This window comes from Elgaria multicarinata, chromosome 2, assembly GCF_023053635.1.
Source record: "Elgaria multicarinata webbii isolate HBS135686 ecotype San Diego chromosome 2, rElgMul1.1.pri, whole genome shotgun sequence".
In the NCBI taxonomy this organism is placed as follows: domain Eukaryota; kingdom Metazoa; phylum Chordata; class Lepidosauria; order Squamata; family Anguidae; genus Elgaria; species Elgaria multicarinata.
This window is the reverse complement of record NC_086172.1, coordinates 179,259,993-179,321,449: the sequence shown is the minus strand read 5'-3', so window position 1 is coordinate 179,321,449 and position 61,457 is coordinate 179,259,993. Positions and strand designations below refer to the sequence as shown.

The 61,457-nt window shown below is 44.7% G+C and overlaps 2 protein-coding genes across 2 annotated transcripts in view; both read right to left on the bottom strand.

The window, feature by feature from the left end:
- Positions 1–1,004: 1,004 nt before the first annotated feature.
- STYX (serine/threonine/tyrosine interacting protein) lies at positions 1,005–33,201 on the bottom strand. Its single transcript, XM_063118169.1, has 11 exons — positions 33,085–33,201; positions 21,734–21,766; positions 19,561–19,614; positions 15,907–16,004; positions 13,347–13,407; positions 7,291–7,327; positions 5,933–5,972; positions 5,791–5,841; positions 4,132–4,204; positions 2,307–2,391; positions 1,005–1,688 (listed from the first exon to the last, which is right to left on the bottom strand). The coding sequence occupies exons 1-11, from the start codon at positions 33,139–33,141 to the stop codon at positions 1,618–1,620; spliced, it is 660 nt and encodes a 219-aa protein (XP_062974239.1). The 5' UTR covers positions 33,142–33,201; the 3' UTR covers positions 1,005–1,617.
- A 4,512-nt stretch (positions 33,202–37,713) lies between these two features.
- PSMC6 (proteasome 26S subunit, ATPase 6) overlaps positions 37,714–61,457 on the bottom strand; it is a 25,438-nt gene continuing 1,694 nt past the window's right edge. Inside the window, exons 2-14 of the mRNA XM_063118168.1 lie at positions 57,544–57,623; positions 54,348–54,387; positions 54,090–54,142; positions 53,268–53,335; positions 49,591–49,705; positions 47,505–47,592; positions 45,478–45,539; positions 45,266–45,389; positions 43,258–43,319; positions 42,896–43,016; positions 42,312–42,392; positions 39,736–39,807; positions 37,714–38,217 (exon numbers count right to left, since the gene is read on the bottom strand). Coding sequence (XP_062974238.1) covers positions 38,099–38,217; positions 39,736–39,807; positions 42,312–42,392; positions 42,896–43,016; positions 43,258–43,319; positions 45,266–45,389; positions 45,478–45,539; positions 47,505–47,592; positions 49,591–49,705; positions 53,268–53,335; positions 54,090–54,142; positions 54,348–54,387; positions 57,544–57,623 — 1,085 coding nt within the window. The 3' untranslated portion in view covers positions 37,714–38,098. The remainder of the gene's footprint in view (positions 38,218–39,735; positions 39,808–42,311; positions 42,393–42,895; positions 43,017–43,257; positions 43,320–45,265; positions 45,390–45,477; positions 45,540–47,504; positions 47,593–49,590; positions 49,706–53,267; positions 53,336–54,089; positions 54,143–54,347; positions 54,388–57,543; positions 57,624–61,457) is intronic.

Below are 61,457 nucleotides of genomic sequence, written 5' to 3'. Positions count from 1 at the left end.
GTAACTCAGCAAAAAAATAAATAAATAAATAACAATAGCAAAACACGTAGATGTCATCTAATGTTCTAGGTTGGGGAAAGAACCATGTTCCCCCTTTCCTAAAAGGCTTAATCGAAGTCTTGCCAGTAGAGGGCAGGAAGACGTCATGGTGTGGTGTGAGTGCTCTCAGTCTTCAGTACTGATAGGATCACAGGGAGCATTCTGGGAAACAGCCAGAAGAGTCTCCCTGCCACTCACCTCAAGAACTCAAAGCTGGAACGTGGGTCCTGTTTTGGACGGGAGAAGCAGAACTGATTTCAAGGTACTAACACTGCTCACAGAAAGTGCCTCTTCCACAGCCCACCTCCCATTCAGGAAAATCACCTTCTGTACATCTCCTTTGGCTTGGTGCTTCTGGATCCAAGTATAAAAGTAGAAGACAATATTTTGACTGGAAAAAAGTCTCTCTTCTGGACACAGAATTTTAGCAGAGTAACCAGGTTACTGTGCTAGAACAAGGCACATTGGGTTTTATTCTATTATGCTGTTTGAGGAATTCTTTTAGCTCTCCCCAACGATCTTATAATGGGCAGAGGCCAAATCACAAGGCTCATATTTTTGTTCTAGTCTCCCCACTGCCTCCTCCACAACCTGAGGCTCTACTTCTGCTTCAATAAAATCTATGCAGTTTGTACCCGTCAAGAGGTACAGGATCACAAAATCTCATTGGCTGATCCCACCTTTCCAACAGAAGCAAAGAAGCATGGTTGTTGGTTTTGGCAGGGTTAAGTTGCCTGCAGCTTTCCCTCTTTCAGATTCTGTTGGGATACTGTATTTTATCTGAAATTTAGCACCATATTGCTTGAAATTACATGTCCACAGGTTTCAATGCAAAAGGAGGAGGAGGGAGCAAGGGAAAAGAGAACAACGCATGTTCCCCCTGAGCTCCGTGAAGGAAGGGTGAGATTAAAGTGTCTTGCAATGGGGTTTCTGGCCTTTCAGGGAGGAGCCAAGGGGCAGACATCAGAACAACCACTTTATTTGAAAGAAAATCTGAGTTTTCTATTATAATACTTCCACGACACTGAACCCACTGTTTTTACTTCATGATGGTCACAGCAATACGTTTTGAGAGCTGCTAAGACTTGTTTGCTTCTGCCTGAAGCCTAAACTTGGAAAATTAAACAAATACAACCCACAGTGAGTTTTATGCAGTTGTTTGTTTTTTTCTTTTTTTTACTAAAGACTCTTGTTATAAATTACACAAAACTTTATAAACAAATCATCCCCCCAACTCGTACTTTGCTTAAGTAATAACTTTATCAATACAAATAAAGAAATTTCAAGTATGAAAAGTGCATTATTGCAATAATACCTCTTTGCAAGTCCAAAGTCTTGGTTTAGGGTAAAACTATAAAGTGTAAAAAACAAAACCAAAAAAAAACCCCCGAGTAAAACAATCAGTGCCATCTAGTCAGCTGAGGAATCCAATACCCTAAAAAGGTTGCCTGGTGTACTCCTGGAGGGCAGGTTTGCATAAGAAAGTTGGATTCTTCCATTTTTAAAAAATCAATCCGGTTGTTCATCTTGCTGTGATTAGCAGCTGCCATGAGAAACAAGTCCAGGGCGCTCTTAGTGTCAACCGTTCTGAGCTGCTGCTTGCATATTGCTGATTTCTTCATCCTCTTCATGTGTTCGTTTCAGACTTCCTGTAAAACATGCAGGGTAGCTGAGAAGCTGGCCTAAGTTTTCCAAAAGGGAAAAAAAAGCTTAGTTTCAGTGGAACCAGAGCCGATTCTGCAAAATGCTTTGGTTCCCCCCAAAATTCTATTTACAGGGATAAAGTTAAAAATCCCAAATTTGTTTATTTTAAAAAAGAAATGCCTGTTTTAAATGTACCAAACTAGTTAATACATACTGGTTTATTATATGTACATGCTACAATTAAGGTATTTATTTTTTGTTTTGTTTGGCATCCAATCACCGTACCCTCCCTTCCCATATCTGAACATATTTCAGCCACCTTGGGCTACAGGGTCATTTACGTACCTGTGCAAGAGCACTGCCAAAATGCAAACTGATTCCATCCAATATGAACCAGCTCTATCTTAGTTCATATCATGCTCAGCCAACTGAAGGTGGCTTCTCATGCCCAAAGGTGAGCATGTGGCAAAAATCAGCCAGGTTTGCTAGGCTCCTCATAATTTAATTTGTAAGTTAGATGTGAACAAGGCAGCTCCCTCCCAAATCAGCAGTGCATAAGAGCTCCAAGTACATGAGACCAAACATTTTAGGATGGAGAAATAGATCTAGAAATATCTGCTCACCTGTAGTAACAGACAGCGATCGTTCCAGCTGCCGAGGTGACATCATCTGAATAGTTAACTTTGCTAGATAGATGGCTTCATATTCCTAAACAAAAGAAGGCAGAGTGACTGGATACGTAGGAATCCACCTGAAATGGAACCCTGGCACTAAAGGGCTAAAGAAAACATAGATACTAGCAGACATGAAGGCTGGAATATTGCAAGAAACTGAGGTGAGGCGTGTGTGAAGAGAAATGTTATGAGTAGAAGCAACTGTTTTGCAGCTAGACCATTATGAAAACAATATACACACATGCAATTCAAGCAGGAACAGATCTGCTACATCAAGCCAGAATTGGAACGTTTGATCCTGGAGCAGGACAACACAGGACAGCACCTGGCTTTCCAGAATAGATTAAACACAGAGCATGTGAGAGAATGATGGAGACTGTGACACAAAGGACTCCTCCTATACCACCAGCATCAAAACTTAGCAATAAACAATTCCAGGATCCCTGCTGAGAACTAGCGCCCCGCACAAAGTCGCTGTAAGCCTTTCCAGATGGACTAACAACACTGACTGGCTGTTACTGCGGAATCCTCAGCAACCTGGGTAGAGATGTGAAGGCACGGAAAAAACCAGGAAAAATTCAGAAAAACTGGGTTTTCCCCCATTTTTTCCGAAGCTTTTTTTTTTTTCTGAAAAATTGAAAAAAATGAAGAAAAAACGGATTACGGGATGTTTTATTTTAGCATGATGAATAAAATGTTTAAGACAAGGTGTTCAGATATTTACTTCTCCAAATGATTTCTAAAAACTGTACAGTAACAGGTTATTACAATGTCTGTGCACCGAGGACAAGCAAGTCCTAGGTTGCAAACTGAGTCTACAACTCTCAAACGCAAGAGCAAGATGCATTTCTGCCTCTAGGGGGCAGCACTGCCATGGAAGCAGAGACTGAAACTAATACTGATAGCTATAAGTCAGAAAATGAGTCTGATTAAATTTCATGCATATTCATTGAATCTTGGTCGTCCCCCCTCATTTTTCTGTTCTTTTTATGGGAATGGGGGGTTTATGTCTTGACACTGAAGGACTAGCGGAGACATAAATAATTTTCTTTGTTACTAATGTTGGTGGTTTCTTCAGTTGTTTTTTAAAATTGTTTTTTGCCTGCTCCTCATAAACTGGCAGAACCAAAGAGGTTCCTTACAGTTCAGGTGTTCCTAACAGTTCAAGAGCTTGTAGCTCCATTTGTTACCAAAAAAAAGTAAAAAAAGTAAATTAAATTTGTAATAATTGTTTGAATACACTAGTTTTAATATACCAAATGTAATAATTGTATGCCAAACCAGCTTGGACATAATTAATGTTCCTAAAGTAACAAAGCAACTTTCAATCTGTAAAAAGTGCTAATATTGCATTATTTCAATTTTTCTGAAAATTTTCATCTTCCCCCCGCCGGAAAAAACAGGGGAAAACGTTTTTTTTCCATGGCTTCAAAATTTCCAGAAATTTTATATCTCTAAACGCCTTTGTGTTTATTGAAGTTCATAAACTCCTTATTTTAGGTGTCATAGGTTTCTGTTTTGTGTATTTCACATTTGCTATCCAGCTAGGACTTAATTGCTCACATTCTCAAACATACAGTGTCCAAGAAAAGAGCGGAATAACACTAATATACCAAAATTAATACCCAAAACTATTGTTAGAAAAAAATAACCAACAGCCAGGCAACATGTAAGCCAATTTTTTCTTTGAAGTCATAACAAATGTGATTGCATTTCCAATTCTTGGATAACATCAGGATTGCTCAAACCATCAACTATTAGGAAAACTACTCACCTGAAGTTGATGAACAAATCCAGCATTGGGATTAATACAAAACCTTCTTTCTTGTACATACGTAAACGCATCCCTACAAGAAAAAAAAAAATATCCTCCAGTTTCTGACTCATTTTCTTGGTATGTTTTTTTAGTTTAGTTATGTTTGCATTCTTCCCTCCCTTCAGGAAGCTTAGAATGACAAGAGCTCTCAAGCAATCATGCAGGTATTAGCCATGCCTAGACCTGCTTAACTTCAGGAAGAGACATCTACAACTAGGTACTTATAGGCTGATAGAAAATGCTGCATGTGAAATTCCTGATATTCGCCCTAAGCACTGATCAGGGGCACAATTCATTGAGAATATCAAAAGGCCAATTGAAATGCAGAACACTACTTAATCTCATCAGGTTCACCTTCACAGCAGTCATGTGAGGAGTGCCACACATTCCCATTTTATACCAGTGATGATCAGCCAAGGCTGGGGGGTGGGGGAGGGCAAGTTGCTTGCACAAGGAACTGGCAACCATCCTGAAAACAGGTATTGTTCTTTCTGCACAACTAGGTCCTCCTAGGAGGAGCCATGGCTCGGGGGCAGTGCGCCTCCTTTGCATGCATAATGTCTCATGTTCAGTCCCGGCATCACTACTCACAAAAAGACCTCAGGTGGCAGGGCTGCAAACCATCGCTGCTCAAGAACATGGAGAGCCCCTGAAATTCGGATTTGGCAATACTAGGGGAGATGAACCAATGCCTGATTCAGTATGAGTTGCCTATGCTTGTGAAATGGAAGCAGAACTGCAGTTTTACCCCAAACTCTACCCTGAAGGCTGCCAATGCCAAACTCACTACACCCGCTGCCCCCTACCTATTTCAAACACTGGGAAAGGGTCAGGTAGCCTGCTATTCATGGTGGCCATCTGCCTCAGAAGCAGCAACAGCAAGCCTACTCCAACATGCATTGCCACTGCTGAGCACAGCGGCACCCACGGCTGCCACAAAGGCTGAGAAGAAGGAGAGACAAAAAGGAAGAGGAACTTGGCCTGGCACAGCGGGAAAACACCTGCCAAGGCGGGCCTTTTATTCCCAACCCCTGACACGGTTTCATTTTCAAGTGTGTCAGACTGCTTGCATCAGATGCAGCTATGTTTTGTTTTAGGAATAATTATATTGATTTTTCTCTTGTAAAAGATATACAGTATCAAAACGTCGTAGAAATTTATGCTGCTCCTTACTTTCCAAGTTGGCTATTTCCAGCTGTTTTTAATTGCTTGCTGTTGTAGAACTTGAATTGGCCCAGGTAGTTATGAGTCCTGGCAGTGGTGTAATTAGTTGCTGAATTGCATTTATTTATTTATTTATTTATTTAAACGATAGAGCCACTCAGGAAATCCATTTTGGCCACGTCGTGGCCCACTAGTTGAAGACCAATAATTTATGGTAAGAATATAAGAAGCTGCCTTATACAGAACCAGACCACTGGTTTAGTTAGCTCAGTACTGTTTACAGTGCAGACTCTACACTAAGTTCCAGCAGCTCTACAGGATTTCAGGCACATGTCCTACCTAGAGATGCCAGGGACTGAACTGGAGACCTTAAACATGGAAGCAAATGCTCTACAAATAAGCTAATCCCATCCCTCAGCAGGGTGTAAGGAAGGTCACAATGCATTTCCTTACCTGTACTTCACTCCAAATGTTTCCATAATATATGCAATAACTAAGGCAGCACTGAAAAGCAACAAATAAACCAATTAAGGTATGTTGGCCATGCCTTATGAATATTTTTTTAAAAAGACAACAACACAGTGAACTTTGTTACCTTCTAGAAATCCCTGCGTTCCCATGGACAAGAACTTTTCCTGAGAATGAAGAGAGTTATTTTACACAAGCCAGCCAGAATTTACAGAGTCACTAACTCTGGTATTTTTATTATTTAATTTTAACCCCTACCCCACCCGTTCAGTCCATAGTGGGACTGCCAAGTAGTCTTACAAGCATCAACCAGGGGATTAGGGCCATCGGGAGGCCACAGCACCTCCCTCCCAAGAAGAACACCATGGCAAGGAAGAGGACCAGACTGGCTGGCCTCCTACCCATCACAGAATCGTAGAATAGCAGAGTTGGAAGGGGCCTACAAGGCCATCGAGTCCAACCCCCTGCTCAATGTAGGAATCCACCTTAAAGCATCCCTGACAGATGGTTGTCCAGCTGCCTCTTGAAGGCCTCTAGTGTGGGAGAGCCCACAACCTCCCTAAGGAACTGGTTCCATTATCAGCCCAAGAAGGGATAGCTGCAGGGAGCCTGCTGACCCCCTCCCTGCCAGAAAGAATGCACGGCTGCCAATGCCCTGTCACTGCCGAGCTGAAGGGAGGCCCACGCTGGCCTCTGCCATTGGCCAGGGGACTAAAGACTGCTGGGATGTGTGTGTTATAGTCCATTATAAACTGTTTTGGGGAACATTCAGTCAAGGTGGGATCTACATCTTCTATATAAATACATTTTAAAACATACAATCCAAATGCAAAACAATCTAACCTATCAACACTCATTTAAACAATTAGCACAACCAATACTGCCTGAAAACCAGGAGTAAAATCAGCATAAACATTTTAACCCACCTAAGCAGGAGGCTGGGAAACTGTTTTTTCCTTCTGATTATCCCAAGGAAGGCTTCTATGTCACATGGTGATCTACCCAAATGACCTTCTGCAGCCTTCCTCAACCTGGGGCGCTCCAGATGTGTTGGACTACAACTCCCAGAATGCCCCAGCCAGCTGGCTGGGGCATTCTGGGAGTTGTAGTCCAACACATCTGGAGCGCCCCAGGTTGAGGAAGGCTGATTTAGACAGATACGTATCCCTTTCTCAAATGCGGAAGGCTGGTTTAAGGAGTCTGGGCAGTGAAGGCTATACTAGAAAGCACTTCTCTATCTACTGTTATGCACCCTACAGCAAGGGTAGATCTGTTCCCAGAAGGCATTATTATATGACTATGAAAAACCGCCCTAGGAGGCACAAGGATCACTCAAGTTGCAATAGAAAGGATCCATTTTGACTTGGGTCTGTAACAAATCATATGCCCCATGCATCCACATCTACGTGCATATAGCCTGAAAGAGCAACTTATCTGTAAAAAGCGTTGGATAAGTTAGGTAGGTAGATGATCGAAGGCACATACCTCCATTTTGTAAACTCCCATCAATAAACTCCTTCGTCTAAAGAGAAAAAGAGATTCCTATTACAGCCAACTTAGATGTTTTTGCAATAATACAGCCAATCAACATGTGTGTGTTCTAGTGTACCATGTGCACTGGGAAATTTTAAAAATCTTTAGCTCCAAAAAGAATGTTAAGGTATTTAAAATGCTTAGAAATAACTGCTCTCCTTTATGTTACCACTAACAACATTTGAATGTACAAATAGGACAACAGAGCTGGGAGGGACTATGGAAACAAAGAGCGTTCAGAAATATGTCAGTAAGAATAAAAGAGAATTATTTTAAAATTATATGGAGGTGGTACCTAACCCCGGTTAGATAAATAATCAGCAATCAGCAAATTGTTGGAGAGGATGTGGGGGAAAAGGAACGTATTTACATATGTGGTGGGAATGCAACTACGTACAAAGATTGTGGAAGATGGTGTTTTTGGAGACTGAAGAAATTGTGGGAATGAAGATAGAATGAACACCAAAAGTTGCATTACTGTCACTATTTGAAGATTTAAAATGTAAAAAAGAAATTAAGGAATTGATAACGAATTTGCTGACTGCAGCAAGATTGATTGTAGCTAGGAACTGGAAGATTCAAGGGGAATATTCTATTGAAGAATGGTATAAAGAAGTATGGGATATAGCTGTTAACGATAAATTGACTTGTAATATTAAATGGAGAAGAGGTATAGCTAAAACAAATGATTTTGAAGGAATTTGGAAACAGTTCCTAATATTTGTGTTTTCTAAGGGAAGTGGGAAACCGCCAGCAGAAGAAAGTATGAGATTTTGGAATCAGGAATGAGATCCTGAGGTGGGGGGTGCACTTATATGTTAAGTTTGATTATGTTATTTAGATATGATATTATGTATTCAACATTTATTCAACATTCATGTAGTATGTTGTTTTCTTTAATTGTAATGCTGTATGTTCAAGTATTGTAGAAAATAAAAAATATTTTTAAAAAAACAAAAAAAAACCCACTAACAACGTTCTTCTTAGAGAGACAATACAAAACATACTATGCATCACCAAAAATTCTTGAAAGCAATGATGACCCCCAAACACCTGCTGCTTTCAGCAGCTTCACATCTATAGCAACAATTCCTAAGGTTTAAAACTACTGCCTCAGAGGCACTAGCACGGAGCCCAATCAAGTCTGCAAACAACTCAAGGACCCTCCACAACGGACCAAGCCTCCCACGGTGATGTTTGTAGCCTAGCGGTCTTGATCTTTTCTCATGTACACTAACTTTACCAATTAAGAGATGGGGAAAGGCTTCACTTGGGCCTCCTGCAAGAGCTAATTGTGTTTGAAGAAACAGCCAGGTAGACTTGTATGGATTCCTAATTCAACGATTCTCTCTCACACTTATGGCTCTTTTTTGGGAATGTAAAAGTTTAGACTTGGGTGCTGGCTGACACCAGGAGGGATATAGGTAAGATTGTTGTCTCCAAGTGCTCAACCATTTTCTGAACTTGCATATTTAACTCGTGATCATGAGGGAGTCACAAGGCTAAGAGGTACTGGGTGTAGGTAGGGGGTGCCTCTGCCCATTGGTTTCACATCAAATTATTATTGTAAATGAAACACACAAAACAGCAAATCAGAAAAGGATGCGTCGTGACACTTGATGCTGTGAAACATTCTCTCACTTGCCGTATTCCCAACACGCACCTCGGGTGACACACATTTACAAGCGCTTGAAGATATTATGAAATTCTGTAATAACAGAACTTTGGTCTGAATTTATAATGCCGGATTTGTAACTTGGTGAGACAAATTATGAATTTAGACAGGGTGAGTTCACCCATCACTAGTGAAGACGGATGCTGAAACGTACGATTGATTATGCAGTAAAAGCAATTCAAATCTCTCCAAAATGAATTAGTGGATTAACATTACCATATTGAGCCAAGAATCAAATGCTTTGACTCTTCCCCTTGGGAAGCATGGTGTTGTTATGACAGTCGCCATCGGTACAAGCCACTGGGTGGTTCTCCAGCACATTAAGATGGATGGGACTGGGCAAAAGAAGCACTGAGTTCTTCTGCAATTCCCATTCATTTAATGTAGCTTGTGCAAGAGAACTTCCCAGTGGATTGTAACCAAGGCAACTAACAATATTACCAATCGGGCTGAACTACAAAGCTATTCATTTATGTAGACACTGTAGGGAAAAGTCATACAAAAATCAGCCATGCAAATCTGGGCAGAAAAATGCTCCTTATATTAACTGAGCACATGCAATTAAGCCTAGCAGCCTAGCAGGGAAGCTGATTATTGGGGAACTGTGATTGGCCGCTGTGACTTTGAATTTGAGACTGTGCTTCGCCTCTTCCAGGTACTTGAGTCTCCAGCTTGCTGGAGGCGCGAGCCTTCGGCGCGAGCCGAAGGGCGAGAGCACAAGGGCTCTCGGCCTGTGGCTCTCAGCCGTGGGCGTGAAGCCGCCAAGCAGAACTCCTTACCTCAGAGGTAGAACCCCAGCCCCGGACCGGTCTTCACCACCGCTGCTACAAGACATGCTCTCCTGCACTGTCAGGTTATTAGTCTGGCAATGTGACTGCCGTAACATACCCCAGCTGTTTGCACTTCACTATACCTACCTTCTTGCTTGCTAACACTGGTCTTGGCCAGGCTAGCTCTGGCTAATCCCGTCCTGCGCATGTCTTACTTCCCTGCCTACTTGCTATCTCTCTCCCCATTTCTTCTCCTAATTACTTTCTCCTCATATCTGTTCCCTATGGCTCGCTCCAAGCTCACCTCTCCCAACTTAGTTCCTATTCGGTGTCTCCCCCCCTCACAGCTGCCTTTCTCATGCTCCTTATGGAACTGTCGCTCTATTGCTTCCAAGGCCCCTGTCATCCAGGACTTGTTCTTCTCTAGATCTCTCCACCTCCTTGCTCTTACTGAAACCTGGCTCCCTGCCCATGATACCGCCATCTCTGCTGCCCTCTCTCTTGGAGGACTCTCTTTCTCTCACTCGAGTCGCCCAGAGGGTCGAGGTGGTGGTGTGGGTCTTTTATTATCGAGTTTGTGCCAGTTCCAGCCTCTTTCCATTCCACCTTCACACTGCTTCTCCTCCTTTGAGGCACATGTGGTGAGACTCTTCACTCCGCTGCGACTGCGGGTTGCAGTTCTCTACCGCCCCCCTGGCTCATCCTCTAAATTTCTCTCTGATCTCGACTCATGGCTGTCCTTTCTCCTCTCTGACAACTCTCCTACTCTGATCTTGGGTGACTTCAATATCCATGTGGATGACCCTCACGATGCTGCAGCTCTACGATTTCGCTCCTTATCTTCCTCTTACGATCTTAAGCTCTGCTCTGAAGCACCCACTCATTCCCTTGGACACTGTCTGGATCTTGTCCTCACTCGGAACTGCTCTGTCCTGGACTTTTATATTGCTGACTTTCCTCTGTCAGATCATCATCTAGTTTCTTTCAATATCACTCACAATCCCCCTCCTTCACGTCCCGCTTCACGCCCTTGTCGTGACCTGCATTCTATCAACTACGAGGCTTTTTCTCAGTCTTTAGCCTCCTCTCTCCCTTCTGTCTACACAGCCGTCTCCTTGGACTCAGCCGTCTCCTCCTTTAACTCCTCCTTATCTTCAACTCTTGATAATCTTGCTCCATCTACAACTCGGACAGTTCGCCCCTCTCAACCCCAACCGTGGCTCACCTCTTTCCTCCGCTACCTTCGCTCTTGTTCCCGGGCAGCCGAACGCCTGTGGCGTAAGACCAAGGACTGGGCGGACTTTGTCCACTACAAATTTGTTCTCTCCTCCTTCTCTTCTGCCATTTCACTGGCCAAACAGCAGCACTACTCAACGTTGATCCAGTCAAATGCTAAGCACCCTCAGCGGCTCTTCGCGTCCTTCAATTCTCTTCTGAAGCCTAATCCGCCATCTCTCCCCGCCTCTCTGTCTGCCAACGACTTTGCCTCTTTCTTCAATGCTAAAATCCAAACTATACGCTCAGATCTAGCCAACTCTGCTCCGCTTCCAGCTCCTGCCCCTCACCTGTCAGTTCCTCCTTCAACTCTCTCGGCGTTCCCTTCGGTCTCAGCTGATGAACTGTCTAAAATACTGCGCTCATCGAAGCCTTCCACTTGTTCCCGTGATCCGATTCCCTCTCGCGTCTTTATTAATCTTATCCCCGCTATTCTCCCGTCCTTGCTTCACATCATTAATTCTTCTCTGTCCTCTGGTTCATTTCCTTCTGCTTTTAAACATGCTACAGTCTCTCCCATTCTCAAAAAACCCACTCTTGATCGACTATCACTGTCTAACTACCGACCTGTCTCCCTCCTGCCCTTTGTCTCAAAGATCCTGGAACGTCTGGTCTACTCTCGTTGTCTTGACTTTCTCTCTAATAACTCTGCTCTGGATCCCTTTCAATCTGGCTTCCGTCCTTTGCATTCCACTGAAACAGCCCTTACCAAGATCACCAATGATCTCCTTACTGCCAAGTCTAAAGGCCATTATTCCATTCTTATTCTCCTTGATCTAACCGCAGCCTTTGACACGGTTGATCACGATCTTCTCTTAGATTCCCTCCATGACCTTGGACTCTGTGGCTCTGTCTATAACTGGTTTGCCTCCTATCTAGAGGGTCGCTCTTTCAGCGTGTCGGCTAACGGCAGCTCGTCCTCCTCTTTTCCCCTTTTAGTTGGGGTTCCTCAAGGCTCGGTGCTTGGCCCGTTGTTGTTCTCTCTATACATGCTGCCCTTGGGCAAGCTTATTCAATCTCACGGCCTCCAATATCACCTGTATGCCGATGATACACAATTATATCTTTCATCTCCGGAACTTTCTCCTGATGTTCACGATCGTATCTCAGCATGTCTTTCAGATATCTCAGCCTGGCTGCTTCATCGTCGTTTGAAACTTAACATGGCAAAGACTGAATTGCTTGTTTTTCCTCCTAAACCTTCTCCTCACCTCTCATTCTCTCTTACTGTCAACGATGTCACGCTTACTCCGGTCAAGAAAGCTCGTAGTCTTGGCTTTATATTTGACTCCTCGCTCTCCTTTACTCCTCACATCGAGGCTGTAGCTAAATCCTGTCGTTTCTTCCTATATAATATTGCCAGGATTCGACCATTTTTGTCTGTCTCTTCTGCCAAGACTCTCGTTCACGCACTGGTTATCTCTCGGCTGGACTACTGCAACCTTCTTCTCTCTGGCCTTCCTTCGTCTCACATCAGTCCGCTGGTCTCCGTCCACCACTCTGCCGCTAAGATCATCTTCCTGGCCCGCCGCTCTGACCATGTCACTCCACTTCTGAAATCTCTTCATTGGCTTCCAATTCACTCCAGAATCCAATATAAACTTCTCCTGCTGACCTTCAAGGCTCTTCACGGTCTAGCTCCTCCCTATCTCTCCTCTCTCATCTCACACTATCGCCCCGCTCGGGCTCTCCGCTCCTCTGATGCCATGCTTCTCGCCTGCCCAAGGACCTCCACTTCCCTTACTCGGCTTCGTCCTTTTTCTTCTGCTGCCCCTTACGCCTGGAACGCTCTTCCAGAACACTTGAGAACTACAAACTCAATCACTGCTTTTAAAACTCAGCTAAAAACTTTTCTTTTCCCTATAGCCTTCAAATATTGAGTTTGTTCTGACTCTATACTATTAGCTTTACCCTACCCGGTTTACACTTCCCTGTGCCTGTTTGCATTCTCCTTCCCTCTTTATTGTTAACTACAACTTATTAGATTGTAAGCCTATGCGGCAGGGTCTTGCTATGTACTGTGTTATCTGTACAGCACCATGTACATTGATGGTGCTATATAAATAAATGATAATAATAATAATAATAATATTATTATTGTCAGTTGCTACTAGTTTCACCACAGGGATAAAGTTACTTGTTCATTCAGCTGAAACACCTCAGAGAAAGTTTGCCTCTTCTTCTCTCTCATTCATTCATCATTCACTCATTGGGCTGCATGAAATCACAACACTTCTGAAAGGTATGATATGAAACACTTCAACTCACAAGTCATGATAAATACTTACCATCGGGAAAAACCGTATTATATTTTCAATGGGATTATCTGCAATATCCAAGACTAAATACCTACAATTAAAATAAGTGTGTTAAGTACACCACTAGGACAGCTCATCTTCTTGAGTGCTAATATTTAGCCTGGAAAATGTTTTTCTTATCATCTGAAACTGATAAGGTATCAAGAATGGGAAGTTAAAAGGTGGGTTCCTAACACAGGTTAAACTACATCTTTTGCTGCAACTTGATTGCCAGATGACCCTCTTCTCTGTTGCAAAATGCATTCATCAAACCAGGTCTGGAACCTCATAGTCAGAATCAGCTTGTGGAAGAATCTGATTCTATGAGAAAAGCAGCTGGCAGAGGAAGTGTTCAGTATCCTCTTTCCTTCTGCCCTTTCACTACAGCAAAGCAGCTCCCAAGGTTCCTTGCCACCAAGAAGAGCTGTACTCAAGGTAGAGCATATCCTTTGAATACAGAAGGCCCAAGGTTCAATCCTTGGCAAGGCTGGGAAGGAAAGTCTCCTGTCTGAGCCCTAGAAGGCCACTGCCAGTCAGCGAAGACCATGCTGAACTGGAAGGACCACATTCCTTGACAAAACCCATGTCAAAACATGTCCTTATAATTGTATCTAAATTCCGGGGCACTGGAGGTGCAAAATGACAGCACTAGTCCTACTTTCCTACTCACTCCTCTGTTGAAACACAAGTGGAAATAAATGAGTCTTGAAAAGAGGAATAAAAAAAGAACATGTCACACAGATGCCATTTTGGAATCACAGCAGCAGGAAATATGAAGTGCGGAGAAGCCTCAAGTTCCAAGGGGGTCAACAGAACATACTGTACAATTAGCACAGCATACAGCCCTGCCTTCACATCATAACGGAATCCCATTATCCCCCCTTTTCTCACTCGCAATGCAGGTTGTGGGGGGAAACAAAGTAGATCAGGGGTTTTTAACCAGGGGTCCATGGATGGGCTTCAGGGGGTCTGTGAAAGTCAAATAAAAAATGATATTGACTATATTAAGGGAATCACTGGAGTTGATTTTTTAAACTTAAAACGCTGTGTCTTTAAAAGAACTCAGTGGCCATTTTGAACTTGGCTCCCCTCCATGTGCTCTCTTCTGCTTTCCCTGTTCTTTCCTGCCCAGCATGCCTGGAGCCTTGGAGGCGGAGAGTGAGAGCGAATTCCTTCTCTGCTTGATGGCTGGCTCTCTCTGTGTGTCTACTCAGAAGTAAGTACCATTGAGGGCAATGTCCCAATGTCTTACTCCATTGAGGGGGGCCCTGGGAGGATTTCCTATCCCCCATTGGCTTCTCATTGAAATGAACTTTTGAGCAGAATTAAAGTTTTGTTTTGTTTAATTTGCACGTGATGATTGTATTTCATTTTTGTATGGAGTGGCCATTAATGTTTGCATGAAAAAGAGTGAGAAACGTATTTTTTTTGTTAAGCTTGTTCACTTTATTCATACTTTGTGTATGTCATACAATGTATGAGGCAATCAATTTTCAATAAAACAAAGTATATTCATCGCATGCAAAGTTGTGTTTATGTGCTTATGTGAATTTTTCAAGGGAGGGGGTCCATAGCTTTCACCAGATTTTCAAAGGGGTCCGTGACTCAAAAATGGTTAAGAACCACTGAACTAGATCAGCCTTCCTCAACCTGGGGCGCTCCAGATGTGTTGGACTGCATCTCCCAGAATGCCCCAGCCAGCTGGCTGGGGCATTCTGGGAGTTGTAGTCCAACACATCTGGAGCGCCCCAGGTTGAGGAAGGCTGATAGATAATCATAAACTTCCTTGGATCTCTATTTTCAACTCTCTAGACTACTGGCATGTGATATACATGCCAGCTACTATGACCCATAGAGACACTTTAAAATACCTCCAGTGTCATAGGCAGTATGCCTCAGTATACCAGTTGCTGGGGAACACAAGCAGGAGGGTGAATTTGCTGTTGTGGGCAACCCACAGGCATGCGGTTACCACTGTGCGAACAGAGTGCTGGACTAGATAGACCTTTGGTCTGAGCCAGCATCTTTCTCCTTTTATTACCTAAAAACCTGCCTAAAATCCTGTTTTGCAGTGTAAAAGATGGACAGTATCCAACACTGCCTGTGCAGCTGCCAGATCAATCACCAGTGCAACAGGAAGATAGGATTTTATACTGTTTGTTTTATACTTTGAATGGTTTTAACTTTTGTGAACCGCCCAGGGAGCCTCAGCTATTGGGCAGTATAAAAATGCAATAAATAAATAAATAAGCAATGAGGTGAGCTGAGACTACCATTCCCAGGATGGACAACGCCAGTGGACCTTGCAGAACAGAGGTCCACCGATCTGCCCTGTTCTGGAAAGGAACGTTTTGGCTCATTTCCGGGGCTGCTTTAGGAAGCACGAGTTTCCTGTTGCGCCAGCGGTGGGTCCTGCTGGTACAACATAATCAGTAAAGGCACATTGGCGGCAGTGTTGGATACTGCCAGTCGAGTTACAATGGCACACAAACAGATATTAACTAGGCTTCAAGGCTGTCATTTTGAGAAAAGTGTTTTACAGGTTCCTTACCTAAATGACTGCTGGAAGTTTGGTTTAATAAAGTTTGCTTCAATATTTTGCCGTATGCATATTACATGGGTGATTCCATGTTTCTGAAGTATAGGTAGCTGCAAAACAAAATTTTGAAAGAAGTGAAAACTAGGACTGATACAACAATGGCAAAAGAAATTTCAAAGTTACAGGATTGCATCTTTGGAAGTAGATATTTAACTAGCTGACATTCCATAAAGGCAATGGAATGCCTTAAGGTGTCATCAATATGCGGATGATACCCAGCTCTACCTCTCCTTTTCATCAAACCCAGGTGAGGCAGTGGCTGTTCTGAACCAGTGCCTGGGCACGGTAATGGACTGGATGAGGGCTAACAAACTGAGACTCAATCCAGACAAGATGGAGGTACTGTTAGCGGGTGGGTCATCTGTCCGGCGAGGTGATGTTTGCCCTGTCCTGGACGGGGTTGCACTCTCCCTAAAGGATCGGGTCCGTAGTTTGGGGGTGCTCTTGGATCCAGAACTGTCACTTGAGGCACAGGTGAACTCAGTGGCAAAGAGCACCTTTTCTCAGCTTAGGCTGATATACCAACTGTGCCCTTATCTGGACGGAGATAGCCTAGCTACAGTTATCCATGCTCTGATAACCTCTCGTTTGGATTACTGCAATGCATTATACGTGGGGCTGCCTTTGAAAACGGTCCGGAAGCTTCAGCTGGTACAAAACAGGGCAGCCCGTTTACTAACAGGGACTGGCTGAGACCACATCACACCAGTCCTTTTACAACTTCATTGGCTGCCAGTCCAGGTCCGGGCCCGATTCAAAGTGCTGGTATTGACATTTAAAGCCCTAAACGGTTTGGGGCCAGGTTATTTGAAGGAACGCCTCCTCTCATATGTACCTACCCGGACCTTAAGATCATCTACAGGGGCCCTTCTCCGTGAGCCCCTGCTAAAGGAAGTGAGGCAGGTGGCTACTAGGAGGAGGTCTTTCTCCGCTGTGGCACCCCGGTTGTGGAATGAGCTCCCCAGAGAGGTCCACCTGGCGCCTACATTGTACTCCTTTCGTCGCCAGCTGAAGACCTTTTTATTCACTCAGTATTTTAACACTTAATTTTAACTTAAATTTAAATTATACTGTTTTAACTCTGTATTTTAACCTTATATCAATTTTGCTGCGTGGTTTTATCCTGGTTGTGCTTTTTATACTGTATTTTGTTTTTGTGTTTTTAACCTGTTGGTTGTTTTATTATGGTTTTAATTTTTGTGAACCGCGCAGAGAGCTTCGGCTATTGGGCGGTATAAAAATGTAATAAATAAATAAATAAATAAATAAGGCAATACATTCGGTTACATTATTTATTTATTTATTTAGAATATTTATATACCGCTCCCCATTGAAAAATTTCGGAGCGGTGTACAAGGTAAAAATGAAAATAAAAACAGAATAAAACAGTTAAAACAAAATTTAAAAAGAAGCAAAAACAACAACAACACAGAAATCCAAGGCTGCATGTTAAAGAAAGGCTTCTTGGAATAAAGATGTTTTCAGGAGGCGCCGAAAGGAGTCCAAGGTTGAATCCTGTCTGACCTCCAGGGGCAGGGAATTCCACAGGAGGGGCGCCACCACGCTGAAGGCTCTTCCCCTGGTGGACTCCAATCGGAGGATGGATCTAGGTGGAACCACCAGGAGCAGGCCCTCGGATGACCTCAGTGACCGGGCAGGTTGGTAAGGGAGAAGGCAGAGCTCTCTCAGGTATCCTGGTCCCAAGTTCTTTAGGGCTTTGTACACAAGTACAAGAATCTTAAACCTGGCCTGGTAGCGAATAGGCAGCCAGTGCAGTTCCCCCAGCAGAGGAGTTCCATGCTGGAAAGGGGCAGCTCCAGACAACAGCCGAGCTGCAGCATTCTGCACTAGCTCCAGCTTCCGGAGCAGCTTCAAGGACAGCCCCACATAGAGTGTGTTACAGTAATCCAGTCTTGAGGTTACCAATGCCTGTACCACCGTGGCCATGCTATCCCTGTCCAGGAGAGGCTGTAGTTGGCGAACCAACCAAAGATGGTAAAAGGCACTCCGAGCCGTGGCGGCTACTTGAGCCTCCAACGACAGAAATGGGTCTAAGAGTACCCCCAAACTACGAACCTGTTCTTTCAGAGGCAGAGCAACCCCATCCAGAACAGGCAATGAGCCTGTCTCCCGGACTCGGGAACCACTCACCCACAGGGCTTCCGTCTTGCCAGGATTTAGTCTCAGTTTATTGGCCCTCATCCAGCCCATTACTGAGTCTAGGCACTGGTCCAGGACTTGCACAGCCTCACCTGATTCAGTTGTCACAGGGAGATAGAGCTGCGTGTCATTAGCGTATTGATGGCATTTAGCTCCAAATCCCCTAATGACATTAAAAGTTCAGTAGCACCTTGAGGGCTTAAAATCAAATACATGCAATTGTGTGCCTGATACAGTTGGCCAGTTCACACAATTGCCACAGCCCACCATGGCTTATTTAGGCCATGGCATGTGCCAGTGGCCATTTTGAATTTTCAAGCCACAGCAAGTAGTCGCCACGGCTTCTCACGTCACTTATGTGATGGTTAAGCAATAAGCCTAAAACAGCCCACGGGTTATGAAAAGGTTGTTTAACTCTAGCATAAACCACCTTTGCTGGGTTCGCATTACAGGAGAAGCTGTGGCGACTACCTGCACTACCTAACAATGGTTTTGTGAGTAGCCACTGTTAAGGTAATTATTACTGGGTGGGTTTGGATGTCATTTTAATCCCTGATGGCTTAATAAACTATGAACAGTAGCTTATTTTTTAAAGTAGTCCACAATGCCCTCCATGCGAATAGGCCAGTAAACTACTGTGCTTAGCTTATTAAACTGGTGTGTGTAATTTGACTTATCCCCCCACCCTGCTGCAGTCCTCCCGCGCAAGCACGCTGGTATCCCATCTTCCAGTGTTTAAGCCTGTTTAAACCTCCCGCGCAAGCACGCAACAGCTGTTCCCAATATCACCGTAGCGTTCTCTCTTATTTACTAAAACACAGCTGCACATTTCACCCATTGATGCTACCACAGTAGCCAGTTTCAGCTGTTCCCAATGCCTCAGTAGCGCTCTTTCCATTACACAGAGAATGTCTGCAAAGAATAGAGTGGTGATAGCGATCTGAACTGCTCTTGCCACTCAACTCTATAAACGAGCATATTAACCCACAGTGTTCCACAGACAACATGATCATGCACAAGGGGTTAAATAACCCATTCTGCAGATTACGGGTTATTAGAGTGGGTTATTTGGGGCAAATAAACCATTGTGGATTAAAAAACTCCCAAGAGACAACATGACAACCCACAATGGGTTAAATAAAGCCATTGCATTTCAATTCCTCCAGACCTCAGTGTTTACAAACTCACCTCTGAGCATTACCATGTACCTGCCAATTAAGGGTAACATTTCATGCATCTGAAGTGGACTGTGTCCACAAAAACTTGTGGCATAATAAATATGTTAAGTCTGTGAAGGTGCCTGGAGACTCTTTGTTGCTTATGTTAACACAGTTATCCCTTTGGGAACTGTCCTGGAGGGTGTCCCAGAGCCTAGGTGCAGTCTGGGTGTGATTGATGTACTTTGCAGAATTGTGCTCGGCATAAAAGTTAGTCAGACATACCTACCTTGCTTTTCATAGCTGAAGAATATGGGCCTAAGAACAACCCAGGTAAAATTTCCTTAAAAGAAAAAAAAAAGCCAATAAGGAAGAAACACAAAATCCAGGCTACTAGTTTACAAGTGTTAAAACTATAATAAGAGCTGCATTATAGTAAGACCAACACCGGTGGTAGGGTTGCATTATACCAGCGTTATCTGGTAGTGTTATGTGTTATCGCAGCAAATGCAAGCCTGAAAAGGGATTTGTACACAAGACCTGGGTTTATTTTCCTGTACATGCTGTTTCATCTTGACTAACTGAACTAGGGCTGAGCATAATGGTTTCTGAGACAGGGTTTTACTGATAAGCTACTTAGAACACTGTGCCTAAGAAAAAGGGAGAGAGAAGTATGAACAAATCTGAGGCAACAGAGAAGTATAGCGAGAAGTCTCAGCAGCCAAGATTCCAAGAACTGCTCTTCCTCACTGCTGCTGCATCTCAAATTTCCCTCCTACTTCTGCTTATTCTAGTCTAGAATGCATCCAGAGCCCGTAATTCTCAAAAGCAATTCAAAGCCTCCAAAGGTCTGAATGTAGCAAGACCGAGGTAAACGTGCCTCACTGTCAGGATAATTATTCCAGGCAGAATATAAAGCAAGAGGATGGGATCTCATGCATAGGTGAATTTTTAAGCCCATCTTTTCACTGATGTAACCCTAACTTATTCATTTATTTATTAAATTTATATACCGACCCATAGCTGAAGCTCTCTGGGCAGTTTACAAAAGTTAAAAACAGTGAACACTAAAAAAGTATACAAAACTTAAAACCATCAAAAATATAAAAACAACAGTATAAAACAACAATATCCATTTAGCTCTCCCTCGCCTGCTTTTTCCTCTTCATCATGGCACTACTTCTTCTCTCTGGAACGGATAGCTTATAAACCAAGATTCCTTTATATTTGCTGCCCTAAGGTGGTTCCTTTATATCCACTTGCTTATTTATTCAAGGTACCTCACCTGCAAGCATCAGACCCTCTTTTTCAGCAGGGATCCTCGCTGCATGACAGGTGGAAATTTAATAGGCAAGGCTTTTTTCACTAATTTCCTGATGAATTTTGGCTTGTCGTGTAAGATCACAAGGGCTTGTCCCATTATTGTTCATTATCCAGAAAAATAATTGGAATTTTAATTAAACTTCAATCCGATAATTCACAGATGCAAATAGTAAGGAAATCAATATAACCTACTTCTGAGTAAACATGTTCTGGATTAAAGTGTTAATACGAAATAGATAGCTTTTGGGGGGGGGAGGGGGGGAAAGTGAGGCAAACCTTCCCTCAGATATTTATTTGGTTAAGAAGAACAGAAGCCACATTCTTTAAGAAAGGGGAAAACCCTGCTGCATATACAGATTTTCCTGCACACTTCCTTGCCTTTGTTGGGGCCAGAGAGAGGGGATTCAACTTCCCCACATATCTGAGAACCCAAATCTTCAAAATAGAAACTGAATAAATAAACAAGGCTAACATCTTGTAGCTAGATCATGCTCTAAATTAAAGCATTAGTTGAAAAAAGCTTCAAAATATAGAAACTGGGGGAAGACTACAATACCTTATTAACATTTTATTTTGCTGAGGTAACTATTAATCTACACAAGTTCATTACTTTTCCGCTTCATCGTACACAAACATCATTTTGCAAGCTCCTGAATTTGGTTTTCTTATTCTTAATATTTGCAAAACATGAAGGGAGCATCCCAACATGAGCACCAGCCTTCTCTACTGCCCAAAGACAGAGCCAACAATATTCCTGGACAAAGAAACAGCGGTACCTGCAGGGAGCAGGCATGTGGGTCCCCAAAACACATGAAAAGGGGATAGAGTGATACATTTGTTCAGATAGGAGCTGGCTGGGCAGCAGCAAAGATAGCAAAGATGGAGATGAAGAAAGGATTAGAGTAGGAACTCCCCGCAAAGCTAAGAAGAGAGTGAGGGAAGACAATGGGCCCTGGGTTTTTGGGTCCTTTAAAATGATAAGTTGCACCTCACTGGACAGTAAAAGTTGAACTTTGCTACAGTCCTGTAGTACCTGAGAGGTTTTCAGGGCATCACATTATTTTGCTAAACCTTTGCAGCAGAAGCACCAAATATCTAATGACTTGGCAACTGGCTTTGAATAAAACAAACATTCATACCTGCATCTCTCTTCTCATTGGATATGTCCAATCCTAAGGAGAAAAGAAAAAAATATATAGTGTTCAAACATGAATATTTTTAAGTTCCAAGACCAATCAAAATAGATAATCTAAAAACTGTCAAATTCTTTGCTTCCAACTTGCCAATCTATTGACTTGGCCTCGGGATTCTTTAATAGCTTTCAGCAAAGGAACAAGGGAGGGAATCTAAATATTAGATATTTTTGCATAAAGTAATGGCAAGTGGCATTCCTAGGCTATAAAACCCTGGCAGGTTTGTAGCAAGGTGGGCATTTCCAGTTTGTATCTGGATAACATGTGCCAGGTCAGAGATGCACCTGATACCCTTTGAACTTGCCTTAGAGAAGAGCAATTTTCCAGGAAAATGTGGAAGAAGTCATAGCAGTGGTTCAGAAGCAATGTTTTTAGGTCTCAAGTCTCCAAGCTGGGTAGAAAATGGATGTGCATATAATCTTGGAAGCTTTGTGTTTTGGTTTGTTTTAAAGGATGGTGTAGAATATTGATATTATGCCAGTAATGCAGCAATTTCTAAAATTGTAATTCCCTAAATCTGACCACTCCATTCAATGTTCAATTAATGGTTTTCTCTGAAGTATGGCTGCAGCTTTGTCGTAACAGCCCAAATCCATTAATCAAGCAACACAGCCAATCCCAGCGACACTGACCCTACCCATCCTCAGCTACACCTGAGACAAGACACGAATGCTACGTAACTCTGTCTTCCTTGTGCACAGCAGCAGCAGCAGCAGCAGCAGCTCTGGCAAAATTCTTCCCCTGTGCACTTCAGCTGCTTCTCTCGTAGATCCTCTGCTGTCATTCACAGAGTGGTGGCAGCTCAGTGGGGTTGAAGAGCCTTATCCTCACATCCTCCACAGTAAGTGGAGGGTGTGAGGATAAGGCTATCAACTAATTATGATGACTATATATTACCTCCAGTATGAGGGCCGATATGCCTCTGTATGCCAATCGCTGGGAACATAAACACTCACATCCCGCTCGTGGGCTTCCCACCAGGCAAACAGAATGATGGACTAGATAGGACTTGGATCTGAACCCGCAGGGCTCTCTTGTTACGTTCTTAAGAGAGCACTCCCCAAAGCTCTGTTGCTGTTTACACTGAGGAGAAACTTAGAAAGCCTTGCTTCACACCAGAGAAAGCAGCTGAAATGCATGGGGGCAGATGGGGGAAGTTCTTACCAAATGCTGGGCCACCAGTTGCCTATCCCTGGCTTAAACTGTCCGTTCAACATTGCTTTACTAATATTGCTGACTTACTAAAAGGTTAGCAAAAGCTCCCGAGAATCAGAGGCTCTTTTCTCATTTTCAGGTAGCTGACCTTGTACATCAGCTTGCCTGCCCACGTACTATTCAGTGCAGGCTGCGGAGTAGATACCACACTGTATCAACGTGAAAGGGTTAATTACTATAAAAAAAATAATCCGAAACAAATGTCTGGTCAATTTATGGTACTAAAGCTGATTAGTCCAGCTGTGTGCACAAATAAATAAATAAACATACTATGCCCTAATTACTAGTGGCCCTAATACTACCCTTATTGTACATTCAAACTTTATAACTGAAGTCTGTTCCTTTAACGCTCCATCGAAGATGATTTACTCCATTTGTAATATATTTAATTACCGTATTTCTTCGATTGTAAGACGCACACTAATTTCAGTACCACCAACAGAAAAAAAAAATCTAAGACACACCCGCGATTCTAAGACGCAGCCCATTTTTAGAGATGTTTATATGGGGAAAAAAGTGCGTCTTAGAATCGAAGAAATGGAGTAGTAACATAATAGCATTTATTTTAAATTAGGTAGTTCTACAACTAGTAATAATAAAACGCATCAGTTAAAAGACAAAATGTGTGTTATGTCACCAAACCTCAAAAAAGCATATTTTATAGCTTTTTTATATAAAGTATATAATTAGGAAAGGATACAATGCTTGCGGCTTTATTAACTTTAAAAAAAACACAAGCAAAATGGTCATGATAGAGGTGTATAAAATTCTGCATAGTCTGGAGAAAGTGATAGAGGTTTTTCTCCCTCTCTCATAAAACTAGAGCTGGAGTAATCCAATGAAACCAAATGGTAGAAGATTTAGGACAGCCTTCCTCAACCTGGGGCGCTCCAGATGTGTTGGACTACAACTCCCAGAATGCCCCAGGTGGGGCATTCTGGGAGTTGTAGTCCAACACATCTGGAGCGCCCCAGGTTGAGGAAGGCTGATTAAGGACAAGAAAAAGGAAGTACATTTTCAAACAATGCAAGTAGGAGTGCTGGCCACCAATCTGGAAGGCTTTAAAGGGGGATTAGACAGCTACATAGATGATAGAGCGATCAACAGCTACTAACGTATTTCTTCGATTGCAAGACGCCATCGATTGTAAGACGCGCACTAATTTCAGTACCACCAACAGAGAAAAAACCCTAAGACACACCCGTGATTCTAAGACGCACCCCATTTTTAGAGGTGTTTATATGGGGGGAAAAGTGTGCGTCTTAGAATCGAAGAAATAGGGTAGTTACAATAGCTTTAAATTACCTCCAGCATCTGAGACAGTACAGTTATAAATACCAGTTGCTGGGAATAGCTTGATGCAGTTGTACGGCTGCTTTTGTGTTCATGTCCTGCTGGATGCGACAGGCCTTTGATCTGATCAAGCAGGGCTCTTATGTCTTACTCAACATTTTAAACTGTGTATATTATTTCTTAGTCATAACCATTAGCTGAATAGTGAATGATGAGCAATATGTCATGCAGGGTAATATCCACCTTAGTGAGATGATGCGATGTATGTCTGAGATCAGACATATACCAAAGAACAGGCTCAAGCATCCATAGGAACTAAAACACATCTGAAGCCTCTTTTATACTGCACATCTGCTTAGCTGCACTGCACACAGTATCACTTTTGAACAGCACAGCAAGAAACCTACACACTTTAAAAGGATTTGCTTGATTTAATTGTATAATTCTTCCTCCCAACAGCAAAATGAACTCTTAGAACAGGTTGAGTATCTTAATAGGATTTTTAAAAAAATGTGTGGACATAGTTGTTACAATCCATCTGGTCACAATTGGCAATTTACAAAGTATTTTAAATCATAGAAAACAAGTGGAAATTTTCAACATTGCCATGAAAACAGACTGCTTTCACACTCTGTCAAGCAAAAGGAACCTTAAAAATGATTACTTGTATATGGGCTATTAAAAAGCTCATATTTATACAATTAATAAGCTGGTTAATTTCAGAATCTGAAATATAGATTTGTCCACACATACCCAGCTATATACCTTCACTTCAATCCCAAACAGATTTTCCTGGAAGTGATTTTAATTTCAATGGAATATTTCCACATGTGCTCAGGATCATAACTTTAAATTAGAGACTTCCCACTGTGGGAATTTAGCAATGAGTCAGGGTGCTACTTCATAATGCAACCATATCTAAGGGCCAATAAAAACTCCTGCTACTTCTTTTGACATTTTTATCGAGCCCTGATTTTTGTCCATTAGAATTAACATTTTTACTCCTGTGTTTGTTCACAGTATGCTTCTAGAAAGACAGAAGCAACCAGCATCTATGCATAGATTTCTATTTGCAATTTGAAAAGCAAACTTCGCAAAAGATAAAAGCTTGCACATCCTAGATGCCTAGTATTATTATTAAAATACCACCCCATAGCTGAAGCTCTCTGGGTGGTTTACAAAAGTTAAAAACAGTGAACATCAAAAAAGTATACACAATTTGTTTTTTACAGCACGAAGTTAAATAATTACAAAGCTGGAAAATGTTAAAACAAGTGTCTTGCTTCATATTAAAATACAAACATATGGGTTTTGCATTGAAAATTAATTTTGGAGCACACACAATTAGTAATATTCATACGGCTGCTATAAATTCAATATTACTGATCTCCAACAGTACATATTCCTTCCAGATGAGAGTTCTGGCACTTAAATACATACCATGTAGAGAGAGAGAGAGAGAGAGAAGATATACAATCAAATTCTAATAAATACATTACATAAGAATCAGCTATTATTTATTAAGCACCTAAACAAACTAGAATGCCATACAGAAAGTAAAAGTGGCACAATTTTTCTATAACTTAAGCCCATTATTCCGTGTCCTGCACTCTGGGAGGATTGAGAAGAGTTCATGGCCCTCCTCCGCGTGACAACCTTTCAAGTCCTTGAGGAGTGCTATCATGTCTCCCCTCAATCTTCTCTTCTCCAGGCTAAACATGCCCAGTTGTTTCAGTCAATCTTCATAGGGCTTTGTTTCCAGACCCCTGATCATCCTAGTTGCCCTCCTCTGAACCCCCTCCAGCTTGTCTGCATCCTTCTTTAAGTGTGGTGCCCAGAACTGGACGCAATACTCTAGATGAGGCCTAACCAGTGCCGAATAGAGGGGAACCAGTACCATTTGTGATTTGGAAGCTATACTTCTATCAATGGAGCCCAAAATAGCATTTGCTTTTTTTGCAGCCATATCACAGTGTTGTCTCATATTCAGCTTGCGATCCTTCTTGCTTGTACTACTGTTGAGCCAAGTATCTCCCATCTTATAACTGCATTTGGTTTTTTCCCCCCTAGGTGTAGGACTTAGCATTTATTCCTATTAAATTTCATTTCATTTTCAGCCCAGTACTCCAGCCTATCAAGATCACTTCAAAGTTTATTTCTGTCTTCCAGGGTATTAGCTATCCCACCCAATTTTGTGTCATCTGCAAATTTGATAAGCGTTCCCTGCACCTCCTCGTCCAAATCATTAATAAAAATGTTGATGAGCATTTGGCCCAGGACTGATTCTGTGGTACCCCGCTCATTACCTCCTCCCAGTTTGAGGTGCCATTGATTAGCATTCTCTGATTCTGTGGCTAACTGTGGATCCACCTAATAGTTGTTCCATCTAGACCACTTTTAGCTAGTTTGCTAATCAGAATGTCATGGGGCACTTTGTCAAAAGCTTTGCTGAAGTCAAGATATATTATATCCACAGCATTCCCACAATCCACTAGGGAGTTTACCCGATCAAAGAATGAGATCAATTATTCTGGCAGGGTTTCTTCTTGACAAATTCATGTTAGCTTCTAGTAGTCACTGCATTGTTTTCAAGCTGCTTACAGACTGACTTCTTTGTAATCTGCTCCAAAAATTTCCCAGGGATTGATGTCAAAACTAACTGTTCTGTAGTTCCCAGGTTCCTCTTTCTAGTTTTTCTTTATGTCATAGCAAAATGATACTTTAATCAAGCTCCACCTATCCCAAGCTTTTGAAATGGAGTTGGTTTCATTTTGAAATCTCCCACTTTTGTAAATAGGTTAGTAACAGTACATAAATAAGTGATCAGAAAAATGTGTAACAGACACAGAATAGGGTGGGCTGTGGCCTCGTCCCTCTCTCTCTCCAGTAATCTTCATACTTAAGTCTGTGTCTAAGCCATGGCTCAGGTGCAATGCCATCAAGCTGAATTACGCTGTATACAATCAAAATTGTAATAATGTGTGGTAATCTGTGTAACTTGGAAGCGACACTTGTATTTTCACTTCCTCTATTTATTCAGCTCCAGAATATGTTGCAGTATCAGGATCTTCAAATAGTAGCGGCGGCTATGAACATTTCCCCCAACTCCTTCAGATGAGACTAAACTTTTCCCCGCAAGACTAAGATCTATCAATTGCCAGTCATGCTTTTATAACTTCAGGTCCAGCTTACTACAATGAGCTCAACATGGAGCTGTTCTTCCTCCATTCAAAGTTGAAGCTGGTGCAGAATGGAAAGACCTATCTACAATAAAGGGACAGATGGCCAAGTGTACCAACAATCCTACATCAGTTGTACAGACTTACATATTTTAGTGTACTGGGTCAAACCTATGACGTGCTTAAAGGCTTGGGATATTATATTAACCACTATCTTTCTTATCTTCCTTCACAAACAATAACGTGTTGTATTCAATGTCGGTCTGCCAGCGCAAAGCTTCTATCATTTGTAGAAATGCCATTTTGATCTGTACACAAGCGTCAATTCCAATACTTTGATTTCACTTGTTCAGACTGATGTGCAAGCCATTGCAGAAAATGTTGCACAAGTTGTTCTGCACGCTGTTGCACAAGACATTGCACATGATGTTGCACACCTCAATCAACTTCATTATACTATGTGCTGCTTGCACTAGAGATGTGTGTGTCCTATTAGCGGTTACGCAACCGTTAGCAGAGTAACACCAATTCTTGCACATATTTTTTTAGTGTAATGTCAGATATGGCCCCATGAAGCAAGCTTGGCCAGCAAGAGCATAAAAAGCAACACTCTGTGGCCATCTCTCCCCAGCATAAGAATACATTTCCTCCACAGAACTGAAAGCTCTAAATTTGTGAAACTTCTCAGTATTTGGGCAAGCGTTCATAGCTAGATATAATTATTTTAATATTTTAACTGCTTGGATACATTTAACAAGGCCAAATGCATAATCTAAGACAGCAAGCAGCATAATATATGTATCAGTAATGACAACACATATGAGAATTGCCAGAAACTAAACAAGCATAACATTTTATGGTACAAGCCAGAAGATATTGTATGCACAGCTAAGTTGGGACAATTTAAATCCCAAAAAGCAAGGACACAGAAAATGGTGCAAGTGCAGCCCTCCATGGCCAATGTCTTTGATATTCTTGCTGCACTGAGCTGGCACATGGATCATGAACGAATGACACATGCCCTTTCTCCCAGCTGTGAGACACACTCCTGCACTAGATAACAGCCCAATCTACTGGAGCTCTCCAGCCAGGCTGAGCGTAGGATTCTGCAAAAGACCATCAGAAAGTGAACTGAGTGACCAAAAGCCACAAATTACTGAATGATTTTGATTCCTGAACATTAAAGAAGTTTCATCCAAACTGATAATAACAAAGACATTATTCCTAACCTGAGAATTATCTTGAAATGAAGTCTTAATCATATTAGTTATTTCTCAACATACCTCAACTCCATGAAACAAACCTGTATTACAGAAACATCGAGCAAATGATATTCCCCCAACCCTCCTGAACACCTGGATCTCCTGCACTACATGCTTGTCTCCTCTGCCTTATGCCTGCTATCTTCATAAATGTTGAAATCCATAAAAGAAACCTTTGTCATATTGAATCGTTCACAATTATTACATCTCGTTAATTGTTCATGCACCTCCAACAATTATCTACATAACACTTTTGCCAAGTAGTTCAATACACCAAGCCTTTTCTTTTAAGGTTTGGAACCTAATTCCAACACAGCCTCCAGAACTATAGGACCTTCATTATTATTATTATTAGTAGTAGTAGTATCCCGCCTTTTGCCGAATGCTGGGCCTCAAGGCGGCCTTACAAAGTTTAAAATATACATGGGGGGGGGGAACAAAACCATAAACATTTAAAATACACAACAAAATTATAAGACATTAACATAGATGGAGGGCCAGACTATTCTCCAAAGGCCTGCTGGAACAAAAAAGTTTTAGCCTGCTTAAAGCAAACCAACTTGATCAACTACCGTATTTCTTTGAGAGCTTCAGCTATGGGGCGGTATATAAATGTAATAAATAAATTAAAAATAAATTCGAAGACACACTTTTCCCCCCATATGAACATCTCTAAAAATGGGATGCGTCTTAGAATCGCGGGTGCATTTATTTTTTCTTAGAATAAAAGCTTTTTTTCTGTTGGTGGTACTGAAATTAGTGTGCATCTTTATTTATTTATTACAATCGATTGCATCTTAGAATCGAAGAAATACGGTATATCAATTTAACTGGGGCCTGCAATAAGTCCTTTGATGTCACAGTAGATCTCTGATGTCACAGCCTTTGGTTGCTACATTCTATGATGTCAGAGAGAACGATGGAACATACTGCTGATTTGAGGCAAAGGGAAAACCTTACATTCTAAGTTTAATGGCAACTATTGTTTAATTAAATGGGGATGGCTAAACATATTTCAGTTAGATTACTCTGGATTCTGAAAGAAAATGGGGGACACTAAAATAGTAACAAAGTATAGCATGAACGTGAGGGGGTGGCGAAACAAAAAAAGAAGGACAGAATAAACTATATTTTCTATTTGTGACATTTGTATATCGTTGAAAATCCCTCAGCAGTTCACAATAATAGGGAGAGCAAATGTTGTTGAGGGGTGGCCAACGTGTCCAACTTTCAAGGGAAACGTGAAGATTTACCCCAAGCTAGGACTAAATTCTGTACATTAACTGTACATTATATGTATCTGCTAATATTTTCATGAATATGGCAGTCATTGGACACACTGCTTTGATGTATTTGGTTGTAGGAATTTATATCACTCCTTCAAATAAATTTGCAGGGCAATTCTTATGATGTAATAGTTTCTTTTAGAAATGGTCACCCCTCGTCTCTCTAGGTCAGGGGTGAGTATCTTGTGCCCCTCCAGATGTTTTGGCCTACAACTCCCAGGATCCCTCACCATTGGCTAGGGTAGCTAGAGCGGATGGGGAGTTGTAGGTCAAAACCTCTGGAGGGTCACAAGTTGCCCCCCACCTCCCGGTTCTAGGTGCTATGTAACTTTATAAAGAATTGTTACCTTAGTTTACTTGTTTTTCACATCCCTTTGCATTTCTTTTTACTTTTGTAGCTCATCTATTGGATCACAGCTGGAGAACACGTGGCCCTCCAGAAGTTGATGAACTACTAATCTCATCAGTCTTCTCCCCTAGCCAAGCTGGCTAGGGCTAATAGGAACTGGAGTCAAACATCTGGAGGGTCACAGGTTCCCCAACCCTGCATTAGACTGCTCTGGTTTGCATGATCACTGTGGCTTAAACAAGTCACAGTAACTTGTTTAAGCCATGTTTCCATTTGCCTAATTATCCACCTGGGTGAAGCTTGTCATGTCGTCCAAACCAGGGCAGCATGGCTTGTTGGAGGTAGAAACAACACCCAAATAACCCAACAGCAGCCCATGGATTATTTGAGGGTTGTTTCTCCTCCAATAAACCACGTCGCCCAGGTTCGGACAACCCAACAATAAAAGCTGCACAATAACCTGTACCTGAAAGTGGGAACCTCTGAAGGAGAAAGTGGCAGTCTTTAATATACAGAGAAGATTAACAAGGGTTGTGCAAGTGCGACTTAGGACCTCTGCATTAAATGTCAACATTAATAAAACTCTTCCAAGTTTAGGACACATGGGGTAAAAGCAAGGAAACTCTGTAGCACCTTCTGGTCCATGAAGGGATATTACAGGTTTAACCAAAAAATACCACCAAATGTCATGGGGCAACCAACAGCAACAACAATAAATCCTTCTGCTCAGGACCCCCACAAATACAGAAGGAAAAATGAGGACCTGCTAATTGTGGAGAAGGGGGTCAAAAGGCTTACAACCAAATCTAACAAGAACTCTGTATTTCTATCGTGCTGAAATGCAACCTACCTCGGGTCCAATATATAAAGTGATAACATAAGAGAATGAATGCACACATTAATGAATAAATAGAAATGGGAACAATCAATGATGCACTAACCACAGCAAGATTCCTCAGACGCCCTGCATGAGGTGGAGGGAACTAAAACAGAGGTGGGTGAAGGGGATATGGCCACAATTACAAACCCCTAAAATTGCCAGGGGTAGATAGCTGAATAATATGGATCTTCAGAAGAATAAAAAACTTAAGAATGTTCCCCCAGATAGCGGTGGGTGACTGAATTGTCATATACACCCATACATAAGAGGGTGGAATAAGCGGCAAGTTCTGGGATTTTCTTAGACAGTCCTTCCCAAACAAGTGTTCTCCATATGCGTTGGACTGCAATTACCTCCATTCTCACTGGGAATGATGGGACTTGTAGTCCAACACATTTGGAGGAGAGCCGGTGTAGCGGCTAAAGTGTTGGACTGGGAGCCGGGAGATCTGGGTTCTAGTCCCCACTAGGCCATGGAAGCTTACTGGGTGAGTTTGGGTCAGTCAGACTCTCAGCCCAACCTACCTCACAGGGTTGTTGTTGTGAGGATAAAATGGGGAGGAAGATTATGTATGTTGCCTTGGGTTCCTTGGAGGAAAAAAGGCGGGATATAAATACAATAATAATAATTTGGATGTATATGGCAGGGAAGGTTGTTCTAGAATAGTGGTCTTCAACTGGTGGGTTGCAACCCAAAAGCGGGTCCTGAAATCAGTTGAGATGGGGCCCAGCAAATATGCTGGCATGGAGAAAATTGTGGAAGAGGGTTGCATGTTTCAGGTTGGGAGTCCGAGGTAGGTCTCAGGTCCGGACCAATTCCAAGACCACTGTCCTAGGAGATACTGCAGGCGACAAGTGTAATTCTGTCCGTGTGCGGTGATAACATGGTGGGAAACTGGGAGGGAAACAAGGATGGGTCAAAAACAAACCACCCAGAGAGTTTCAGCTATGGGGCAGTATATAAATGTAACGAATTAATAATAATAATAATATTTTATTTATTTATTTAGAGTATTTTTATCCCGCACCTCAGCCAAAAGGCTCTCGGAGCGGCCTACAATGTATCAATAAAGAAGACAGTCCCTACCCTAAGACTTACATTCTAAAAAAAGACGTGACACACAAGGAAAAGTGGATGAGGAGGGAAGAGGGAGAAAATAAAAAGAAATTAAGGAGACTGTTTAGGCTGGTGGGAAGGCCCTGCTCCGTCCTCTCATCTCCCAATGGAGGGACAAACCAACAGCTCCTTCTTCCCCACAAGGTGAAGATGTTAGCCCTGTGGGGGTAGGGGTCCAACTGAAGCAGGCCCCAATGGTGCCTGCCTGCTCCAGTCTCCCTCGCATCTTCTTCCCCACAGGGTGAAGATGGCATAATAATAATAATAATAATAATAATAATAATAATAATAATAATAATAATAACGACGACGACGTCCCCTCTTAGCCCCAGGTCTAATCAGTGGAGAGAGGCGGTATCAAAGGACACCCGTGCTCCCGGGTCACTCATTCACACGCACACTGAACATAGCAGGGAGAAGGGGAAATATTCCACAAGGGGCAGAAATCAAAAGGTGGTTTCTCTGCCCTCACGACACACCCACCCCTCGCAAGTGGGACACCTGTGTGTGTGTGCGCGTGTGTGTGTGTGTGCGCGTGTGTGCCCACCTTCCTGTTTGTAGCGGGGCGTGTCTGGAGGTGTGAGGCGCCCCCCCTCGCTCCCCCCCATTTTCAGTCCTGAGGAGGAACGGGGGGAGTCACAGGGCGACGACAGAGAGACAGACGGACGGACGGGCGCGCTCGCTCGCTCTCTGTCGCGTGTCCGTGTGAACCCTCACCTCGGAGTCCTCTTTGGACTGCGGCAGCTCGGGGAAGACCGGCTTGGCGGGCTCCATGGCCGGGATGGGCCGGGCGCGGGCGCAGGCGAGGCTCGCGCCCTTCTTTCCTTCCTTGGCTCGCTCGTGTCTCCTCCTCTCTCGGGCGGTCAGCGGGGCAGAGGGCGGCGGTCGGCGGGCCTCGGCGCTCGAGCGGCGGCGGCCGCGGACCGAGGGAGAGGAGAGGGGGGAGGTGGCGGCGGCGGCGGCGGCGGCGGCGGCGGCAGCAGGGGCGGCTCGCGCCCGGCCGCCATGCTGCTGGCTGGGCTGGCTCGCGGCCCCTCCCCCCCCTCCTGAGGCGGGCGGTCACTCCCTCCCTGCCTCGCGACTTCCTTCACAAACGGCCGCGCGTGCGCGTGCGCGCGCTGCCTCCTCGCACTCTTTGGCGCGCGCTCCTCCAACCAACTGCCGCTTGCTGCCGCGAGCCGGCCGGGGGAAAGGGGGCGTGGCCCCAGGACGGCCCCATAAAAGGAGTGGGCACGGCGTGAGAGGCCCTCCCTTCTACGAGCGGAGGGGGCGGGGCCGGGCTTCAAGGTCCTTTTGGGGGCGTGTCGAGAGACAGACAGACAGACAGACGGGGAGGGGAGAGAGAGAGAGAAGAGCGCCTCCTTGGGTGGGCGCATGCGCGCAACTGGCGGAGTCTCTCCGTTCCCTCGTGCGCGAGTGGAGGAAAAGGCGAAGGAAGACCGGCGTCGAAAGCGAGGCTGCCTTTCCAACCGGACACAGAATTCATGGAGCGGGGACCTTCCGCGTGTTCGACCCACGCTGGCTTATAAGCCAATGATAGCCCTACTTAGAGTAGACCCATTGAAAGGAACAATGGGACTTCAGGTGTACCAAGTCCTATTCATTTCAATGGGTCTACTCTAAGTAGGGCCACAATTGGATGCAACCCAAAGAGCGCTTCCTCTATGAATCTGGCTACTGCTTAAAAATAATTAGCCACTTGCAGCCCTCGCCATCATCTCCTGTGGCAGAGAGTTCCAGAAGTTAATTGTGTGTGGGGTGGGGGTGAAAAACTGCATCCTTATGGTGGCCATGTGCCTTACAGGACAGCCTTCCCCAACCTGATCTTTTGGACCACAACTCCCAGCATTCCTCACCATTGACTCTGCTAGGTAGGGCTGATGGGAGTTGAAGTCCAAGACATCTTGAATGCATGAGGTTGGGGAAGGCTGCCTTACAGGACAGCCCGCGATTTGAAGGCCATCCCAGCGCATGTATTCATTTAAACAACTTCTATCCTCCTCGACCAGAAAGTACAATGTATAGTACTGTATTAATTTTTACTCCCATGTTTACTCCTTTGCCTTCACTAATACAAACCAGTTCCCCTTATCTATAGCAAATAAAATCCCTCACTTGTTGAATATTAAGCAGATATGTTAAGATTCAACCACACCTGTTGAATATTAAGCGGATAAAACCAAGTTCAAAATGAATGTGTAAGAGGTAGGTTTTGGATTTTAGTTACTACTTACTAAAAATACATTTAGTACTTGCTTTGCCCTCTATGAATCAGAATTGGATAGTTTTCATTTTGGCTAAGGAAGAGTTGAGTGTAAGCCAAATCCTTCATGCCGCCAACAAATGTTACACCAGTCGAAGATTGCTCTGTACCAATTGTGCTTAGGGCCCAGAGATATTCTAACCTGTTGGCTAATGCTAAGCGTCTTCCCTAGGACTTGTTTAGAGTCAACATTTTATTACAATTGTTTAAGTGTTCATCTCTAGGGCACACTTTTAATTTAATTAATAAATAAACGTTCAGTTTTAGGGTACATATAATTGTGCTTCTGAGCATATGCAGAGTGCCTTTCCCTCACATGAATCATAGGTTGTACAGGACTAGTTGCACAAGAGGGAAATGCTCTCGGGACTTCTGGACAGGCTTCAGCTTTTGTCACCTTATCGAAAATCATAGAATAGCAGAGTTGGAAGGGGCCTACAAGTCCATCGAGTCCAACCCCCTGCTCAATGCAGGAATCCACCTTTAAGCATCCCTGACAGAGGGTTGTCCAGCTGCCTCTTGAAGGCCTCTAGTGTGGGAGAGCCCACAACCTCCCTAGGTAACTGATTCCATTGCCGTACTGCTCTAACAGTCAGGAGGTTTTTCCTGATGTCCAGCTGGAATCTAGCTTCCTTTAACTTGAGCCCATTATTCCATGTCCTGCACTCTGGGAGGATCAAGAAGAGATCCTGGCCCTCCTCTGCCACAGTCGTATTTCCCTTATAAAACCTGCCACAATCGTATTCCCCTTATAAAAATCTATGGTGCGACCATGCTTGGAAAACTGTACAGTGCTATAGTCATCACACCTAAAAAATGAAAATGTAGAGTTGAAAAGTGATCAACGGGCAGGAGGGTAGTTTGCAACATCTGAGACTATTTAGCTTGGGACAATGGAAGCTGAGGGGTGACCTGAAAGAGGTGGACAAAATTATGCATGGTGTGGAGAACGTGGACAGGGAGACATTTTTCTCCCGCTCTCAAAATACTAGAACCCAAAGGGTTCATCCCGTGAAGCTGATTGGTGGGAGATCCAGGACAAATAAAAGGAAATATTTCTTCACACAGTGTGTAGTTAAACTATGGAGTTCACTACCACCAGATGTGGTGATGGCCAGCCATTTGGATAACTTTAAAAGGGGGTTGGATAAATTCGAGGAGAAGGCTAGCAATGGCTATTAGTCCTGATAGCTATGTGCTTTCAGAGGCCCTATGTACACCAGTTGCTGGGGAACATGGGTGGGAGGGTGCTCTTGTACTTGTGTCCTTTGCGGACAGGTGGTTGCCCACTGTGTGAAAAGAATGTTAAACGAAATGGACCTTGGTCTGATCCAGCACAGCTCTTCTTACGTTCCTGTATAAATTAAACATTTATAAAAAGCTATGATAGCGACGAAGCAACGGAACTGTGAACCAAGGCCATGATTCAAATCTAATGTCAACCCTACACTCGCTGGGTGGTCTTTGCCAGGTCAATCTCAGCCCAAATCGTAACATTATCTACTGCAGCTTGACCCTGACCCTACTGTTTTTAGAAAACAAGCACAGGGCCTAGCTTAAAAGCAGCCAACGAGTGTTGCAATCCCAAAACACTCTGGATATTCCATTTGCCCTTTTGCGACCGTGCATCAGTTTCCGTGCACATTCAGGGGAGTAAATATAGGTCATTTCACTGCCCACAGGCTGGACGGCAGCCAATCAGCAGCACAGTCTTGTCACAAATGCTTTAATCTACCGACAGTCAACCCATTAGCTTAATATGTTTTTACTACTCACGTTAAGGCCTTTAAATCTTGGTCGCCATTGTTTGCACGGCTTCTGAGCTTCAGTTTTGGGGAATAAAGCTGACTAAATCCCAATGTTCATGGAAGGCATTATCGTGGTGCTGCAATTTAAGTATTTACTCAAGCATAAGAGTAGTATATGGAAGACTGTCAGCAAGAGGAAAGGCAGCTTATTGACAAGGAAACTGGGTTTGAGGAGTACTCTCATTGCCCAGAAATGCCTTGTTTTAGAGACTCATCCCATCAGAGGGGCACTTCAGGGGTCTGATGCCCAATCTATTAGAGGTACAGTTAGCATTGATGGCTAGGAGCACTTTTTGCCAGCTTCAGCTATTATTATTATTTACATTTATATACCGCACCATAGCTGAAGCACACTGGGCGGTTTACAACGCCAGCTGCACCCTTACCCAAAGAAAGTGGACCAGGCCTCCGTTACACATGCACTGGTTTCAACTAGATGGGACTACCGTAATGTTCCCTGCATAACATAGGGATGTCTTGGAATCATAGAATAGCACAGCTGGAAGGGGCCTACAAGGTCATCGAATCCAACCCCCTGCTCAATGCAGGAATCCATCCTAAAGCGTCCCTGCAAGATGCTTGTCCAGCTGCCTCTTGAAGGCCTCTAGTGTGAAAAAGCCCACAACCTCCCTAGGGAACTGGTTCCATTGACGTACTGCTATAACAGTCAGGAATTTTTTTCCTGATGTCAAGCCGGAACCTGGCTTCCTTTAACTTGAGCCCATTATTCTGTGTCCTGCACTCTGGGAGGATCGAGAAGAGATCCTGGAGCGTGTAAAGAGGAGGGCAACGAGGATGATCAGGGGTCTGGAAACAAAGCCCTATGAAGAGAGACTGAAAGAACTGGGCCTGTTTAGCCTGGAGAAGAGAAGATGGAGGGGAGACATGACAGCACTCTTCAAATACTTAAAAGGTTGTCACACAGATGAGGGCCAGGATCTCTTCTCGATCCTCCCAGAGTGCAGGACACGGAATAACTGGCTCAAGTTAAAGGAAGCCAGATTCCGGCTGGACATCAGGAAAAGCTTCCTGACTGTTAGAGCAGTACGACAATGGAATCAGTTACCTAGGGAGGTTGTGGGCTCTCCCACCCTAGAGGCCTTCAAGAGGCAGCTGGACAACCATCTATCAGGGATGCTTTAGGGTGGATTCCTGCATTGAGCAGGGGGTTGGACTGGATGGCCTTGCAGGCCCCTTCCAACTCTGCTATTCTATGATTCTATGATATGATATGTCAGCTCTGCTCTATAGTAAATTGAGGAAATATAGAGGAAATCAGATTTAAACAACTTTTATTTTTAACAGTTTAAGGGAAGAAGAAAAGAAGATATAAAGTAAGAAACGCATTGCCTTAAAATCCGCCACAAGGAACAAACCTGGTACATTTCACAAAGCCAGCCTGCAAGAGCAGATTTCACACTGCGCTTAAGTAAGGTTGTAAGGAAGGCTTTCTTTTTCTCTCCAGAATGCCGCATGGTCTCCTTCAGCAGGCTTGTCATTATCGTTAACAGTTGGCCAACTTGCTGATGTAATACAGACGCGGGCAGTAAGAACACAATCAAGGGATAATGTTTGTGTTTCTCATTTCACCTATGAAAGCCCCCCCGCCCCCTCCCGTGTTTCCCATGCAGTCACAGCCAGCCACGAACCACAGTTACGTTTAAACAGGCTTGTAGTCGAGTTTAGACTCCAGCTTCTTGGAATCCGCAACCTTCCTAACCGCCTTCATGAAGTCCTCCTGAACTACGAAGTCATGATCAGCACGAATGGCGAACATGCCTGCGGAGACAGAGTTTGAGAAACAACCTGTGTGAGAGAAATAAAACCCCGGACACACACAGAAGCAGTCTGGTTCAGGAGCTGGCTCTGTGTGTTTTAATTCAACGGGCAGCAACTACAGTGAACTGCGACGTCGATCTCAGTTTTTAAATCTTACTTGAAAACATTTCTTTTCTCAAAAGCTTGCAATCCATAGTGTGATGATACTAGTTTTTATTATTTAATAATAATAATAATATAATTATTTGTTACCCACCTCTCCCTCTGGATCGAGGCAGGGTACAACACAATTAAAAACAACATAGATAAAACTAATTCAAATGTTTAAAACCAGTGCGTCACTAAAAGCAGCACATCATTAAAAAAAGGCATCTTAAAATTCAGCTGGGAAGGCCTGCCGGAAGAGATCAGTCTTTATGGCTTTCTTAAATTCTGGAAGACTGTTAAGTTGATGAATTTCTCCCGGCAAGCCATTCCACAAACTGGGAGCGGCAGAAGAAAAGGTCCTTTGGGTAATATCTTTCCTCTCTCATCTTACACGATTGCCCCGCTCGTGCTCTTCGCTCCTCAGATGCCATGTTTCTTACCCGCCCAAGGGTGTCTACTTCGCTTGCTCGGCTTCGTCCATTTTCTTCTGCTGCCCCTTACGCCTGGAACGCTCTTCCAGAACATTTGAGAACTACAAGTTCAATCGCAGTTTTTTAAAGCTCAGCTAAAAACTTTTCTTTTTTCTAAAGCTTTTAGAACTTGATTTTGATCTTACTTTTATACTGTTAGTTTTACTCTACCCTGTGCCTGTTTGGTGCATTCTCTTCCCCTTCTTATTGTTTTATTATGATTCTATTAGAATGTAAGCCTATGCGGCAGGGTTGTGCTATTTTATTGTTTTACTCTGTACAGCACCATGTACACTGATGGTGCTATATAAATAAATAAATAAAAATAATAATAATAGTTGTGAGCATTGTTTTTGTTGGCTGGAGTAAATTCTTCCCAGAGGACCTGAGTGTGCGGGGCGGATTGTACGGGAGAAGGCAATCCCGCAGGTAGCCTGGACCCAAACCATGTAGGGTTTTAAAGGTGATAATCAACACTTTATACTTTGACCGGAAACTAATTGGCAGCCAGTGAAGAGATTTTAAGACTAGTGTTAAATTGTCCCCCATGATGGTTGGCCCGGCCCCTCCCAGTTTGCTTGTAATTGTGATTTTAGAACGTAAGCCATATGGCAGGGTGTTTTGTATTCTGTTTTATTTTGTTCTGTACAGCACCATGAAAATGGATGGCACTATAGAAATAAAAATTATTATTATTATTATTAATAGTAATGCTAATAATACAGCCACAATACAGGGCCCACAAACGTGCAAGTTTCCCTTTACCAGATACAGCAAAACCACCTGAGTCTCCTTTTTCCACACTGCTGTATGTCATAAACGACCGGTGCTTAAAATGAATCTCCATTCATTAAAACCAAGGAATAAAGAAACTGGAGAGCAGCAAAGGGCCTCAGCTTACCTGCCTCAGTACAGACATTTCTCAGATCAGCGCCATTAAAGCCATCAGAAAGTTTCACAATTGCTTCATAATCTAGTTGTAAGATGACACAAATGGCTGGGTTAATCAGAGCACTGGGCTGCAGACAGTACCAGAAAAATTAGAACTCCACGGGCTTTATCTAATGTTAGCCCTACACAGAGTAAACCCAGTGGAATGAATGGAACTTTAGTCACGACTAACTTACGTCCCTCATAGAATAGTAGGGTTGGAAGAGGTTTATAAGGCCAACCCCCTGCTCAGTGCAGGAATCCACCTTAAAGCATCCCTGACAGATGGTGGTCCAGCTGCCTCTTGAAGGCCTCTAGTGTGGGAGAGCCCACAACCTCCCTAGGTCACTGGTTCCATTGTCGTACTGCTCTAACAGTCAGGAAGTTTTTCCTGATGTCCAGCCGGAATCTGGCTTCCTGTCACTTGAGCCCGTTATTCCGTGTCCTGCACTCTGAGACGATCGAGAAGAGATCCTGGCCTTCCTCTGTGTGACAACCTTTTAAGTATTTGAAGAGTGCTATCATGTCTCCCCTCAATCATCATAGAATCATAGAATCATAGAATAGCAGAGTTGGAAGGGGCCGACAAGGCCATCGAGTCCAACCCCCTGCTCAATGCAGGAATCCACCCAAAAGCATCCCTGACAGAGGGTTGTCCAGCTGCCTCTTGAAGGCCTCTGGTGTGGGAGAGCCCACAACCTCCCTAGGGAACTGGTTCCATTGTTGTACTGCTCTAACAGTCAGGAAGTTTTTCCTGATGTCCAGCCGGAATCCGGCTTCTTTAACTTGAGCCCGTTACTCCGTGTCCTGCACCACGTCCTCCATTTCAATGTTTCTACTCTATGTAGGTCTAACATGGGGTACAACCCTTTGTTTCCAAATGCCAATTTATATAGCATTTTCAACATGCGATGGAGTGGTCCGGGGCAGATGCCGCAATCAGGTGTAGCATGCTCTTTAATGGGCCCGTTACTCCCTTGGTTATGCCAGCTTTGCTATTCCACCAGCATGAAACATGAATATGCACTCATACGGTGTAGCGGATCAAATAATCGAATAAAAGTTATGGAGGCTCGTTCCAAATTCCCATTCAGCCATGCAACTGACTGAGTTGCGTGGCTGAGCCGGCCACACCCTTAGTCCAGCCTGTTTTTCGCAGAGTTGTTGTCACGACCGAAAAGGAAGGGATAACCCCAAATATTTAGATTTTTTTAAAAAAATAAATCTATCCCACTTTTCTTCCGCTACAGGAACTCAAAGTGGCTAACAGCATGAAGGTACAAGTAACTGTGATAATACCAAACAGCACAATAAAATCTCATGATCAGCTCAAGGGATATAGAAGCCTTTGCCAACCTGGCACCCTCCAGATGTGTGGGACTATTAGTCCCATCATTCCCATCAGGGGCTACTAGTCATGATGGCCGCACGCTAGTCCTAATATCAGAGGCAGTAAGCCTAGACCAGTTGCTGGGGAACATGGGCGGGAGGGCGCTGTTGCACCAGGTCCTGCTTGTTCATCCCTGGCTGATGGCTGGTTGGCCACTGTGCGAATAGAGTGCTGGACTGGATGGAGCCCTGGGGTGATCCAGCATCAGGGCTCTTCTGAGGTTGTCATGAAGGCACCAGGCTGGCAAAGGCTGCCCTGTACTGTCAGGCCCTTGCCCTCACAGCCAAACTGGCCATTCCTTGTGCCCGCTCACCAAACCTCAGTCGGCATGAGGGACCCAGAGCAAGACCTCAGATGATGAATGGTGTGAGCTGGGGGCCCCATTCCGGAATCATGGATCTAGGCAATAATCTGGCAGCAGCATGATTAAGTATCCGGGCTCTTTTAAAGGTAGGTCCGCTTATAGACCATGTTGCACTGGTCCGGTTTTAAGGTTACTAGAGAATGAACGGCCAAAGCCAGACCCAGCTTCTTCAGGAAAGGGTGCAAGTGGTGGACCAGCCAAGGCTAGCAGAAGACACGTCTACAACCTCAGCATTTAGTACAGGGGTGTTGAGTCCCTCAGACGGAGGGTCAAATTCCATTTCAGAGAGGCTCTCTTTGGGCTGCACTTCAGTGGTGCACAGAGGGGCAAAGACGAAGGGGTGCAGGCACAGTAGAGAAAACAGGAGCCTACTTTGGCTCAAACCTCTTACTGCCGTTAACTTCAGCCTCCAGAGAGGGAATAAATGGACAAAAGCTGGGAAAACACAAAACTATTAGTGGTCAGGGACATGGCCTATGGGGAGCCCTGGATGGTTGGATATGGGCCTCAGGCCTGCGGTTCTGCACCCCTGTTCTAGAAGTAATGCCCAGCTCAGGGAGCAACTACATCCAGTGAAAGCTGTATCTATTATACTACTGCGAGCCTCTTGGGAGGAGGAGCAGGTAATGAAGAAATGCAGAACACAAACGTGTCTTAGCAGAAACAAGCCACAGAATTACGCTTAATGAGACAGCACTTTGCAATCGCTTTCATTAATCGTGGATGTACCTGAACATGAAAAGCAGCACACGATTTGCCAAGAAGCATTCATCATAAAGCCCTGGAAGCTTACCAATTTCGCCATGTTTAGTTATAGGTCCAGCATGGATCTTCAGTATGTCTAACCTGGCTTGTTCATTTGGCAAGTCGATATCTAGAGGGCGGGGGAGGGAAAGAGCTCTTTTAATTATTACCAATCAATTTATGGTTCCAGTCAACAATACCTCACAATAAGATCTACACATCAATTAACACTCAGGAAGTAAGATTCAACAACATCACTTAACTTACAGAAGTAAAATGCAAACATTGGTTTGCCTTGAGCTCCCTTTTCTGGGCGGACAGACAGGGTACAAATCAAATATATAATTCATAAATACACACAAAAAACTAAGATTATTCTAAATAGATACAATTTCAGCCCGTATCTTCATTGTTCTCAGCAAGCATTCAAGCTACGATTTCTGTAAAAGCCTCTTTTGTAATCAGAAAGAAAAAGAAGAACATAATATTCAGATGATCTTCCAGGATACAAAGAAATTACGGCTTAATTAATGCATTACAGAGATCTCGGCAAAAATGACAGAAAAGAACATCGTTATCTTTGCAAATGAGGGAGGCACAGAATTACACCGACACACAGAAAACTCTACTCACGGATTTTCCTGTCCAGCCTTCCTGGGCGCAACAATGCTGGATCCAGGGTATCTGGTCTATTTGTAGCCATGATCATTTTAACTCTATGCAGAGTGTCAAATCCATCCATTTGATTCAATAACTGAAACGTGTTGCAAGAAAACAAAGGGTTCAGCTAACTCAAGACGTTGTGTCAATTTTGAGAGCTCACTCCAGTAAGCAGGTTGAGAAGCGCCGCCAAGATTGGTGTTCTGCAACCCTTTCCAAACACGTGGAACCCAGCACCAGAGAGACAGCCCTACAATCCACAGGAATCATGGCTCTTGGGTGTTCAGAAAGAGCATCTCTCAACAGGCAGACCCCCAATATGTATAAACTTTTACCTCCATTAGAGTTCTCTGAATTTCTCTGTCGGCTGAAGTCCCCTCCGAAAAACGACGACCACCTAGGAGAAAATCAGAGTGGAAAATCAGTCAACATTTCATAGAATCATAGAATAGCAGAGTCGGAAGGGCCCTACAAGGCCATCGAGTCCAACCCCCCGCTCAATGCAGGAATCCACCCTAAAGCATCCCTGACAGAGGGCTGTCCAGCTGTCTCTTGAAGGCCTCTAGTGTGGGAGAGCCCACAACCTCCCTAGGTCACTGATTCCATTGTCGTACTGCTCTAACAGTCAGGAAGTTTTTCCTGATGTCCAGCTGGAATCTGGCTTCCTTTAACTTGAGCCCATTATTCTGTGTCCTGCACTCTAGGAGGATCGAGAAGATTTCGCTGAAGTCAGACAGGGTGACCAACAGCTTCACCACACCAGGGTTATACTGTGCAATCACTGCGAATTGCGTGCAGAGGACTCTGAAGTTTTCCAGTTTATAATCTGCTTTGACTGTGAAGTACTCCCAGGCATCCTGCTTTAATTGTGCTTCAAAGCCAAAAGCATCAACCTATTTTGCTACCTGTTTAGGAGCGAATCATTTATTGTTTTCTGAGCGGCAGGAGGAGGATTTGATAGGTTTAAAGTAAAAGTTAAACAAATGCTTACACTTGCGTTGGTTTTAAAGATAAAAACATTAAAATTGGCACAGTAATAGATATTAAGGAGGGCTTTAAGCATACCAAATTTGAAGCAGATTGGGTCAACCATTGGGGTTTTTATTAATGATTTTTTACATTTCCCCCTTAAACCCTTTTCCCGGTATGCAAAGGATCTTAGGAGCACTGTAGCCCGGTGTATGATTTAGCTAGCAACAACATCGACACCTTTACACTACAGGGGAAAATTCGAGGGAAACAGGTACGTGGGATGAAGCCTCAAGGCTGAAAGATGTTTGCAGGGAGGTTAAAACCAAGCTGAAAATTAGACACAGGGTTTGAGTTAAGCATCCAAAAAAAGACAAAGGGTTGGCAAGTATTCACTGGCCTTCTGAAAAAGAGATTTCCTTCAAAAAGATGCCCAGCCTTCTAAAGGAACTCCAGGGTGCCAAAGGACTTGCGTAGGCATTCTCTACTGAGGGCATTTAACCAAGAGTAAGTCAGCTCTACTTGGATCTCGGAATTATTGTAGATCACAAGCTGAATATGAGCCAACAGTGCGATACAGCTGCAAGAAAGGCAAATGCTATTTTGGGCTGCATTAATAGAAGTATAGCTTCCAAATCACGTGAGGTACTGGTTCCTCTCTATTCGGCCCTGGTTAGGCCTCATCTAGCGTCCAGTTCTGGGCTCCACAATTCAAGAAGGACGCAGACAAGCTGGAGCATGTTCAGAGGAGGGCAACCAGGATGATCAGGGGTCTGGAAACAAAGCCCTAGGAGGAGAGACTGAAAGAACTGGGCATGTTTAGCCTGGAGAAGAGAAGATGGAGGGGAGACATGATAGCACTCTTCAAATACTTAAAAGGTTGTCACACAGAGGAGGGCCAGGATCTCTTCTCGATCCTCCCAGAGTGCAGGACACGGAATAACGGGCTCAAGTTAAAGGAAGCCAGATTCCAGCTGGACATCAGGAAAAACTTCCTGACTGTTAGAGCAGTACGACCATGGAATCAGTTACCTAGGGAGGTGGTGGGCTCTCCCACACTCGAGACCTTCAAGAGGCAGCTGGACAACCATCTGTCAGGATGCTTTAGGGTGGATTCCTGCATTGAGCAGAGGGTTGGACTCGATGGCCTTGTAGGCCCCTTCCAACTCTGCTGTTCTATGATTCTATGATTTTGTTTGCCTCTAATGCACTCTCTCTTGCCAATTATCTATCCAGTTATTAATGTGTCCAATGATCAAATCAGGCAGTAGAGGAAGGTGCTTCCCTAGCAGGGAACACAGCGGTTCTCCGGGCAGCAAAGAGGAAGGCAAAACACGGCATGCGCACAGGTCACATGATGCCCACGGGCCTTACCAATAGCATCAATTTCATCCATGAAGATGATGCAGGGCTGATGATCCCTGGCGTAGTTGAACATTTCTCTGATCAGCCGAGCACTTTCACCAATGTATTTGTCAACAATGGAACTAGACACCACCTGAGAAAAACAACGGGCAGCATGAACGCTGGCTAGCAATCAAACAGATTCAATTCAATAATAATTTAAAAAAACGCTATTTTCTTACCTTTAAGAAATTGCAGTCCAACTGACTGGCAACAGCTCTGGCCAGGAGAGTTTTCCCCGTACCTGGAGGGAAAACACACCGAGGATGGTTCAAGAAGGCGAGCACCAAAGTGACAGATTAACATGCACCCATCTGTCAGGGATGCTTTAGGGTGGATTCCTGCATTGAGCAGGGCGTTGGACTCGATGGCCTTATAGGCCCCTTCCAACTCTGCTATTCTTTGATTCTAAGAATACTATGCAGAACTGAAGACAACAGGACCCCGCCTCACCACTAAGGGGACTCCAAGCCTCCCCCAGCCTAGTGCACTCCAGAAGTTTTGGACTACACCTTCCATCATCCCCACCCATTGGCTAAGCTGGCTGGCGCTACTGGGAGTTGTCATTCAAAACATCTGGAGGGCATCAGGTTGGGGATGGTTGCTCTGGTCCTTCTCTCCATTGTAGTTAACTGTACAACTGTGGAAGAAGAGGGGGAAAGGCACCGCGAAAAGGCTAGGCGGAAAAGAAGAGGCAGGCTCTGGTGCTATAAGATCTGGTGCTATAAGTTACCTAGGGAGGTTGTGGGCTCTCCCACACTAGAGGCCTTCAAGAGGCAGCTGGACAACCCTCTGTCAGGGATGCTTTAGGGTGGATTCCTGCATTGAGCAGGGGGTTGGACTCGATGGCCTTGTAGGCCCCTTCCAACTCTGCTATTCTATGATTCTATGAAAGGAGGTTTTCTTTATTTTCTTTATCCAAAATGGAAAATAAAATCCAAAAACTTTCAACTTAACTTGTACAAACGCCCAGTGTTTCGGATCTAGAGATCCTTCATCAGGAGCTGTACAACAAAATGAATTCCTCTTTGAAGCAATTATCAATTTAAAACCCTGACTGCCAACGGAGGCAGAACGAATATGACTATGGTCCTTCAAAAATACTTATAAGGTTTTAAATGGATAACTGCGTCAAAGAGGAATTTGTTTTGTTGTACAGCTCCTGACCAAGGATCTCCAGATCTGAAACGTTGGGCGTTTGTACAAGCTAAGTTGAAAGTTTTTGGATTTTATTTTCATTTTGGATAAGGAAAATTAAGAAAACCTCCTTTCATATCTTATAGCTAGAGTGATCATATGAGAAGGCGGACAGGGCTCCTGTATCTTTAACAGTTGTATTGAAAAGAGAATTTCAGCAGGTGTCATTTGTATATATGGGGAACCTGGTGAAATTTCCTCTTCATCACAACAGTTAAAGGTACAGGTGCCCTGCCCTCTTTTAAATCTGGTCACTCTAGTATAGCTCCTGCAGCTTTAATTGTTGTGATGAAGAGGGAATTTCACCAAGGCAGGATCTACACTGCTGCTTTAAAGCGCTTTATAACAGTTATAAAGTGCTTTAACTGCTTTAAAGCGCTATAGAAATGTTATAAAGCGCTTTAAAGCAGTAGTGTAGATCTGGCCCAAGTTCTCCATATATACAAATGACACCTCCTGAAATTCCCCTTCGTACGCAACTGTTAAAGATACAGGAGCCCTGTCCTCCTTTTCATAGGGTCACCCTATTTTTCTTTTACGCTAAATAATGGTTTTGTAATTTGTTTTAGCTCCTGAAGAATGATTCTTCTGAATCCGAAACGTCGAGCTTTTTTACATGGTTACAAAATAAAACGTTTATTATTCATTCACACACAGCACCAGAGCTCGTCTGTCCTCTTTCTACCTCCTTACTGGTGCCAATTCCCTTCACCCACTAGCACCCAAATACAGCACCAGAGCCAGCCTCTGCTTTTCCTCCTACCTGTACAACTGGCCAGCTCCTGCAGAGATTCCCAGACATCATCTTCCCTCATGAACCTGCACATGCAGGCCCAGGGGTGGAGGCAGAGCAGGCAAACCGGAGAATTCACTCTGTCTCTTGCCCTCAAGGAGCAACGCCACCCACGGAACCCCCTGGACACCCCGGGAGAAGGCGAGTTGGACTTGAGCAAGGAGAAATGGATCAGCCCAAGTGACCGACCCGTTCGCTGAGGAGCAAGCGGGGACCAACCTGGTGGGCCGTACAGCAAGCAGCCCTTGGGAGGTATAATGCCCACGCGCTGGAATAATTCTGGATTTGTCAGTGGTAACTCTATAACCTGCGAAGAGGAGAAACAAGTAAATGCGTCTTGAGTCCAAAACAAAAGAATGACTTATTGTTTGTCAGTGGAACGGGGGGGGGGGGCACCCCCTCTCCCCCCACTGCCTGTCCTTAAAATCTGCTCTAAAGTTGAGGGACCCTCTACAGCAGGTTTTGGGGGCACACAGGGGAGAACAGAACTCTGAAGTGGAGCATACTCCCAAGTAAGTATAAAGATTGCAGTTTTAGAATCAAAGTATGTTGTTAACTTAAGCAGTGTTTTATCACTTGAGTAGGTCATATTACTTCCATCAACGCCCCTTTTGAATAAAGACTGTTACTCAACATTTTTTAAAATAAATTAATTAATTAATTAAACATCGGGGACTTAAGTGTTAAAACCCTTGACAAGCCATGTAAACCAAGTTTGTAGCTTATCAAATCTGGGGTTGTCTCGCTAGATATTCTCCAAGCCATCGGGGAAGCCGCCACACAGGCAAATTGTCTGAAGCTCAGCCGGGGCTGGAGGGGTGATTCTCCAATGGCCAGCTCAGCTAGAGGGGGGACTTCACCTGTCATGCATCCCCTCCCCAATGGAAGAAGGTGTGGGGCAGGTGAAGCGGCTCCACTGTGCGTGGGCCTTCTCCAACGGGAATAGGCTTGTGTGCAGCAAAGCCAGTTCCCAGTGGGCGTCTCAGGAGGATCTGCGTCCAGCCCCCCAACCTACTTTTGGCACTTCCCAGTGGGGAAGATGGTGCGTGGGTGAGCCCCCCACTCGCTCGCTGTTGTACCTTAATCATGGTAACAGTGGGGATTTCTCCAGGGGATGGGGACGGGGGGCCAAGCTCTGCCCCCTGGAGGAATCCTGGAAGCTTGCAGGCTGGCTGCACAACCTCCGTGGGCCAGATCAGGCCCGTGCACTGGAGGTTGCCCTCCCCTGGATTAGAAGAAATAAGGAAAGGGTGGATGATAGAGGTGTACGAAATTAGGCATGGTATGGAGAATGTGGATAGGGAGACATTTTTCTCCCTCTCTCAATATACTAGAACCCGGCGTCATGCCATGAAACTGATTAGTGAGAGATCCAGAACAAATTATTATTATTATTATTATTAATTTATATAGCACCATCAATGTACATGGTGCTGTACAGAGTAAAACAGTAAATAGCAAGACTCTGCCGCATAGGCTTACAATCTAATAAAATCATAGTAAAACAGTAAGGAGGGGAAGAGAATGCAAACAGGCACAGGGTAGGGTAAGCAGGCACAGGGTAGGGTAAAACTGACAATATAAAGTCTGCACAACATCAAGTTTTAAAAGCTTTAGGAAAAAGAAAAGTTTTTAGTTGAGCTTTAAAAGCTGCGATTGAACTTGTAGTTCTCAAATGTTCTGGAAGAGCGTTCCAGGCGTAAGGGGCAGCAGAAGGAACGCTCTTCCAGAACATTTGAGAACTACAAGTTCAATCGCAGCTTTTAAAGCTCAACTAAAAACTTTTCTTTTTAAAGTTTTCTTTTTAATAAAAGGACTTCTTCACACAGCACATAGTTAAATTATGGAACTCACTACCACAAGATGTAGTGATGGCCACCAATCTGGATGGCTTTAAAAGGGGGTTGGGAAGGCTCTCCATGGCTACTAGCCCTGATGGTTGTGTGCGATCTCCAGTATCTGAGGCAGTAAGCCTGTGTGCACCAGTTGCTGGGGAACATGGGTGGGAGGGTGCTGTTGCACCACGTGCTGCCTTGTCGGTCCCTGGCCGACGGCTGGTTGGCCGCTGTGTGAACAGAGTGCTGGACTAGATGGACCCTTGGTCTGATCCAGCATCAGGGCTCTTATGTTCTTAAGAGGAAGTTTGCAAATCCATAGCTGGTTTCCAATCTCTAAACCATGGTGTCGAGAATCACTAATACGACGTCCAGATCGTATAAAAGATTCAAATGCCTTCGGTTACGAGGGTATGAGCAGTGCGACCATACCCATCATACAGATCCATAATGACGAAACAGACCGTTACCTCTCTTAGCTCCCTGATTTGTTCTGACAATCCGCCAATCTCCGAGTAAGACACGTCTCCGGGATCTTCATGAGACATGTTGTAAACCAGTGGGTCCACTTCTCTTGGCAAATATCTAAATTGGAGAAGCGATGCAACGTGTTCTTTCATCGGGTTTTACAATGACCGTTTTAAATAATACCTCTCGGCAGTACAGCTTCAACTTCCTGTAACCCGTACATAAATATGAAGACACCTGAGTAAATGGCTGAGCTTTTCCCGGGCGAGAATCCACACACAAGCCGTGGTTTAGCACCGGGGCTGCCAACGGTGCCCCCAGAGGCCTGCAATGGCATCCGCCTGGCTGACTGCTTCCCTCTGCACTAGGTTCTCCCCTAAAATGCCCAGTTCAAATGCTCTCCCTGTGCTGCTCCTTTGCCTGTGCCATTGCTCACTGGGCCTCTGCTGCACACGCCCACCTCCATCCTGATTGGTGGCAGCAGGCCTTGGGATGGAGTGTTGAGAGAGGGGAGCCCATCTATCAGCAGTCTGAAGAGTAAAGGGAGAGAATGCAGAGCAATGGAGAAGGCCATGGCAGAAGATTGGACAATGGGGGCTTGGGGTGGGTGGAAAGAAAACAGAGGGGGGGGCATGTGGGGAAGGGCAGGAAATGGGGCCAGGGGGCGGGTGGGTAGAGAATGGAACAGCACGCTTTCCCCTCACTCTGAGTCCCTCTGGTTATGCTTTCATCTCACTAGGGGTGTGCATGCGTGTCCTGAAAGGGGAAAAAAAGAGCATGTGATTGGAGGAAGGCAGGGTGATCTGGTGGGCAGAATCCTCCCAGAGTGCAGGACACGGAATAACGGGCTGAAGTTACAGGAAAACAGATTGCAGCTGGACATCAGGAAAAACTTCCTGACAGTTAGAGCAGTACGACAATGGAATCAGTTACCTAGGGAGGTTGTGGGCTCTCCCACACTAGAGGCCTTCAAGAGGCAGCTGGACAACCATCTGTCAGGGATGCTTTAGGGTGGATTCCTGCATTGAGCAGGAGGTTGGACTCAACGGCCTTGTAGGCCCCTTCCAACTCTGCTATTCTATGATTCTATGCTGTTGGCGCAGAGAACTGGATTCAAATGAGTGGTTTTGTGTTTTGCAGCTCAGGTCACACCTTGGCCCGGAATCAGGTACTTGGGCAAGTTACTTGTTTCTCAGACTCATCGGTTTGCCTTCTGTGAAATGGGCGTTTTGCGACTGACCATGCCTACCACGGCAGCCGTATTCTGAGTGGGTCACATGGACCACCGTGTCACAGCGCACACAACAAACTTCGGACGAGCCCATGGCAAGGAGCCCGAACAAAGCCTCAGGCTTATGGGGATCCCCCCATCTCCCCGCACACAACCGGAGGAGGAATAAGCTGGTATTCAGTTTCATTTTAGCAGATTCCCAGCTTATTGTTAAGCGTGAACCAGGAATCGTGGTTTAAAATGAATTCTAGTCAATTGCTAAAAAGTCAAGAGCAAAGCCCTGGATTGTTTTGCTGAGCTACTGAACAAACCAAAGTCTATTTTAAACACGTAACAACAACAAAATATGCTAAAGCAAAACTGAATTCCGGTTTATTTCTCCTCCTGAACACATGGGAGGCAGAGGAGCCATGAGGTTTGAGCGCCTTCCTGATCATGCACTAAATTATGTTTTTGCATCATGTGTGAACGCAACCAGCACGTTGAAAGCACTTCACATAGTCTTTCAGTACTCTTTTCAACAACCCTGTAAAGCAGGCCAGACCCATCTCCATCTTAAAAATGGGGAGATAGCAGAGACTTATGAATACTGCCGTACCTAAATGCCAACTGGCTCATGGCTGAGGTAAGATGCTGATCAGGGATTTCCTGCCTCAGTCTCTTAACCTGCTATGCTACACTAGTTGAAGGTTCATTAAGGGCCCTGTACCAGCAGCCCTGTACGCAACTGAGACACACACTGGGCCTGCAGCCCTCTGCTTCGCTGCTGATCTGGAAGCGGCTACTAAATACTAGGGCTGTGCTCCGCTTCTCCTCGGACCGGAGAAGCAGAAGCGGATCGGGGTGCTTCGCCTCCCCTTAAGGCGGAGGTGAAGGGGATCGGGGGAGCAGCGGAGCGTCGCGGATTGAGGTGAAGGCGGATCCTTCGCCTCGATCCAGAGCTCTGCAAAAAAGGTAAGGGGGGGTTACTTGGCCCTGCCGCTGCCGCCCATGCGGCGACGGTGGCAGAGCCAGGTAAGGGGGGTCTTACCTGCGTCCATCCGCAGTCCCGCGGCTGCTTCAACTGAGCCCGAGGACTCAAACAGGAAGACGAGGCCGCAACGGCCTCGTCTTCCTGTTTGAGTCCTTGGGCTCAGTTGAAGCAGCCGCGGGAACGCAGACGGATGTAGGTAAGGGGAGGAAGGAGGGGGGGGTTATCTGGCCCTGCTGCCGCCGCTGCCTGTGGGGCAACGGCAGCAGAGCCAGGTAAGGGGGCAAGGGGGAGGGGGGGGTCTTACCTGCGTCCGTCGCAGCCCGTCACCGGCTTCACTAGAGCCCACGGCTCAACCCAGAAGTGTAGGCCACAAGCGGGGCCTACAGTTCCTGGTTAAGCCGCAGGCTCTAGTGAAGCTGGCGACGGGCCGGGACAAACGCAGGTAAGGGGGAGGAGGGAGGGGGGGCCTTACCTGGCGCCGCCCCCCGCCGCTGTGGAGCTCCACAGCAGAGCGGAGCCTAGGCGGATCAAAGCGGGGCGGAGCGGGGGGTCCTTGCACAGCCCTACTAAATTCCCCACGTTTACTCCGAGCAAGTATTCTAATATACTGCGCTTTAGCTGAAAGGACATTATGCTTTCAGTTCATGAGGACCGTCAAGCTGCCTAAAGAAGCCACAATGCAGAAATGCTCTGATACACTCAGGAGATTTAATATAGTCAGAAGAGGTTCCACTCCAGCAGCCAGTGGAGAGTTGTAATTTAGAAGGTTCTGTTCAGTTTCTCCACAAAGGGTATTGTGCGTGTCAAGATTTTCAAGAATACTTTTCTTAGGCACACTTTAAGAGTTACTGCATGTTTCACGATTTCTAGTCAACGCTTCTATGCCCAGTTGTGATACTTTGCAGTATCTCTGCTGTATCCCTCTAACTCAACTTCCTCAACCTGTTGACCTCCAAATGTTGCATCCAGTCCTGGGCACCACACGTCAAGAAGAATGCAGACAAGCTGGAGGGGGTTCAGACGAGGGCAACGAGGATGATCAGGAGTCTGGAAACAAAGCCCTATGAAGAGAGACTGAAAGAACCGGGCATGTTGAGGGGAGACAGGATAGCACTCTTCAGGGACTTGAAAAGTTGTCATACAGAGGAGGGCCAGGATCTCTTCTTGATCCTCCCAGAGTGTAGGACATGGAATAATGGGCTCAAGTTACAGGAAGCCAGATTCCAGCTAGACATCAGGAAAAACTTCCTGACTGTTAGAGCAGTATGACAATGGAACCAGTTACCTAAGGGGTTGGACTTGATGGCCTTATAAGCCCCTTCCAACTCTACTATTCTATGATTCTATGTGTTAGACTACAGCTCCCACCCATGATGGGAACTGTAGTCCCAACACATCAGGAGGGTGCCAGGTTTATGAAAGCTGTTCCAACTCCTCTCGCACACACACCCAAGACCTTGGTGGCAAGAACCTACCTCATAATAGTTAAGGTGGTCATATCCAGTGCAACTCTTGTTCCAGGCTTCAGTTTGCTTTTATCGAGCTGAGGGAAAAAGGAGACAATTATTCAGTCTGCTCAAAGAGCAGAATCCACCTCAACTGTGTATTTCTGCAACAGACAACCTTGCTGAGGACAGGGCATCCTTTGAGAGCAAATGCACCAGATCACCAACAGGACTTCTGTTGACAACAAACCACCTAATAATTCCATTCCTGGCCAACACAGACAGTCTAATAAAGTCATGTCTTTTTTGCTAAGTGTAAGCCGCTCTGAGAGCCTTTTTTGGCTGAGGAGCGGGGTATAAATATGATAAATAAATAAATAATAAATAAATGCCAAAATGGCAATTTTTCAAAGCTATCTGGATAAAATTCACTAGTGTGTTGGGGGTGGGGAGAATGAAAGGATTTATGAGATATAATAAATCTTCAAATACTTAAAAGGTTGCCACAGAGAGGAGGGCCAGGATCTTCTCGATCCTCCCAGAGTTCAGGACACGGAATAACGGGCTCAAGTTAAAGGAAGCCAGATTCTGGCTGGACATCAGGAAAAACTTCCTGACTGTTAGAGCACTACGACAATGGAATCAGTTCCCTAGGGAGGTTGTGGGCCCTCCCACACTAGAGTCCTTCAAGAGGCAGCTGGACAACCGTCTGTCAGGGATGCTTTAGGGTGGATTCCTGCATTGAGCATGGGGTTGGACTCAATGGCCTTGTAGGCCCTTTCCAACTCTGCTATTCTATGATTCTATGAACTGAGAGTCCAGCATACAAACATTCCAAAACAGGACGCTCACCTGACGACGACAGCCAACAACATATCTTGGTCCATTGGTTGCTTTGACGATGACTAGAAGCAGCAAAGGAAAGGAGAGCATCTTTAATCCATCTATTATTGTGGCTACAAAATGAGAAGTTGCTAGAATATTTTTACAGCACTGCATATGCCCTTATCGCTTTGCTATTTATTCCTTGTATGAGTTCAAGAAATTATTTTCATTTTGCCATGTTAAGTGATAGCAAAAATCAAACGTCACCCCTTGCAAGGCACTTACATTTCTCTTCCGTTAACTGCTTAAGAACCTCACCAACAATCTGTTTTTAAAAAAAGAAAGTGAGAAATATTAGACCTACCAATGTAAGAACCCCACCTAGCTTTGTTCCTTGATAAGACACAGGGTTTGTCTGTCTACAACAACCTTCACAACCTGGTGCCCTTCAGATTAGCCATGCTGGCTGGGGATGATGAAAGATGTAGTCCAACAAATCTTGAGAGCACCAGGTTGGGGAGTTCTGGTCTACAAGGAAAAGGTGCCCAAAATCTTGGACCAGGGAAGTCCACAACAAAACACATTCAGATTCTTACCCTTCCCTATTCTTAATGGTAAAAGCAAAAAAGAGGAATCCTCAATGACTACTGGCGATTTATCCAAGCCGGTAGTCATATAATAAGTGTCAATGAACATTTAGCAAACATTTAATAAACATATAGCAAAGTTACTGGTGATTAACAAGGACAAAATCATGTCATAAACATGAAAGAATACAAACAAGGGAAAACGTAGAAATGTAATATTGACACTTATTATATGACTACGGGCTCAGATAAATCGCATTGAGGCTTTTGGTATATGCACAACACATTGGGCTCCCTATATATTGTGCGCTCAACTTCAAGAGTGTTGGTGGATCTTTTGCTTTTCTTTTTTCTATTCTTAATGGTGGCCGATGGCCAAAGCACTGTGGATCCATGTGGATGTGTCCTGGGTACCTCCTTACAAATGGATTTTCTCAGGATGTTTCCTGTCCCCCGCCTTCAAATTAGATATACAGGCCGAAACCTCTTCCCAACCTCATAATCCTTAATGTAGCCTTCAGATGTGTTGGACTACAACTCCCATCATCCCTCACTATTGACCATACTGGCAGGAGCTGATGAGAGTTGGTCCAAAACATCCAGAAGGCAGCAATTTGGGGAAGGCTGATACAGCAGTTACAGGGGTTCAAAGCGCTCACTTGCATTATCTACCCATAATCCTTACAATAACCTTGTAAAGCAAGCCAATGTATGGATGGATGTTCTGCGTTTTAGAATTTTAAGTTTTGTATACTTGTTTTTATCCTGTTTTTATCTCAATTTTAGAATTTCTGTAAACCGCCCAGAGAGCTCAAGCTGTGGGGGCGGTACATAAATGTAATAAAATAAATAAATAAATAAATAAATAAATAAATAATATTATTACCTCCCATATTGCAGACAGAAGGACCGAGCTGAGAGAGAGAGGGGGAGGGGGCTTGCCTATGGCCGAGATTATTATTATTATTTCTATACCGCCCCATAGCCAAAGCTTTCTGGGCAGTTTCCAAACGATTAAACATTAAACATTAAAAATCCATATACAAAATTTAATACCATAAAAACGGACACCATACAAAGACAAGATACATTTAAAAACAGCTTTTTGTTCTCAGCCAAACCTAAACATAGACCTGGGATTGATTAAAAACTCATGGCAAAGATGAGATTCAAACCAAGGACCAGGATGATCAGGGGTCTGGAAACAAAGCCCTATGAAGAGAGACAGAAAGAATTGGGCATGTTTAGCCTGGAGAAGAGAAGACTGAGGGGAGGCATGATAGCACTCTTCAAATACTTAAAAGGTTGTCACACAGAGGAGGGCCAGGATCTCTTCTCGATCCTCCCAGAGTGCAGGACACGGAATAACGGGCTCAAGTTAAAGGAAGCCAGATTCCAGCTGGACATCAGGAAAAACTTCCTGGCTGTTAGAGCAGTACAATGGAATCAGTGACCTAGGGTGGTTGTGGGCTCTCCCACACTAGAGGCCTTCAAGAGGCAGCTGGACAACCCTCTGTCAGGGATGCTTTAGGGTGGATTCCTGAATTGAGCAGGGGGTTGGACTCGATGGCCTTGTAGGCCCCTTCCAACTCTGCTATTCTATGATTCTATGACTTCCTGATTCATCGTTTAATTCCTTAGCCACTGTGCTACACCAGTTCTCAACTGGTTTTGCCTCTTCCTGTGGCTCCTGAAAAGGACATCATGCAAAATGAGACCAACAAGAGTCGCCACAGGGACACGGTGCTGACGACAGCCAGCACATAGGAACCGGCCCTACCATTAGCACAGTGAAGCAGCTGCATCAAGCAACTGGATCTGGGTGCCATGAAAGGCAGCAAATTGTTAGTTAACTTATTGGTATTGCATTTTTACTGGCAGTGAGGCTGCCCCAGTTTGCCTATGCAGCATGTCAGGAGGAAGGAGAACCACTTATTGTTCCTCTCAAGCAACAAAATATATTGGGGGCAGGGAGGCCAGTGGGATGCCAGGAAGGACCACCAGTGAGGGAGGAAGCAGCAGCCAGGCACCTCTCCACCGTGCCTGGGTCCAGCTCCAGCTGAGAGCCCCCTCCCTCCTGCTACCAACTGTCACTGCAGAGGCCACCAGTGGGGGAGGAAGCAGCAGCCAGGCACCTCTCCACCGTGCCTGGGTCCAGCTCCAGCTGAGAGCCCCCTCCCTCCTGCTACCAACTGTCACTGCAGAGGCCACCAGTGGGGGAGGAAGCAGCAGCCAGGCACCTCTCCACCGTGCCTGGGTCCAGCTCCAGCTGAGAGCCCCCTCCCTCCTGCTGTCAACTGTAACTGCTGAACTTTGCAACTAAGATTGTAGTGCCTGAATTTGCTTTCCTTTTCCCCCTTCTCCTCCTCCCTCCCAATCCCCTTTCCTTTTGTGTCATGTCTTTTAGATTGTAAGCCTGTGGGCAGGGACTGTCAAGAAATACTTTTGTAAGCCGCCGTGAGAGCCTTTTGGCTGAATGGCGGCATAAAAATCCTTAAATAAATAAATGACCAGGGATTTCCTAGCCCTGCAGTCCAAGTTCTGCCAAGAACCCAGCAGTCACTGAACCTGGCTAGAATCTGACCTCACTGGAGCTGGGAAGCAAGGGGAGGCACAAGGAGGTGGATTTAGGGTGGATTCCTGCATTGAGCAGGGGGTTGGACTCGATGGCCTTGTAGGCCCCTTCCAACTCTGCTATTCTATGATTCTATGATTCTATGAGGCCTATTTCTGCTAAGCAAAGAGACATCTGTGGTTAAATGCAAAGTGTTTTTTGTTAGCCGCCATTGAAACCTACACGAAAGGTGGGATGCAATAATAACAAGCAGAGCTCTGCTTTCTGCACATCGGGCCTCCTGGAGAATCGCAAAAGGCGAAAGCCACACAACACTCACCTGCCCAACACTTTGCAGAGCCTTGAGGTCATTTTCAGATTTTTCATACTGCTTAGTGAGCTCCTTCAGCTGCTCCCTTACTACGAAAGCAAGAACATTAAAAAAAAGTGTTACACGTGCTAAATAATCAGCACTCTCTCTTCCCTCACTCTGCTCCATACACGGGGTAGGTGGGGGCACCCATGGAATCAGAAAACATTATTCTTGGATAAACGCCGTTGAGCAGATCAGAAAACTTACTCCTCCATATATTCTCTTCTTTCGTCAAAATAAATCTAGCATAATGATTCCTACAGATGCTTTGCTAACCAAGCTACGCTGCAATCCTGTGCACATTTACTTGGGAGTTAGTTCCACTGAAGGAGGAAGTTTCACTAAGTAAGAAAGCGCAGGATCAGTCCGAGGGCAACCAGGACGATCAGTGATCAGGGGTCTGGAAACAAAGCCCTATGAAGAGAGACTGAAAGAACTGGGCATGTTTAGCCTGGAGAAGAGAAGATGGAGGGGAGACAGGATAGCACTCTTCAAAGACTTGAAAGGTTGTCACACAGAGGAGGGCCAGGATCTCTTCTCGATCCTCCCAGAGTGCAGGACACAGAATAATGGGCTCAAGTTAAAGGAAGCCAGATTCCAGCTGGACATCAGGAAAAACTCCCTGACTGTTAGAGCAGTACAACAATGGAACCAGTTCCCTAGGGAGGTTGTGGGCTCTCCCACACTAGAGGGCTTTAACAGGCAGCTGGACAACCACCTGTCAGGGATGCTTTACAGTGGATTCCTTTATTGAACATGGGGTTGGACTCAATGGCCTTATAGGCCCCTTCCAACTCTACGATTCTGTGAAAGCCATTCTGAATGTCATGGAGAATAAGAAAAAGACAACTTGCCCACCAAGGAAAACCCAATTCAATATAAGCTTGAAAAGAACATGGTTCCAAATCGAGACCTATGAGGACGTGGATCTGGTACCAACTTCCACCAATGTCAGTTGTATGCCACTAGGCAAAAACATTTTATTTCCTTCTGTAGCAACTTCTCCTTTCAAATATCTACCTGGAGAGATTACCTCTTATTTATTCCCTTTCTCTCCTTCCCAAAAGTCCATATACCAATTTGTAGGTCGGGCAGGGAGGGGATGGTTTTTGATAAACACTTCTATTTCGCTGACCATTTTTATCGCCACTACCCCTTAGGGGTTATCATATAAATGGGTTTTAAAAGAGGGAGTTGACAAATTCATAAGAGGAAATGCAATTCATTGGCTATTTGTCATGAGAGACGGTATCCCTCTGAAAGCTAGATGCTTAGGACAAAATATGAGGGAGGGCTATGGACTTTTTTCCCTGGGCTTCCGAGAAGCACCTGGGTCACCGTTATTGGAGACAGAATGCAGAACACTCTGTTCTCATATGTCAGCCTTCCTCAACCTGGGGCGCTCCAGATGTGTTGGACTGCATCTCCCAGAATGCCCCAGCCAGCAGAGCTGGCTGGGGCATTCTGGGAGTTGTAGTCCAACACATCTGGAGCGCCTCAGGTTGAGGAAGGCTGTCGTATGTAATTCATTGCTCCAAGATGTTGCAATAGTCACCAGAACTGATGGCTTTATAAAGATGAGGCAAATTCATGATGGACAAGAAGGTCTATTAAATTTAGAGAGGGGTGTAGCTCAGTGGTAGGGCACCTGCTTTGCAGGCAGAAGGCTCAGGTTCAAGCCCCAGCATCTCCAGTTAGGCCTAGGAAAGAATCCTGTTTGAAACCCTGGAGAGTTATTTCCGCTCAGTCTCAACAACACTGGGCTAGATGGACTTGGCTTGCATGTAATGGCAGCAGATTGGGGGTCAATTAGCCCACGATTTGCCACGGCATGTGTTGCTTCTGATTTCAATTTGCAACCTCGGATCAACTCAATCGTAGGTTGCTCCATGATGTGTGAACCTGGACACTTTGGGTTGTTTGTGGGTTAAACAACCCAAAGTTAACCTTCGATTAGTTCTTATTATTTTAGCTTTTATTTTTATTTATTATTATATTTATATACCGCCCCACAGCCAAAGCTCTCTGGGCGGTTCACAAAAGCTTCATTAGTAATACTTATATAATGGTTCTCAACCTTTTTTGCTCCATTCCCCCCTTCCCAAGATAGTCTAACTCAAAAGGTGCATTCCAAATAATGACACTTTTCTGGGACGTTTTTAATAACATGTGTAGGAAGACATAATCTACAGGACATCATACTTTGCTGAATAGTGGTCCCAATTCCCCCACCGGAACCCTTAAATTCCTCCCTCTTGGGGGGGATTCCCCCCTTGTTGAGAACCCATGGCTTAATATAATAAGTAGTTCTCAGGTTAACTTTAATCCATGATGCTCCCAGAGTGCAGGACATGGAATAATGGGCTCAAGTTAAAGGAAGCCAGATTCCAGCTGGACATCAGGAAAAACTTCCTGACTGTTAGAGCAGTACGACAATGGAATCAGTGACCTAGGGAGGTTGTGGGCTCTCCCACACTAGAGGCCTTCAAGAGGCAGCTGGACAACCCTCTGTCAGGGATGCTTTAGGGTGGATTCCTGCCTTGAGCAGGGGGTTGGACTCGATGGCCTTGTAGGCCCCTTCCAACTCTGCTATTCTGTGATTCTAACCCAAAGCGCTGTTCTGTAGTTACAGACTACAGAAAAACCTATGATTGGGCTGATTGGAGGTTGCAAATTGAAAACGGAAGCAGGCGCCCACCACACCAAATCATACGTTAATTAGCCCATGATTTGCCATGTTAAACGCAAACAGGCCCAGAGTCTCACTCAGAAGAAGGCAGCTTCTGATGCTCCTAGAACTATTAGCTATGATGGCAAAATGAACCTCCCTGTTCAGAGGTAATTTACCTCTGAGGAGCAGTTCCTGGGAAGTCCACAAGCCCAGCAGGCATCGAAGCAGCTGCTGTTGGGAGGCAGAAAGTCAGGCTAGCTGGAGCTCTGGGAGCATGGTGCTTATGCTGGGTATTTTGAACTCTTCCCAACGGGCTGTTTTTCCAACTAGCCCCCCCACAGACTTTCTGCCTACAGGAAAGCAGGCAAAAGGCCTCTGTACCCAAGACCCTATTCCAGGAAGTGATATGAAAGGGGATCTTTCTGACCTCCTCCATGCAAGCCTGAGGATGGCATATCCCAAGGGAGAGATCAGCAACCCCACCCGTCTCTTTCAGGGCAAATGGCCACAGGATGCAAGAGCTGTCACGGTGTCACAGCCAGGCCTGCTGAGAGCTGGGTTAAGAATATAAGAAAAGGCCTGTTGCTGGATCAGACCAAGGGTCCCTCTAGTCCAGCCTTCTGTTCACAGTGGTCATCCAGGAACCCACAAGCAGGACACAGGTGCAACAGCACCCTCCTGCCCATGTTCCCCAGCAACTGGTGCACAGAGGCTTACCTGGAGTCAGCACACAGCCATCAGTAACTATCGAGAGCCTCCTCCTCCAGGAATTTATACAACCCCCTTTTTTAAAGCTATCTGTGTCGGTGGCCATCGCTACATCTTGCAGCAGTGAATTCCAGTTTATGCACTGGGTGAGGAATCATAGAATCGTAGAGTTGGAAGGGGCCTACAAGGCCATCGAGTCCAACCCTCTGCGCAATGCAGGAATCCACCCTAAAGCATCCCTGACAGAGGGTTGTCCAGCTGCCTCTTGAAGGCCTCTAGTGTGGGAGAGCCCACAACCTCCCTAGGTCACTGGTTCCATTGTTCAAATCCACAATCAGCCAGGATGCTCTCTTTACAACATGACCTGTTATCCCACCCTGCCTGCCCTGCAGGGTTGTTGTGAAGGTAAAAGCAGGGGTGGAGAGAACCACCTCCTTGGGGCAAAGGTGGCACACCAGTTGCTGGGGAACATGGGCAGGAGGGTGCTGCTGTTGCACCCATG

Coding starts and splice junctions, on each gene's coding strand:
- STYX (XM_063118169.1), bottom strand. CDS start 33,141: ATGGAGCCCGCCAAGCCGGTCTTCCCCGAGCTGCCGCAGTCCAAAGAG. Junction 16,005..19,560: donor CTTCAGCTATGAAAAGCAAG/GTAGGTATGTCT, acceptor TTTGTTTTGCAG/CTACCTATACTTCAGAAACA. Junction 13,408..15,906: donor AACTTCCAGCAGTCATTTAG/GTAAGGAACCTG, acceptor TTTTAATTGTAG/GTATTTAGTCTTGGATATTG.